General features: G+C 43.6%; 1 protein-coding gene and 1 pseudogene across 1 annotated transcript; both read right to left on the reverse strand.

The window, feature by feature from the left end:
- Positions 1-11: 11 nt before the first annotated feature.
- On the reverse strand, positions 12-4422 carry LOC127676246 (uncharacterized; annotated as a pseudogene).
- A 6783-nt stretch (positions 4423-11205) lies between these two features.
- Positions 11206-25298, reverse strand: LOC127676245 (uncharacterized). The gene is made up of 8 exons (XM_052172141.1): positions 25277-25298; positions 24407-24681; positions 20484-20546; positions 14606-14693; positions 13811-14116; positions 13459-13536; positions 11773-12072; positions 11206-11501 (listed from the first exon to the last, which is right to left on the reverse strand). The coding sequence occupies exons 1-8, from the start codon at positions 25296-25298 to the stop codon at positions 11206-11208; spliced, it is 1428 nt and encodes a 475-aa protein (XP_052028101.1).
- Positions 25299-51000: the final 25702 nt, after the last annotated feature.

Raw genomic sequence — 51000 nt, forward strand, 5'->3', positions numbered from 1 at the left:
TTACAGAGAGTCCTGTGCAGATCCTGCAGGCTGAGCATCAGGTCCAGACAGCTTTCGAAGGTCTTGCTCAGGCCCATCTGATGGAGACGCTAGAAAACTGCGCTGGTCTTCTTCTCCATCTTCTGGCCTGGGTGGCCGAGTTCAACTGCTTCCCACTGTTGCAGGAAGATCCTGATTTCAAGGTCTGTCCACGGGCTAGGGGAAGGACCTGCAGGGACAGAGGGACCGGATGAGTGTATCAGTCGTCAGGCATATGTATATATCAACTATTTCAGGGACTCTTCCCACACAGGGAGCTGCCAGAAATGGCCGCTTTCTGTTTGCAAGAGGTTAAGAACAATTTTTGAGAGCCAAGGATCCAGAGTGTACCTGGCTCTTAATACCAAGAGCTACACTCACTGGGAATTCAACTCTGTCTTCAGCTATAGAACAAGGAAATAACCTTTCAGATTTTAGGTTTTACTAATGGGCAGATTTCAGGAACTATTAAACAACATGGGAAGACCACACTGTCTGGATTGAAAATGATGAGAGATGTGAAGTGAAGCCAAGGTCAGTCATTAAGTTACTTTTAGAACATTGGAAGCCGGGCGGTGGTGGCGCACGCCTGTAATCCCAGCACTCTGGGAAGCAGAGGCAGGTGGATTTCTGAGTTCGAGGCCAGCCTTGTCTACAGAGTGAGCTCCAGGACAGCCAGGGCTATACAGAGAAACCCCATCTCGAAAAAAAACCAAATCCAAAAAAAGCAAAAAACTAAAAAAACCCCAAACTTTTAGAGCATTGGGTTCGTGTCCATACTGCTGGCCATCCTACAACTCACTAACATTAAGACCACAGTCTCGAGACTGGAGATATTGTTCCAGCGCTTAAGAGCACCTACTGCTCTTCCAAAGGTCATGAAATAAATTCCCAGCACCCACATGATGGCTCACAACCATCTGCAATGAGATCTGAGGCCCACCCTGGTGTGTCTGAGGATAGCCACAGTGTACTAAATATAACAAATAAATTTAAAAAAAAAAAAAAACGAACTTTCCAAGACATCATACTCCTCTGCTTGCCTCTGGCTCCCATCTCCTGATGGGTGGAATTAAAGGCTTGGGATGCCAGACTCACACAGTTGCTAACTATCTTCCCTTCTTGTGTCTTAAAACCAGAGACAAACAGAATTTTTTTTTTTGATTTGTTTCTTTGCAACTAAGATGGAATCAACTGGACAACAAAGAACTCCCCTGAGCAGGCAACCTCCAGTCTACTGCTGACAATAATGTCTCCTTAGGTCATGCCTAATTTCCAAAGGAAACAATAACCAGTATTCAATGACAGGAATGTGATATTACCATCCAAGGAGGAATGGCAAATGCATTGTATAATTAATTGCATCATAATTGTGCCTAACATGATAGAATATCCCTCACACACACACATGCAGTAAAACTTACAAGAGGTAGTAATGTAAAGGAATATTGGAATTTCAATCATGCCAACTGGAAATCAGTATATGACCCTCGGCCATCATGAGTGATGAGATCCGATTAAGCTTTCCAATAGGTGGATGGATTTGACAATCCCAAGGCCCATACCTGGAGAGTCAGCCCCACCAATGCAGAGGTAAGGAGTTTGGTCTGCAGGGAGGAAACCACGCCCATCACACCAAGGACCTGAAAGGAGGACAAGGGGAGAGAGCATAAGCATGGCACCCTCACCTTCCCTGAGGCACTCAAAGTAATTGCCTGGACTCTGAGTTAGAGTGAACGCAGAGCAAGTCCACATTCCATTGTCTAGGGGTGACTGAGGAACTTAGACACACAGAGCAGACTGCTATGTGAAGTAAGGGCCTATGGGAAAAGGACTTCCTCAATTCTGTGCTCTGCTCTATCCCCAGCTGATGCTATGCTCTGGGACATGAAAGCCTTTTCTACACAAGAGGCTCACCTGGGAAATGGCCTCTCTGGGACCTGTGGCCCAAGATCTTGTCCAGGTCCCATGCATAAGGAGAAAACAAGGGGTCAGGCCTTGCCCTCTCATGACAGAGAGTTTCATACAGGTCCTTCATCTGCAGCATCAGACCAAGACAGCTCTTCCAGCTCTTCCTCAGACGCCGCTTAGAGAGGCGCCTGCTAAGGGACTTGGCCTTCTGGAACATTTTCTCGCCTGGCTTCCCCATTTTATATTCCACCACTTCCCACTCTTGCAGGAAGATCCAGATTTCAGGCTCAATCCATGGGCTATCAGAAGGACCTGCAAGGGGCAGAGGGATGGCATGAAGATATCAAAGGTCACAAACACAACCACATCAACTTTTCTCAGGGACTCTTGCTGCACATTGCTTGGCCAAAAAGGGCTGCAGTCAGTTATCAAGTGGTTATGGACACTGTCTTACCAGCCCTGTTACAACACCTACCCTGCTCATGACAGTCAGAGGTACATTCACTGGGAAAGACAAAGTGTCTGCATATTTAGGAGCATTGTCTCAGAATACAACAGGATCCACAGCATTAGTGCTACCAGGGGATGTGGTGTCTGCATAGACTCAAAACAACATCAACAACAGGGAGACACTCAGAGCCGTTGGCTCTCCTGGGAGACAGGCAGACATCAGGAACCACTGAGTGCCAGGCTACGCTGACACGGATATCCACATCAGGGGTCTTGCATCTGCTCACAGTCACAGACCAAAGAAATATAAGAGCAGGGTTTATGGTTTAGCAGGGATTTGACTCTGAATACCTGAGGATCTTCGGCCTTCCTGCCTCGGCCCCCTCCTCCTATTGGCTTCTTGAGTGTTTCTCACACTTTTCACTCGGTTGTCCTCTCTCTGTGCAGAAATGAATACATTAAATATTAAAACAGGTCCATGCTACAGGAATCCCTGTCTCCTAGCTGTGAATGATCTCAGGAACGGCACTGCCTTTGCACGAGCTAAGCCATGGACTCTGACTTCCTCATCCACTGGAGCTGGTCCATTCTCATGAAATGGGACAGCACTCCTGTAAAGTTGAACCAAGGAATGTCTAGAGTGAACAGGACAGGTGCCCTTGATCAATGGAAGGTAAGAAACAGAAGCACATCTCGACTGAGAAGACCACAGTCAGTCTCTGCAGTTCAATGTCTTCCCATTTTCTGCGGGTGGAAAAAATACCTTTCAGAATCTCCTAATAAACTCCTGCTGTGCTCCAAACATAAAAAAGTATCACACAAAAGTGTGAAACTATACTCTCCCATCCGATATCACAAAACATGGGTGTCTTGAGGTGCGCACAAGGTCATCTACTCCTAAGACCTATGGCAATTCCCAGAAGTTCTTCATGATCCTTGGCCACCCAGATGGTTGTGGGCTACTCCTTGGATAATTAAGACACCGACTCAATGAACTCAAACAAAGAAACCCAAGGACAAAATAAATCTAGTTCTACTTCCTCTACAAATTATAGACATGGGTTCAAATTTAAGGAAGTTAACCATGTTTGGTCATATGTTAAGGCACAAATATCCCACAGACACCATGAATGAATTTCACCCAACTCACTGGCATTTTCTCTCTTGGGCTTCCTTTGCTGCAAACAATGAGGAAAGCAGCGTCAGCTGTGTCCTGGTGTTCACAAGACTCTGGATCATACAGAGAGCTCTGCTTACTTCTCTGGACTTCTTCAACTATGAGAGTTCTGTGCAAACGTGGTCTGTTATATTGGTCTTGGGTTGGAATGGCTCGGGATGGGTAGGGTGGGGCAGGAATTGCCTTTAATCCCGCCTTTAGTCCCACCTCACATGCTGAGGACAGAACCGGGATCTCCACAGTCTCCACTGAAAACCATCAAAGAAACAAAGTAACAAGAAGCCAATTAATTTCAGTTCCTTCTAGGAGACTGATTATCTACACAGTCCTGGGCATTCTTCACTCACTAAAATTCAGAGCAAACTCTAGCGCCCAGTACAATGCTCTGCCTGCCTGTGCTCCCCCTGTGCTGTGCTGGGATCAAATATGTGGCTCATCGATCAACAAATATATTGGTGAGAAACTGAGAGGAACAGAAATTTGTTTTTAAGTAGTTTCCTGTAATTGAGAACTTTTTTGTTCTCGGTTTGTCTCTTTTGTGATTGGATATGATCTTTATTTACATTTCAAATCCCGGTTTCCCACCCCCCCTCCTTCTGGGGAAAGTATAACCAAGAATGCTATGAATATAGTGGAATATCTGTCCTTATTACATGGTGGAGCATCTTCTGGGTAATATATATCCCCTGGAGTGATATGGCTGGGTCCTCACATAGTACTACGTCTACTATTCTCAGGAGCCGCCATACTGATTTCCAGACAGCTTGTACCAGCTTACAATCCCACCAGAAATGTAGGAGTGTTTCTCTTTCTCTACATCCTCACCAGCATCTCTACACCTCACCTGGGTTTTTGATTTTAGCCATTCTGACTGGTGTGAGATGGAATCTGTATTAGTTTGGGTTCTCTAGAGTCACAGAACGTATGGTTACTCTTTATATAGCTAGAGAATTTGTCGATGACTTACAGTCCATAGTCCAACTCCCCAACAATGGTCAGCAGTAGCTGTGGATGCAAGTCCAAGGATCTAGCAGTTGCTCAGTCTCACGAGGCAAGCAGGCAAGGAAGAATGAGTAAATCTTCCTTCTTCCAATGTCCTTATATATCTCCAGCAGAGGGTGTAGAGCAGATTACAGGCGTGTAGATCCCGAGCAGAGGGGGTGGCTCCGATTAAAGGCGTGTGCCTCCATGCCTTTAATCCCAGAAGATCTTGAACTCGGAGATCTCCTTGCCTTAATCTTCTGAAATTCATAGACACTATGCTTCAAGATCTCCTTGCCAAGATCCAGGTCAGAAACTTATATCTCTGAGCATCCAGATTAGGATCATAGGTGAGTCTTCCAATTCTAGATTGTAGTTCATTCCAGATAGAGTCAAGTTGACAACCAGGAATAGCCACTACACAATCTCAGGGTTGTTTTGATTGGCATTTCCCCTGATGATTAAGAATGGTGAGCATTTCTTTAGGTGCTTCTCAGCCATTTGATACTCCTCAGTTGAAAATCTTTGTTTAGCAATTTATCCAAGTTTTTAATAAGGTTATTTGATTCTCTGGAGTCCAACTTCTGGAGTTCTTTGTATATATTGGATATTAGCCCTCTATGGGATGTAGTGTTGATAAAAAAGCTTTTCCCAAACTGATTGTTGTCGTTCTGTCCTATTGACTGTGAGCTTTGCCTTACAGAAGCTTTGCAATTTTATGAGGACCTATTGTCGATTCTTGATCTCAGAACATAAGCCATTTGTGGTCTGTTCAAAAGAAAAGCACCTCAGTGACAACTACAGTCACAACCTCAGAGTAAGAAGTAGGAAAACAATTTTCCAAGCAAATAGCATAGAGTGACAGGGAAGTTTTAATGTCCCCAAACAGGTTTGGGATCTTTGCCTATGCATAAACCCAGCAGCTGAGCAGAGTCCAATATTAAGGAATTAACATATGAGCCCTGTATCAGAACAGTTTCCTATGAGTACCAAGGGTAGTTACTAAGCCTTAATCATGCTTTTGATAGTAGAACCTAGATATGTTGCATACATTATTCAGATTATTTTCAATTACAGTGCTTATAGAATGTGCTTATATATGTACTTTAGATTGTAGACAGACAAATTGAGAGAAAGAAAGAAAGAGGGAGAGAGAGAGACAGGGAGACAGAGAGACAAAGTGAGAAAGAGACAGAGAGATAGAGGAATGTCATGAATAAGGTCACTTTATAAAAAAAAAAGTTTTTATTGGGACTAATTTTCCTCCTTATAGGTGTGGTGGGTTTTATATGCTTGGCACAGAGAATGGCACCCTAGGGACATGTAGTCTTTTTTTTTTTTTTCAGTTTTTTTGAGACAGGGCTTCTCTGTGTAGCCCTGGCTGTCCTGGAACTCACTCTGTAGACCAGGCTGGCCTCGAACTCAGAAATCTGCCTGCCTCTGCCTTCCAAATGCTGGGATTAAAGGCGTGCCCCACCACCACCCGGCGAGAGATGTAGTCTTCTTAGAGTAGGTTTGGACTTGTTGGAAGGAATGTCCTTGTGGGAGTGGGAATTCAGACCCTCCTCTTACCTGTCTCTTAGCTTAGATGAAGTTATAGATTTCTCAGGTGCTACACCACCATGTCTGCCTAGATGCTGCCATGGTTCTTGCCTTGATGATATTGGGCTGAACCTCAGAACCCCATGTCATTCCCAATTAAATATTGTCTTTCCTAAGAGTTGTTGATCATGGTGTGTCTTTGCAGCAATGGGAACACAAAGTAAGGTGGAAGTTGGGACCAGGAGTGAGGTATTGCTGGGATAGGCCTGAACAGATTTTTAATTAAAGGAATGTGGATATGAGGACTTTGAGTTTGTCAGCTTTGGATTGGAAAAGCCATGGGATGCCTTATGTGGATCAGGATGGGTCACTCTAGTAGGGATGTGGTTGGTGTTGGTGATGGTTGTTTGAACTGTGGGAGCAAGGCTCAAGAGGTTTCAGAGGAGAGGAATGTTAGTATGGGCCTAGAGACTGTTTTTCTGATATTTGTTGAAGAGTGTAGCTGCTCTTTGCCATTGTCCGAAGAGTCTGTCTGAGGGTAAGGTGAAGAGACTGAGATTAATTGCACTGACAAAGGAAGTCTTTCAGAAGTCCAGCATAGACTTTGTTCTTTAGTTTTCTGTGATCCAGACCATGAGGACGAAGCAGTGCAAACTTAAAAACCAAAATACAAATACTATGGTTCAATCAATATGGTGTCACCAGAAGGTGAAATGCAGCTGAATGCTGTATTCAAGGAGATAATGAGATTAAGGGAATGGTGGTCTCTGGGCAAAATCCCACCCAGAGAAGCTTATTGATGTCTTTTCATGTGAATAAAGAACAATTCTATGTTTTAATCTGGAATGAACAACAATCCAGAAACGGAGGGCAGGGCACAATTGTGTTACAGATATAGAAACCCTAAGAAACAGGGTTTTGATCTTGTCTTGAGGAGCAGGGCCCTTGTAGAATATAGGCCTGAGCCGCAGGGTACACCCCTTTAATCCCAGAAGACAAATGCAAGCAGATCTTTAAGAACAAGACTAGCTTGGAATGGAACAAGCCCTAGGTGGAGACAAGCATAAGTTGGGTCTAAGGGGTACACAACTTTCATCCCAGGACTCAGGAGACAGAGGCCTTAAGATCTCTGAGTTCCAAGTCAGAAGAAAGATTAAGTTCTAAGAAAGCCAAGTTTAAGGCGGGCAGTGGTGGCACATGTCTTTCATCCCAGAAAATGGGAGGCAGAGGCAGGCAGATTTCAGAATTCAAGGCCAGCCTGGTTTACAAAGTGAATTCCAGGACAGCCAGGATTATACAGAGAAACCCTGTCTCCAAAAGCAAAGAAGAAGAAGAAGAAGAAGAAGAAGAAGAAGAAGAAGAAGAAGAAGAAGAAGAAGAAGAAGAAGAAAGAAAGAGAGAAAAAAAGAAAGAAAGAAAGAAAGAAAGAAAGAAAGAAAGAAAGAAAGAAAGAAAGAAAGAAAGAAAGGCAAGTTTTGGCAGTGAATGAAATCACTGAACACAGAAAGCTGTTAAAGATGAAATAGAGCATGGGGTGCCATGTTGCAGACCCAGCCTCCAGCACAACTCTGCCTAACTTTGGCCATGTGAGCAAATTAGGCATCAATGATTTTGCACCATTGTGTTAATAAGGGTTCCATCTTTCCTCTTGCCCACAACAAGCAGAGGTAGTGGAAGAGAAAAGTTATTAGGATATGGGTTAAGTGGAGTTGTTCATCAATAGGTTTTGGGGGCAAGCTATATCTTGGGCATGAGTTCATTCCTATAGCTAACACCAAATAAGATTCAGTTGCTGCAGACCAGTCGTCTACTCAAGCAGACACCAGTCAGAAACCAGAAGCTACATGCCAGTTTTGAAGAAATGGCAAGACATGCCAACTGGCATGAAGAAGCCCACAGACGTACAAAGCTGACACGGGAATGTAGGTAGCATTTCTAGGGCAAGGTTCTCTCAGTGGCAGCATCACCACAAGTAATGACTCAATAACTCTCTGGAAGGCGAAGCGATACTTGTTTCTAGTTAGTGAAGAACAGTAACACAGAACACATCAAACCACTCTTCAGCGCTCATTCCCCACTGTTAGTGGGATCTCATTATACTCTGACCTCACAGGTCCTTTCACTTATCTGCTATATCAAATCAGCCTTTCACCTCTGTCTGCTCCAGCAAAAGATCCGTTCACCTGTGTTCAGCTCAGAACGACATCCTTTCACCTCTGTGACCCAATGAAACATCCTTTAGCATAGTTTACTTGCCAAAGAATCTAGGAGTTTCCACTTCCATGTGGCTCTAGCATTAGAATCAGGAGCAGGAGGGGTTACTGGGTCAATTGATGATAGCTAGCTGGAGAATAGAAATTAGGGGTGATTAAGAACAGACCAGCATCCCTGAGGTGAACTCTTATGGGGAGTATTTTATGAGAACACACAGAAGCTGTGTGCAAGAGATTGCCAAGGTTGTACCTCGTGCTGTAGCTGGACATGGTAATGGGTGAAAATCATCCAGGTGGTATGGGTTTTTACAATCTAAAGAGGTCATGGAAAGCAGCTGAGCCTTGGCACTGGAAGAGTCCAGGCAAGGCTTTTTGTTTTTGTTGGTGTTGGTGGTGGTGGTTTGTTTGTATTTATTTCTGTTTTTCTTCTCCTTTCTTCATTTAAAATTCATGAATTTATTTCCATCCCAAAGGATTCCCTTCTCAAAATCCTTCCTCAGAGATTTCCTCCATCCACTGCCTTTTCCTTATTCTCTCAGAGGGTACACCCCACTGGGTATTACTCCTGCTCTAATATTTAACGTATGTATAGGATTAGGATCATCCTTTTCCATTGAGAATAAACAAGGCAGTCCTCTGATACATATGTGCCTGAGGCCTCAGAACATCCCATGGATGCTCTTTGGTTGGTAGGTCAGACTCTAGGAGTTCCCAGGTGTTCAGGTTGCACTCACAAGATGCCACTGTGGGGATACCATGGACATCAGGGCCAAGGGCCTTAAGGTCATTTGTGAAGATAAAGCTATAGTGGGAGTTGATAACCTGGGACTGAAGTGGTCATGCAAAGAATTAGAAGAGAGGCACCAATGAGGGAGTCTATGAGAGGCTATTGGTGAATCCTAGATGCAGTAGAAGACCCCAATCTATTGGAGATGCCAACACCATAGGATTCCCACCAAGAACAGCAACAATGGAGTGTCATCAACCAAAGCCTAGAGCACTACACAGGGCAGTGAGGGAGAAGTGACCCAAGCCCTTTGGAGGAGCCCAGATGATCGTGTGTGGATCCCAGACATTGGAACCAGAAGCTGCAAATTTAGGTTGCCTTGGAGACTCCAAGATATTAGAGAAGCCGGAGACATTGGAAACCTGCCCAGGAAAGGTATTAATAAACAGGAAACCATTCAAAAAATACTCATGTGGCACACAAGAAAGATGTAAGGAGTTGGAGGTATGAAGAGCTCATTTTCAACTGACATGGACACACAGAGTTTGGAATTTGCACAGCTGAATTTTGATCTTGCTTTGATCCAGTTATTTCCCCACTATGACATTTTAGAAAAGGAATAAATATCCTGTGATGATTAAGGTAGGTAATCTGCTCTTTGACTTTGATTTTTAGGGCACTACAATCAAGTCATTAGATGACTATCACAACAGATGTAAAACTGTACATTTCACATATTTGAGAGTGTTATAGACAGTGTAGACTTTTGAAGTTGAACTGAATGTTTTGGCAATGTGTTATTGATGCCTAAGGCCCCCTTTGGAATCATGTGTTTGAAGAAGGGAAAGGGAGTGGAATGTGGGGGTTTGAATACTCTGGGCTCAGGGACTAGATTCAGGAGACCCCTGTGTAAGCTTCATCAACTCCAAAAGGATCACAATCAGAAAATGGACACCTCTACCTCCAGTCAGTGGATGAACTTACCAGGAATGGTGATACTAAGAAGGCAATACAGAACTTTGTTCCTTTGTGTCCTATATATAAGACTATAGCAGAAAAAGTATTCAAGATGAAGTCCTGGTTTTGCCAACTCTAAAGACTGGGAAAAGAGCCGGGTGGTGGTGGAGCACGCCTCTAATCCCAGCACTTGGGAGGCAAAGTCAGGCATATTTCTGAGTTCAAGGCCAGCCTGGTCTACAGAGTGACTTCCAAGACAGCCAGGTCAACACAGAGAAACCCTGACTCGAAAAAAAAACAAAAAACAAAAACAAAAACAACCACCCACACCCCAAAAAAAGACTGGGAAAGGCTTACTTTTCTAACTCACAGATCTAGATTAGTGGTAGCACATCGTGGTTCAAGAGATTAAGTTAAAGGTCTCAGAAAGGTGCCTAGACATTGAAATCATTAGTGAACTCTAAATGTAGTCAAGGTGAAGGCAGTCAAAATGGCAACCTGAATTACAGGCAAATCACCTGAGGTTATGATTGATTTCCAAAATAAAGAATAGCTGGATCTTAATTGTACATAAAGTAATGTAAGTGTCCTAGTGTGTGTGTGTGTGGTTGGTGTGTATGTGTGTATGTATGTGTGTACCTGTGTATGTGTGTGTGTATGTATGTATATAAACACACACATATATACACAATGAAATTTAGAATGGTGGCAATGTCCCTCAACAGACATTCATTTCATATCTGAAATTTTGATATTTAGATGTTTCCAAATTCTGTTCGTTGATATCACATCCAGCACTAGTATACAACTCAATTTTGAACCTGTTTTCCCACTATTCTGAAGAATTGGAGTCTGTGAAACACAGACCACAAGTTCTCTAGACAGAGGGCCAGAGAATGAAAGAGCTGATAGCTGGTGTCTAGGAAGTAGAGATCCCCCTTGTGGAGTAGGAGCCCGAGGGTCAGGAGTCTGATGAACATGGAGGGTAGAGGGTAGACAGAAAGTGTTCTGCCAAAATGGAGCCGGCACCCTCAAGTGCCACATATCCTCCCCTCTACACTTAGGTCCTCAACTAAAGTAACAAGAATAAAGCTTGAGAAGAGAGTCATGTCACAGAACTTAATTTAATTTCACATTTTCCTTTCCATGGAGATAGAGAAATGGAGTACTTATATGATGCCGTACGATTCTGAGGGGTCTTTTAGAGGGAAAAAAGTCTCAACATGTCTTCACTGAGAACTTGAGGTGTCATCCCAAGTTGACCATGGCATCTGAAGGTTGGTGTCTCCAGGGAGAGAGGCGGGAAGTCCATGTGGAACTGTCAATGGATAGGTAGCATTCCAGGCTTCCTTGCTGGGAAACATTGAATGCTGACTGGACATCATCAGGGATGGGTTCCCATGGAGCTGTGCAGAAGGTGCAGACATGTCATCATCCCAAGACTGGTATACTGGAGATGGCATCACCATTGGATGTTGAGGTTCCATGGAAGACAGGGAGTTCCCAGACCATCCATACAGAGCACCTGAGAGTAGAAGAAACACAGAGAGCATAAACATGGTGTCTTCACTCGCCCTGAGTCACTATAAGCAATGGCCTGGCCTCTGGATCACAGTCAACAATGAACAAGTCCACCTTCCATTGCCTTGGGCTGACACAGGAAGTTAGACACACAGAGGACACTCCTGTGGGAAAGGGGACTTGCTACATGGTCTGCTCAGCTCTGTGCTCATGAAGGACAGGCCAGCTGTGCCACTATTTACAGTAACCAAAGAGTCAATGCAGAAGAGACTCACCTGGGACAGGGCCTCCCTGACATTTGTGGCCCAAGATCCTGTAGAGAGCTTCTGCATAAGGAGAAAACAAGGGGATGGTCCCTGGTCTCTCATTACAGAGAGTCCTGTGCAGATCCTGCAGGCTGAGCATCAGGTCCAGACAGCTTTCGAAGGTCTTGCTCAGGCCCAACTGATGGAGACGCTGGAAAACTGCGCTGGTCTTCTTCTCCATCTTCTGGCCTGGGTGGCCGAGTTCAACTGCTTCCCACTGCTGCAGGAAGATCCTGATTTCAAGGTCTGTCCACGGGCTAGGGGAAAGACCTGCAGGGACAGAGGGACGGGATGAGTGTATCAGATGTCAGGCATATGTATATATCAGCTATTTCAGGGACTCTTCCCACACAGTGAGCTTCCAGAAATGGCCTCTTTCTGTTTGCAAGAGGTTAGGAACAATGCTTGAGAGCCAAGGATCCAGAGTTTACGTGGCTCTTAATACCAAGAGCTACACTCACTGGGAATTCAACTCTGTCTTCAGCTATAGAACAAGGAAATAACCTTTCAGATTTTAGGTTTTAGTAATGGGCAGATTACAGGAACTATTAAACAACATGGGAAGACCACACTGTCTGGACTGAAAATGATGAGAGATGTGAAGTGAAGCCAAGGTCAGTCATTAAGTTACTTTTAGAGCATTGGAAGCCGGGCGGTGGTGGAGCACGCCTGTAATCCCAGCACTCTGGGAGGCAGAGGCAGGTGGATTTCTGAGTTGGAGGCCAGCCTGGTCTACAGAGAGAGCTCCAGGACAGCCAGGGGTATACAGAGAAACCCTGTCTCGAAAAAAACCAAATCCCCCCCCAAAAAAAAACAAAAAACAAAACAAAACAAAAAACAAACTTTTAGAGCATTGGGTTCTCGTCCATACTGCTGGTCATCCTACAACTCACTAACATTAAGACTACAGTCTCGAGACTGGAGATATGGTTCCAGTGCTTAAGAGCACCTACTGCTCTTCCAAAGGTCATAAAATCAAATCCCAGCACCCACATGATGGCTCACAACCATCTGCAATGAGACCTGAGGCCCACCCTGGTCTGTCTGAGGATAGCCACAGTGTACTAAATATAACAAATAAATTAAAAAAAAAAACAAAACGAACTTTCCAAGACATCATACTGCTCTGCTTGCCTCTGGCTCCCATCTCCCGAGGGGTGGAATTAAAGGCTTGGGATGCCAAACTCACACAGTTGCTAACTATCTTCCCTTCTTGTGTCTTAAAACCAGAGACAAACAGAATTTTTTTTTTTAATTTGTTTGTTTGCAACTAAGATGGAATCAACTGGACAACAAAGAACTCCCCTGAGCAGGCAACCTCCAGTCAACTGCTGACAATAATGTCTCCTTAGGTCATGCCTAATTTCCAAAGGAAACAATAACCTGTATTCAATGGCAGGAATGTGATACTACCATCCAAGGAAGAATGGCAAATGCATTATATAATTTATTGCGTCATAATTGTGCCTAACATGATAGAATATTCCTGACACAAACACGTGCAGTAAAACTTACAAGAGGTAGTAATGTAAAGGAATATCGGAATTTCAATCATGCCAACTGGAAATCAGTATATGACCCTCGGCCATCATGAGTGATGAGATCCGATTAAGCTTTCCAATAGGTGGATGAATTTGACAATCCCAAGGCCCATACCTGGAGAGTCAGCCCCACCAATGCAGAGGTAAGGAGTTTGGTCTGCAGGCAGGAAACCACGCCCATCACACCAAGGACCTGAAAGGAGGAGAAGGGGAGAGAGCATAAGCATGGCACCCTCACCTTCCCTGAGGCACTCAAAGTAATTGCCTGGCCTCTAAGTCAGAGTGAACGCAGAGCAAGTCCACATTCCATTGTCTAGGGGTGACTGAGGAACTTAGACACACAGAGCAGACTGCTATGTGAAGTAAAGGCCTATGGGAAAAGGACTTCCTCAATTCTGTGCTCTGCTCTATCCCCAGCTGATGCTACGCTCTGGGACATGAAAGCCTTTTCTACACAAGAGGCTCACCTGGGAAATGGCCTCTCTGGGACCTGTGGCCCAAGATCTTGTACAGGTCCCATGCATAAGGAGAAAACAAGGGGTCAGGCCTTGCCCTCTCGTGACAGAGAGTTTCATGCAGGTCCTTCATCTGCAGCATCAGATCAAGACAGCTCTTCCAGCTCTTCCTCAGACGCCGCTTAGAGAGGCGCCTGCTAAGGGACTTGGCCTTCTGGAACATTTTCTCGCCTGGCTTCCCCATTTTATATTCCACCACTTCCCACTCTTGCAGGAAGATCCAGATTTCAGGCTCAATCCATGGGCTATCAGAAGGACCTGCAAGGGGCAGAGGGATGGCATGAAGATATCAAAGGTCACACACACAACCACATCAACTTTTCTCGGGGACTCTTGCTGCACATTGCTTGGCCAAAAAGGGCTGCAGTCAGTTATCAAGTGGTTATGGACACTGTCTTACCAGCCCTGTTACAACACCTACCCTGCTCTTCACAGTCAGAAGTACATTCACTGGGAAAGACAAGGTGTCTGCAGATTTAGGAGCATTGTCTCAGAAGAAACAGGATCCACAGCATTAGTGCTACCAGGGGATGTGGTGCCTGCATAGACTCAAACCCACATCTACAACAGGGAGACACTCAGATCCGTTGGCTTTCCTGGGATACAGGCAGACATCAGGGACCACTGAGTGCCAGGCTACCCTTGACACGGATGTCCACATCAGGGCTCTTGCATCTGCTCACAGTCACAGACTAAAGAAATATAAGAGCAGGGTTTATGGTTTAGCAGGGATTTGACTCTGAATACCTGAGGATCTTCGGCCTTCCTGCCTCGGCCTCGGCCTCCTATTGGCTTCTTGAGTGTTTCTCACACTCTGCACTCGGTTGTCCTCTCTCTGTGCAGAAATGAATACATTAAATATTAAAACAGGTCCATGCTACAGGAATCCCTGTCTCCTAGCTGTGAATGATCTCAGGATTGGCACTGCCTTTGCAAGAGCTAAGCCATGGACTCTGACTTCCTCATCCACTGGAGCTGGTCCATTCTCATGAAATGGGACAGCACTCCTGTAAAGTTGAACCAAGGAATGTCTAGAGTGAACAGGACAGGTGCCCTTGATCAATGGAAGGTAAGAAACAGAAGCACATCTCGACTGAGAAGACCACAGTCAGTCTCTGCAGTTCAATGTCTTCCCATTTTCTGCGGGTGGAAAAAATCCCTTTCAGAATCTCCTAATAAACTCCTGCTGTGCTCCAAACATAAAAAAGTATCACACAAAAGTGTGAAACTATACTCTCCCATCCGATATCACAAAACATGGGTGTCTTGAGGTGCACACAAGGTCATCTACTCCTAAGACCTATGGCAATTCCCAGAAGTTCTTCATGATCCTTGGCCACCCAGATGGTTGTGGGCTACTCCTTGGATAATTAAGACACCGACTCAATGAACTCAAACAAAGAAACCCAAGGACAAAATAAATCTAGTTCTACTTCCTCTACAAATTATAGACATGGGTTCAAATTTAAGGAAGTTAACCATGTTTGGTCATATGTTAAGGCACAAATATCCCACAGACACCATGAATGAATTTCACCCAACTCACTGGCATTTTCTCTCTTGGGCTTCCTTTGCTGCAAACAATGAGGAAAGCAGCGTCAGCTGTGTCCTGGTGTTCACAAGACTCTGGATTATACAGAGAGCTCTGCTTACTTCTCTGGACTTCTTCAACTATGAGAGTTCTGTGCAAACGTGGTCTGTTATATTGGTCTTGGGTTGGAATGGCTCGGGATGGGTAGGGTGGGGCAGGAATTGCCTTTAATCCCGCCTTTAGTCCCACCTCACATGCTGAGGACAGAACCGGGATCTCCACAGTCTCCACTGAAAACCATCAAAGAAACAAAGTAACAAGAAGCCAATTAATTTCAGTTCCTTCTAGGAGACTGATTATCTACACAGTCCTGGGCATTCTTCACTCACTAAAATTCAGAGCAAACTCTAGTGCCCAGTACAATGCTCTGCCTGCCTGTGCTCCCCCTGTGCTGTGCTGGGATCAAATATGTGGCTCATCGATCAACAAACATATTGGTGAGAAACTGAGAGGAACAGAAATTTGTTTTTAAGTAGTTTCCTGTAATTGAGAACCCAGTCTCTTTTTTGATTGGATATGGTCTTTATTTACATTTCAAACCCTGGTTTCCCCCACCTTCTGGGGAAAGTATAACTAAGAATGCTATGAATATAGTGGAGTATCTGTCCTTATTACATGGTGGAGCATCTTCTGGGTATATATATGCCCTGGAGTGATATGGCTAGGTCCTCACATAGTCTACTATTCTCAGGAGCCGCCATACTGATTCCCAGACAGCTTGTACCAGCTTACAATCCCACCAGAAATGTAGGAGTGTTCCTCTTTATCTACATCCTCACCAGCATCTCTACACCTCACCTGGGTTTTTGATTTTAGCCATTCTGACTGGTGTGAGATGGAATCTGTATTAGTTTGGGTTCTCTAGAGTCACAGAACGTATGGATAGTCTTTATATAGTTAGAGAATTTGTCGATGACTTACAGTCCATAGTCCAACTCCCAATGGTCAGCAGCAGATGTGGATGCAAGTCCAAGGATCTAGCAGTTGCTCAGTCTCACGAGGCAAGCAGGCAAGGAAGAGTGAGTAAATCTTCCTTCTTCCAATGTTCTTATATATCTCCAGCAGAGGGTGTAGCGCAGATTACAGGCGTGTGGATCTCCAGCAGAGGGGATGGCCCCGATTAAAGGCGTGTGCCTCCATGCCTTTAATCCCAGAAGATCTTAAACTCAGAGATCTCCTTGCCTTAATCTTCTGAAATTCACAGCCAGTATGCTTCAAGATCTCCTTGCCAAGATCCAGGTCAGAAACTTACATCTCTGAGCCTCCAGATTAGGATCATAGGTGAGTCTTCCAATTCTAGATTGTAGTTCATTCCAGATAGAGTCAAGTTGACAACCAGGAATAGCCACTACACAATCTCAGGGTTGTTTTGATTGGCATTTCCCCTGATGATTAAGAATGGTGAGCATTTCTTTAGGTGCTTCTCAGCCATTTGATACTCCTCAGTTGAAAATCTTTGTTTAGCAATTTATCCAAGTTTTTAATAAGGTTTTTTGATTCTCTGGAGTCCAGCTTCTGGAGTTCTTTGTATATATTGGATATTAGCCCTCTATGGGATGTAGTGTTGATAAAAAAGCTTTTCCCAAACTGATTGTTGTCGTTCTGTCCTATTGACTGTGAGCTTTGCCTTACAGAAGCTTTGCAATTTTGAGGACCCATTGTCGATTCTTGATCTCAGAACATAAGCCATTTGCGGTCTGTTCTAAAGAAAAGCACCTCAGTGACAACTACAGTCACGACCTCAGAGTAAGAAGTTGGAAAACAATTTTCCAAGCAAATAGCATAGAGTGACAGGGAAGTTTTAATGTCCCCAAACAGGTTTGGGATCTTTGCCTATGCATAAACCCAGCAGCTGAGCAGAGTCCAATATTAAGGAATTAACATATGAGCCCTGTATCAGAACAGTTTCCTATGAGTACCAAGGGTAGTTACTAAGCCTTAATCATGCTTTTGATAGTAGAACCTAGATATGTTGCATACATTATTCAGATTATTTTCAATTTCTGTGCTTATAGAATGTGCTTATACATGTACTTTAGGTTGTAGACAGACAAATTGAGAGAAAGAAAGAAAGAGGGAGAGAGAGAGACAGGGAGACAGAGAGACAGAGAGACAGAGTGAGAAAGAGACAGAGAGATAGAGGGATGTCATGAATAAGGTCACTTTATAAAAAAAAAAAAAGCTTTTATTGGGACTAATTTTCCTCCTTATAGGTGTGGTTGGTTTTATATGCTTGGCACAGAGAATGGCAACCTAGGAACATGTAGTCTTTTTTTTTTTTTCAGTTTTTTTGAGACAGGGCTTCTCTGTGTAGCCCTGGCTGTCCTGGAACTCACTCTGTAGACCAGGCTGGCCTCGAACTCAGAAATCTGCCTGCCTCTGCCTTCCAAATTCTGGGATTAAAGGCGTGCCCCACCACCACCCAGCGAGAGATGTACTCTTCTTAGAGTAGGTTTGGACTTGTTGGAAGGAATGTCCTTGTGGGAGTGGGTATTCAGAACCTCCTCTTACCTGTCTCTTAGCTTAGATGAAGTTATAGATTTCTCAGGTGCTACACCACCATGTCTGCCTAGATGCTGCCATGGTTCTTGCCTTGATGATATTGGGCTGAACCTCAGAACCCCATGTCATTCCCAAGTAAATATTGTCTTTCCTAAGAGTTGTTGATCATGGTGTGTCTTTGCAGCAATGGGAACACAAAGTAAGGTGGAAGCTGGGAACAGGAGTGAGGTATTGCTGGGATAGGCCTGAACAGATTTTTAATTAAAGGAATGTGGATATGAGGACTTTGAGTTTGTCAGCTTTGGATTGGAAAAGCCATGGGATGCCTTATGTGGATCAGGATGGGTCACTCTAGTAGGGATGTAGTTGGTGTTGGTGATGGTTGTTTGAACTGTGGGAGCAAGGCTCAAGAGGTTTCAGAGGAGAGGAATGTTAGTATGGGCCTAGAGACTGTTTTTCTGATATTTGTTGAAGAGTGTAGCTGCTCTTTGTCATTGTCCGAAGAGTCTATCTGAGGGTAAGGTGAAGAGACTGAGATTAATTGCACTGACAAAGGAAGTCTTTCAGAAGTCCAGCATAGACTTTGTTCTTTAGTTTTCTGTGATCCAGACCATGAGGACAAAGCAGTGCAAAGTTAAAAACCAAAATACAAATACTATGGTTCAATCAATTTGGTGTCACCAGAAGGTTAAATGCAGCTGAATGCTGTATTCAAGGAGATAATGAGATTAAGGGAATGGTGGTCTCTGGGCAAAATCCCACCCAGAGAAGCTTATTGATGTCTTTTCATGTGAATAAAGAACAATTCTATGTTTTAATCTGGAATGAACAACAATCCAGAAACGGAGGGCAGGGCACAATTGTGTTACAGATATAGAAACTCTAAGAAACAGGGTTTTGATCTTGTCTTGAGGAGCAGGGCCCTTGTAGAATATAGGCCTGAGCCGCAGGGTACACCCCTTTAATCCCAGAAGACAAATGCAAGCAGATCTTTAAGAACAAGACTAGCTTGGAATGGAACAAGCCCTAGGTGGAGACAAGCATAAGTTGGGTCTAAGGGGTACACAACTTTCATCCCAGGACTCAGGAGACAGAGGCCTTAAGATCTCTGAGTTCCAAGTCAGAAGAAAGATTAAGTTCTAAGAAAGCCAAGTTTAAGGCGGGCAGTGGTGGCACATGTCTTTCATCCCAGCAAATGGGAGGCAGAGGTAGGCAGATTTCAGAATTCAAGGCCAGCCTGGTTTACAAAGTGAATTCCAGGACAGCCAGGATTATACACAGAAACCCTGTCTCCAAAAGCAAAGAAGAAGAAGAAGAAGAAGAGGAGGAGGAGGAGGAGGAGGAGGAGGAGGAGGAGAAGAAGAAGAAGAAGACGAAGAAGAAGAAGAAGACGAAGAAGAAGAAGAAGACGAAGAAGAAGAAGTAAAAGAAAGAAAGAAAGAAAGCAAGAAAGAAAGACAGCAAGAAAGCAAGAAAGCAAGAAAGAAAGAAAGCAAGCAAGAAAGCAAGCAAGAAAGAAAGCAAGAAAGAAAGAAAGGCAAGTTGTGGCAATGAATGAAATCATTGAACACAGAAAGCTGATAAAGATGAAATAGAGCATGGGGTGCCATGTTGCAGACCCAGCCTCCAGCACAACTCTGCCTAACTTTGGCCAAGTGAGCTAATTAGGCATCAATGATTTTGCACCATTCTGTTAATAAGGTTTCCATCTTTCCTCTTGCCCACAACAAGCAGAGGTAGTGGAAGAGAAAAGTTATTAGGATATGGGTAAAGTGGAGTTGTTCATCAATAGGTTTTGGGGGCAAGCTATATCTTGGACATGAGTTCATTCCTATAGCTAACACCAAATAAGATTCAGTTGCTGCAGACCAGTCCTCTACTCAAGCAGACACCAGTCAGAAACCAGAAGCTACATGCCAGTTTTGAAGAAATGGCAAGACATGCCAACTGGCATGAAGAAGCCCACAGACTTACAAAGCTGACACGGGAATGTAGGTAGCATTTCTAGGGCAAGGTTCTCTCAGTGGCAGCATCACCACAAGTAATGACTCAATAACTCTCTGGAAGGCGAAGCGATACTTGTTTCTAGTTAGTGAAGAACAGTAACACAGAACACATCAAACCACTCTTCAGCGCTCATTCCCCACTGTTAGTGGGATCTCATTATACTCTGACCTCACAGGTCCTTTCACTTATCTGCTATATCAAATCAGCCTTTCACCTGTGTCTGCTCCAGCAAAAGATCCTCTCACCTGTGTTCACCTCAGAACGACATCCTTTCACCTCTGTGACCCAATGAAACATCATTTAGCATAACTTACTTGCCAAAGAATCTAGGAGTTTCCACTTCCATGTGGCTCTAGCATTAGAATCAGGAGCAGGAGGGGTTACTGGGTCAATTGATGATAGCTAGCTGGAGAATAGAAATTAGGGGTGATTAAGAACAGACCAGCATCCCTGAGGTGAAATCTTATGGGGAGTATTTTATGAGAACACACAGAAGCTGTGTTCAAGAGATTGCCAAGGTTGTACCTCGTGCTGTAGCTGGACATGGTAATGGATGAAAATCATCCAGGTGGTGTGGGTCTTTAAGATCTAAAGAGGTCATGGAAAGCAGCTGAGTCTTGGCACTGGAAGAGGCCAGGCAAGAAGGCTTTTTGTTTTTGTTGGTGTTGGTGTTGGTGGTTTGTTTGTATTTATTTCTGTTTTTCTTCTTCTTTCTTCATTTAAAATTCATGAATTTATTTCCATCCCAAAGGATTCCCTTCTCAAAATCCTTCCTCAGAGGTTTCCTCCATCCACTGCCTTTTCCTTATTCTCTCAGAAGGTAGACCCCACTGGGTATTACTCCTACTCTAGTACTTAAAATATGTATAGGATTAGGATCATCCTTTCCCATGGAGAATAAACAAGGCAGTCCTCTGATACATATGTGCCTGAGGCCTCAGAACATCCCATGGATGCTCTTTGGTTGGTAGAGCAGACTCTAGGAATTCCGAGGTGTTCAGGTTGCACTCACAAGATGCGACTGTGGGGATACTATGGACATCAGGGCCAAGAGCCTTAAGGTCATTTGTGAAGATAAAGCTATAGTGGGAGTTGATAACTTGGGACTGAAGTGGTCATGCAAAGAATTAGAAGAGAGGCACCAATGAGGGAGTCTATGAGAGGCTATTGGTGAAGCCTAGATGCAGTAGAAGACCCCAATCTATTGGAGATGCCAACACCATAGGATTCCCACCAAGAACAGCAACAATGGAGTGTCATCAACCAAATCCTAGAGCACTACACAGGGCAGTGAGGGAGAAGTGACCCAAGCCCTTTGGAGGAGTCCAGATGATCGTGTGTGGATCCCAGACATTGGAACCAGAAGCTGCAAATTAAGGTTGCCTTGGAGACTCCAAGATATTAGAGAAGCCGGAGGCATAGGTAACCTGCCCAGGAAAGGTATTAACAAACAGTGGAACCATTCAAAAACTACTCATGTGGCACACAAGAAAGATGTAAGGAGTTGGAGATATGAAGAGCTCATTTTCAACTGACATGGACACACAGAGTTTGGAATTTGCACAGCTGAATTTTGATCTTGCTTTGGTCCAGTTATTTCCCCACTATGACATTTTAGAAAAGGAATAAATATCCTGTGATGATTGAGGTAGGTAATCTGCCCTTTGACTTTGATTTTTAGGGCACTACAGTCATTAGGTGACAATCACATCAGATGTGGAACTTTGTACATTTCACATATTTGAGAGTGCTATAGACCGTGTAGACTTTTGAAGTGGAACTGAATGTTTTGGCATTATGTTATTGATGCCTAAGGCCCCCTTTGGAATCATGTGTTCGAAGAAGGGGCAAGGAAGTGGAATGTGGGGGTTTGAATACTCTGGGCTCAGGGACTAGATTCAGGAGACCCCTGTGTAAGCTTCATCAACTCCAAAAGGATCACAATCAGAAAATGGACACCTCTACCTCCAGTCAGTGGATGAACTTACCAGGAATGGTGATACCAAGAAGGCAATAAAGAACTTCGTTCCTTTGTGTCCTTTATATAAGATTATAGCAGAAAAAGTATTCAAGATGAGGTCCTGGTTTTGCCAACTCTAAAGACTGGGAAAAGAGCCGGGTGGTGGTGGAGCATGCCTCTAATCCCAGCACTTGGGAGGCAGAGTCATGCAGATTTCTGAGTTCAAGGCCAGCCTGGTTTACAGTGTGAGTTACAAGACAGCCAGGTCAACACAGAGAAATCCTGTCTCAAAAAAAACCAAACACAAAAAAAAAAAAAAAAACAAAAAAACAAAAAAAAAACACCCCAAGAAAAAGTCTGGGAACGGGTTACTTTTCTAACTCACAGATCTAGATCAGTGGTAGCACATCCTGGTTCAAGAGATTAAGCTAAACATCTCAGAAATGTGCCTAGACATTGAAATGGTTAGTGAACTCTAAATGTAGTCAAGTTGAAGGCAGTCACAATGGCAACCTGACTTACAGGCAAATCACCTGAGGTTATGATTGATTTCCAAAATAAAGAATAGCTGGATCTTAATTGTACATAAAGTGATGTAAGTGTCCTAGTGTGTGTGTGGGTGTGTGTGTATATATGTGTATATGTGTGTGTATGTATGCATATATATGTGTGTGTATATGTATATAAACACAAACACATACACAATGAAATTTAGAATGGTGGCAATGTCCCTCGACAGACATTCATTTCATATCTGAAACTTTGATATTTAGATGTTTCCAAATTCTGATCATTGATATTGTATCCAGCACTAATATACAACTCAATTTTGAACCTGTTTTCCCAGTATTCTGAAGAATTGGAGTCTGTGAAACACAGACCACAAGTTCTCTAGACAGAGGGCCAGAGAATGAAAGAGCTGCTAGCTGGTGTCTAGGAAGTAGAGATCCCCCTTGTGGAGTAGGAGCCAGAGGGTCAGGAGTCTGATGAACATGGAGGGTAGAGGGTAGACAGAAAGTGTTCTGCCCAAATGGCAGCTCTTCCAGCTCTTCCTCAGACACCGCTTAGAGAGGCGCCTGCTAAGGGACTTGGCCTTCTGGAACATTTTCTCGCCTGGCTTCCCCATTTTATATTCCACCACTTCTCACTCTTGCAGGAAGATCCAGATTTCAGGCTCAATCCATGGGCTATCAGAAGGACCTGCAAGGGGCAGAGGGATGGCATGAAGATATCAAAGGTCACACACACAACCACATCAACTTTTCTCGGGGACTCTTGCTGCACATTGCTTGGCCAAAGAGGGCTGCAGTCAGTTATCAAGTGGTTATGAACACTGTCTTACCAGCCCTGTTACAACACCTACCCTGCTCATCACAGTCAGAAGTACATTCACTGGGAAAGACAAGGTGTCTGCAGATTTAGGAGCATTGTCTCAGAATACAACAGGATCCACAGCATTAGTGCTACCAGGGGATGTGGTGCCTGCATAGACTCAAACCCACATCTACAACAGGGAGACACTCAGAGCCGTTGGCTCTCCTGGGAGACAGGCAGACATCAGGAACCACTGAGTGCCAGGCTACCCTGACACGGATATCCACATCAGGGCTCTTGCATCTGCTCACAGTCACAGACCAAAGAAATATAAGAGCAGGGTTTATGGTTTAGCAGGGATTTGACTCTGAATACCTGAGGATCTTCGGCCTTCCTGCATCGGCCTCGGCCTCCTATTGGCTTCTTGAGTGTTTCTCACACTCTGCACTCGGTTGTCCTCTCTCTGTGCAGAAATGAATACATTAAATATTAAAACAGGTCCATGTTACAGGAATCCCTGTCTCCTAGCTGTGAATGATCTCAGGAACGGCACTGCCTTTGCACGAGCTAAGCCATGGACTCTGACTTCCTCATCCACTGGAGCTGGTCCATTCTCGTGAAATGGGACAGCACTCCTGTAAAGTTGAACCAAGGAATGTCTAGAGTGAACGGGACAGGTGCCCTTGATCAATGGAAGGTAAGAAACAGAAGCACATCTCGAATGAGAAGACCACAGTCAGTCTCTGCAGTTCAGTGTCTTCCCATTTTCTGCGGGTGGAAAAAATCCCTTTCAGAATCTCCTAATAAACTCCTGCTGTGCTCCAAACATAAAAAAGTATCACACAAAAGTGTGAAACTATACTCTCCCATCCGATATCACAAAACATGGGTGTCTTGAGGTGCGCACAAGGTCATCTACTCCTAAGACCTATGGCAATTCCCAGAAGTTCTTCATGATCCTTGGCCACCCAGATGGTTGTGGGCTACTCCTTGGATAATTAAGACACCGACTCAATGAACTCAAACAAAGAAACCCAAGGACAAAATAAATCTAGTTCTACTTCCTCTACAAATTATAGACATGGGTTCAAATTTAAGGAAGTTAACCATGTTTGGTCATATGTTAAGGCACAAATATCCCACAGACACCATGAATGAATTTCACCCAACTCACTGGCATTTTCTCTCTTGGGCTTCCTTTGCTGCAAACAATGAGGAAAGCAGCGTCAGCTGTGTCCTGGTGTTCACAAGACTCTGGATCATACAGAGAGCTCTGCTTACTTCTCTGGACTTCTTCAACTATGAGAGTTCTGGGCAAACGTGGTCTGTTATATTGGTCTTGGGTTGGAATGGCTCGGGATGGGTAGGGTGGGTCAGGAATTGCCTTTAATCCCGCCTGTAGTCCCACCTCACATGCTGAGGACAGAACCGGGATCTCCACAGTCTCCACTGAAAACCATCAAAGAAACAAAGTAACACAAAGCCAAATAATTTCAGTTCCTTCTAGGAGACTGATTATCTACACAGTCCTGGGCATTCTTCACTCACTAACATTCAGACCAAACTCTAGCGCCCAGTACAATGCTCTGCCTGCCTGTGCTCCCTCTGTGCTGTGCTGGGATCAAATGTATGGCTCATCGATCAACAAACATATTGGTGAGAAACTGAGAGGAACAGAAATTTGTTTTTAAGTAGTTTCCTGTAATTGAGAACTTTTTTGTTCTCAGATTGTCTCTTTTGTTATTGGATATGATCTTTTTTTACATTTCAAATCCCGGTCCCCCACCCCCCTCCTTCTGGGGAAAGTATAACTAAGAATGCTATGAATATAGTGGAATATCTGTCCTTATTACATGGTGGAGCATCTTCTGGGTAACATATATCCCCTGGAGTGATATGGCTGGGTTCTCACATAGTACTACGTCTAATATTCTCAGGAGCCGCCATACTGATTTCCAGACAGCTTGTACCAGCTTACAATCCCACCAGAAATGTAGGAGTGTTTCTCTTTCTCTACATCCTCACCAGCATCTCTACACCTCACCTGGGTTTTTGATTTTAGCCATTCTGACTGGTGTGAGATGGAATCTGTATTAGTTTGGGTTCTCTAGAGTCACAGAACATATGGTTACTCTTTATATAGCTAGAGAATTTGTCGATGACTTACAGTCCATAGTCCAATTCCCCAACAATGGTCAGCAGTAGCTGTGGATGCAAGTCCAAGGATCTAGCAGTTGCTCAGTCTCACGAGGCAAGCAGGCAAGGAAGAGTGAGTAAATCTTCCTTCTTCCAAGGTCCTTATATATCTCCAGCAGAGGGTGTAGAGCAGATTACAGGCGTGTAGATCCCGAGCAGAGGGGGTGGCTCCGATTAAAGGCGTGTGCCTCCATGCCTTTAATCCCAGAAGATCTTGAACTCGGAGATCTCCTTGCCTTAATCTTCTGAAATTCATAGACACTATGCTTCAAGATCTCCTTGCCAAGATCCAGGTCAGAAACTTATATCTCTGAGCATCCAGATTAGGATCATAGGTGAGTCTTCCAATTCTAGATTGTAGTTCATTCCAGATAGAGTCAAGTTGACAACCAGGAATAGCCACTACACAACTCAGGGTTGTTTTGATTGGCATTTCCCCTGATGATTAAGAATGGTGAGCATTTCTTTAGGTGCTTCTCAGCCATTTGATACTCCTCAGTTGAAAATCTTTGTTTAGCAATTTATCCAAGTTTTTAATAAGGTTATTTGATTCTCTGGAGTCCAACTTCTGCAGTTCTTTGTATATATTGGATATTAGCCCTCTATGGGATGTAGTGTTGATAAAAAAGCTTTTCCCAAACTGATTGTTGTCGTTCTGTCCTATTGACTGTGAGCTTTGCCTTACAGAAGCTTTGCAATTTTATGAGGACCTATTGTCGATTCTTGATCTCAGAACATAAGCCATTTGTGGTCTGTTCAAAAGAAAAGCACCTCAGTGACAACTACAGTCACGACCTCAGAGTAAGAAGTTGGAAAACAATTTTCCAAGCAAATAGCATAGAGTGACAGGGAAGTTTTAATGTCCCCAAACAGGTTTGGGATCTTTGCCTATGCATAAACCCAGCAGCTGAGCAGAGTCCAATATTAAGGAATTAACATATGAGCCCTGTATCAGAACAGTTTCCTATGAGTACCAAGGGTAGTTACTAAGCCTTAATCATGCTTTTGATGGTAGAACCTAGATATGTTGCATACATTATTCAGATTATTTTCAATTACAGTGCTTATAGAATGTGCTTATATATGTATTTTAGGTTGTAGACAGACAAATTGAGAGAAAGAAAAAAAGAGGGAGAGAGGAGACAGGGAGACAGAGAGACAGAGAGACAGAGTGAGAAAGAGACAGAGAGATAGAGGGATGTCATGAATAAGGTCACTTTATAAAAAAAAAAAAAGCTTTTATTGGGACTAATTTTCCTCCTTATAGGTGTGGTGGGTTTTATATGCTTGGCACAGAGAATGGCACCCTAGGGACATGTAGTCTTTTTTTTTTTTTTTTTCAGTTTTTTTGAGACAGGGTTTCTCTGTGTAGCCCTGGCTGTCCTGGAACTCACTCTGTAGACCAGGCTGGCCTCGAACTCGGAAATCTGCCTGCCTCTGCCTTCCAAATGCTGGGATTAAAGGCGTGCCCCACCACCACCCGGCGAGAGATGTAGTCTTCTTAGAGTAGGTTTGGACTTGTTGGAAGGAATGTCCTTGTGGGAGTGGGTATTCAGACCCTCCTCTTACCTGTCTCTTAGCTTAGATGAAGTTATAGATTTCTCAGGTGCTACACCACCATGTCTGCCTAGATGCTGCCATGGTTCTTGCCTTGATGATATTGGGCTGAACCTCAGAACCCCATGTCATTCCCAATTAAATATTGTCTTTCCTAAGAGTTGTTGATCATGGTGTGTCTTTGCAGCAATGGGAACACAAAGTAAGGTGGAAGTTGGGACCAGGAGTGAGGTATTGCTGGGATAGGCCTGAACAGATTTTTAATTAAAGGAATGTGGATATGAGGACTTTGAGTTTGTCAGCTTTGGATTGGAAAAGCCATGGGATGCCTTATGTGGATCAGGATGGGTCACTCTAGTAGGGATGTGGTTGGTGTTGGTGATGGTTGTTTGAACTGTGGGAGCAAGGCTCAAGAGGTTTCAGAGGAGAGGAATGTTAGTATGCTCCTAGAAACTGTTTTTCTGATATTTGTTGAAGAGTGTAGCTGCTCTTTGTCATTGTCCGAAGAGTCTGTCTGAGGGTAAGGTGAAGAGACTGAGATTAATTGCACTGACAAAGGAAGTCTTTCAGAAGTCCAGCATAGACTTTGTTCTTTAGTTTTCTGTGATCCAGACCATGAGGACGAAGCAGTGCAAACTTAAAAACCAAAATACAAATACTATGGTTCAATCAATATGGTGTCACCAGAAGGTGAAATGCAGCTGAATGCTGTATTCAAGGAGATAATGAGATTAAGGGAATGGTGGTCTCTGGGCAAAATCCCACCCAGAGAAGCTTATTGATGTCTTTTCATGTGAATAAAGAACAATTCTATGTTTTAATCTGGAATGAACAACAATCCAGAAACGGGGGGCAGGGCACAATTGTGTTACAGATATAGAAACCCTAAGAAACAGGGTTTTGATCTTGTCTTGAGGAGCAGGGCCCTTGTAGAATATAGGCCTGAGCCGCAGGGTACACCCCTTTAATCCCAGAAGACAAATGCAAGCAGATCTTTAAGAACAAGACTAGCTTGGAATGGAACAAGCCCTAGGTGGAGACAAGCATAAGTTGGGTCTAAGGGGTACACAACTTTCATCCCAGGACTCAGGAGACAGAGGCCTTAAGATCTCTGAGTTCCAAGTCAGAAGAAAGATTAAGTTCTAAGAAAGCCAAGTTTAAGGCGGGCAGTGGTGGCACATGTCTTTCATCCCAGCAAATGGGAGGCAGAGGCAGGCAGATTTCAGAATTCAAGGCCAGCCTGGTTTACAAAGTGAATTCCAGGACAGCCAGGATTATACAGAGAAACCCTGTCTCCAAAAGCAAAGAAGAAGAAGAAGAAGAAGAAGAAGAAGAAGAAGAAGAAGAAGAAGAAGAGGAGGAGGAGGAGGAGGAGGAGGAGGAGGAGGAGGAGGAGGAGGAGGAGGAGAAGAAGAAGAAGAAGAAGTAGTAAAAGAAAGAAAGAAAGAAAGAAAGAAAGAAAGAAAGAAAGAAAGAAAGAAAGAAAGACAGCAAGAAAGCAAGAAAGAAAGAAAGCAAGCAAGAAAGAAAGCAAGAAAGAAAGAAAGGCAAGTTGTGGCAATGAATGAAATCATTGAACACAGAAAGCTGATAAAGATGAAATAGAGCATGGGGTGCCATGTTGCAGACCCAGCCTCCAGCACAACTCTGCCTAACTTTGGCCAAGTGAGCTAATTAGGCATCAATGATTTTGCACCATTCTGTTAATAAGGTTTCCATCTTTCCTCTTGCCCACAACAAGCAGAGGTAGTGGAAGAGAAAAGTTATTAGGATATGCGTTAAGTGGAGTTGTTCATCAATAGGTTTTGGGGGCAAGCTATATCTTGGGCATGAGTTCATTCCTATAGCTAACACCAAATAAGATTCAGTTGCTGCAGACCAGTCCTCTACTCAAGCAGACACCAGTCAGAAACCAGAAGCTACATGCCAGTTTTGAAGAAATGGCAAGACATGCCAACTGGCATGAAGAAGCCCACAGACGTACAAAGCTGACACGGGAATGTAGGTAGCATTTCTAGGGCAAGGTTCTCTCAGTGGCAGCATCACCACAAGTAATGACTCAATAACTCTCTGGAAGGCGAAGCGATACTTGTTTCTAGTTAGTGAAGAACAGTAACACAGAACACATCAAACCACTCTTCAGCGCTCATTCCCCACTGTTAGTGGGATCTCATTATACTCTGACCTCACAGGTCCTTTCACTTATCTGCTATATCAAATCAGCCTTTCACCTGTGTCTGCTCCCGCAAAAGATCCGCTCACCTGTTTTCAGCTCAGAACGATATCCTTTCACCTCTGTGACCCAATGAAACATCATTTAGCATAACTTACTTGCCAAAGAATCTAGGAGTTTCCACTTCCATGTGGCTCTAGCATTAGAATCAGGAGCAGGAGGGGTTACTGGGTCAATTGATGATAGCTAGCTGGAGAATAGAAATTAGGGGTGATTAAGAACAGACCAGCATCCCTGAGGTGAAATCTTATGGGGAGTATTTTATGAGAACACACAGAAGCTGTGTTCAAGAGATTGCCAAGGTTGTACCTCGTGCTGTAGCTGGACATGGTAATGGATGAAAATTATCCAGGTGGTGTGGGTCTTTAAGATCTAAAGAGGTCATGGAAAGCAGCTGAGTCTTGGCACTGGAAGAGGCCAGGCAAGAAGGCTTTTTGTTTTTGTTGGTGTTGGTGTTGGTGGTTTGTTTGTATTTATTTCTGTTTTTCTTCTTCTTTCTTCATTTAAAATTCATGAATTTATTTCCATCCCAAAGGATTCCCTTCTCAAAATCCTTCCTCAGAGGTTTCCTCCATCCACTGCCTTTTCCTTATTCTCTCAGAGGGTAGACCCCACTGGGTATTACTCCTACTCTAGTACTTAAAGTATGTATAGGATTAGGATCATCCTTTCCCATGGAGAATAAACAAGGCAGTCCTCTGATACATATGTGCCTGAGGCCTCAGAACATCCCATGGATGCTCTTTGGTTGGTAGGGCAGACTCTAGGAATTCCGAGGTGTTCAGGTTGCACTCACAAGATGCGACTATGGGGATACTATGGACATCAGGGCCAAGAGCCTTAAGGTCATTTGTGAAGATAAAGCTATAGTGGGAGTTGATAACTTGGGACTGAAGTGGTCATGCAAAGAATTAGAAGAGAGGCACCAATGAGGGAGTCTATGAGAGGCTATTGGTGAAGCCTAGATGCAGTAGAAGACCCCAATCTATTGGAGATGCCAACACCATAGGATTCCCACCAAGAACAGCAACAATGGAGTGTCATCAACCAAATCCTAGAGCACTACACAGGGCAGTGAGGGAGAAGTGACCCAAGCCCTTTGGAGGAGCCCAGATGATCATGTGTGGATCCCAGACATTGGAACAAGAAGCTGCAAATTTAGGTTGCCTTGGAGACTCCAAGATATTAGAGAAGCTGGAGGCATAGGTAACCTGCCCAGGAAAGGTATTAACAAACAGTGGAACCATTCAAAAAATACTCATGTGGCACACAAGAAAGATGTAAGGAGTTGAAGATATGAAGAGCTCATTTTCAACTGACATGGACACACAGAGTTTGGAATTTGCACAGCTGAATTTTGATCTTGCTTTGATCCAGTTATTTCCCCACTATGACATTTTAGAAAAGGAATAAATATCCTGTGATGATTGAGGTAGGTAATATGCTCTTTGACTTTGATTTTTAGGGCACTACAGTCATTAGGTGACAATCACATCAGATGTGGAACTTTGTACATTTCACATATTTGAGAGTGCTATAGACCGTGTAGACTTTTGAAGTTGAACTGAATGTTTTGGCATTATGTTATTGATGCCTAAGGCCCCCTTTGGAATCATGTGTTTGAAGAAGGGGCAAGGAAGTGGAATGTGGGGGTTTGAATACTCTGGGCTCAGGGACTAGATTCAGGAGACCCCTGTGTAAGCTTCATCAACTCCAAAAGGATCACAATCAGAAAATAGACACCTCTACCTCCAGTCAGTGGATGAACTTACCAGGAATGGTGATACCAAGAAGGCAATAAAGAACTTCGTTCCTTTGTGTCCTTTATATAAGATTATAGCAGAAAAAGTATTCAAGATGAGGTCCTGGTTTTGCCAACTCTAAAGACTGGGAAAAGAGCCGGGCGGTGGTGGAGCATGCCTCTAATCCCAGCACTTGGGAGGCAGAGTCATGCAGATTTCTGAGATCAAGGCCAGCCTGGTTTACAGTGTGAGTTCCAAGACAGCCAGGTCAACACAGAGAAATCTTGTCTCAAAAAAAACCAAACACCAAAAAAAAAAAAAACAAAAAAAAAAAGAACCAAAAAAAAAAAAAAAAAGAACCAAAAAAAAAAAAGAACCAAAAAAAAAAAAAACACCCCAAGAAAAAGTCTGGGAATGGGTTACTTTTCTAACTCACAGATCTAGATCAGTGGTAGCACATCCTGGTTCAAGAGATTAAGCTAAACATCTCAGAAAGGTTCCTAGACATTGAAATGGTTAGTGAACTCTAAATGTAGTCAAGTTGAAGGCAGTCACAATGGCAACCTGACTTACAGGCAAATCACCTGAGGTTATGATTGATTTCCAAAATAAAGAATAGCTGGATCTTAATTGTACATAAAGTGATGTAAGTGTCCTAGTGTGTGTGTGGGTGTGGGTGTATATATGTGTATATGTGTGTGTATGTATGCATATATATGTGTGTGTATATGTATATAAACACAAACACATACACAATGAAATTTAGAATGGTGGCAATGTCCCTCGACAGACATTCATTTCATATCTGAAACTTTGATATTTAGATGTTTCCAAATTCTGATCATTGATATTGTATCCAGCACTAATATACAACTCAATTTTGAACCTGTTTTCCCAGTATTCTGAAGAATTGGAGTCTGTGAAACACAGACCACAAGTTCTCTAGACAGAGGGCCAGAGAATGAAAGAGCTGCTAGCTGGTGTCTAGGAAGTAGAGATCCCCCTTGTGGAGTAGGAGCCAGAGGGTCAGGAGTCTGATGAACATGGAGGGTAGAGGGTAGAGGGTAGACAGAAAGTGTTCTGCCCAAATGGCAGCTCTTCCAGCTCTTCCTCAGACACCGCTTAGAGAGGCGCCTGCTAAGGGACTTGGCCTTCTGGAACATTTTCTCGCCTGGCTTCCCCATTTTATATTCCACCACTTCTCACTCTTGCAGGAAGATCCAGATTTCAGGCTCAATCCATGGGCTATCAGAAGGACCTGCAAGGGGCAGAGGGATGGCATGAAGATATCAAAGGTCACACACACAACCACATCAACTTTTCTCGGGGACTCTTGCTGCACATTGCTTGGCCAAAGAGGGCTGCAGTCAGTTATCAAGTGGTTATGAACACTGTCTTACCAGCCCTGTTACAACACCTACCCTGCTCATCACAGTCAGAAGTACATTCACTGGGAAAGACAAGGTGTCTGCAGATTTAGGAGCATTGTCTCAGAATACAACAGGATCCACAGCATTAGTGCTACCAGGGGATGTGGTGCCTGCATAGACTCAAACCCACATCTACAACAGGGAGACACTCAGAGCCGTTGGCTCTCCTGGGAGACAGGCAGACATCAGGAACCACTGAGTGCCAGGCTACCCTGACACGGATATCCACATCAGGGCTCTTGCATCTGCTCACAGTCACAGACCAAAGAAATATAAGAGCAGGGTTTATGGTTTAGCAGGGATTTGACTCTGAATACCTGAGGATCTTCGGCCTTCCTGCCTCGGCCTCGGCCTCCTATTGGCTTCTTGAGTGTTTCTCACACTCTGCACTCGGTTGTCCTCTCTCTGTGCAGAAATGAATACATTAAATATTAAAACAGGTCCATGTTACAGGAATCCCTGTCTCCTAGCTGTGAATGATCTCAGGAACGGCACTGCCTTTGCACGAGCTAAGCCATGGACTCTGACTTCCTCATCCACTGGAGCTGGTCCATTCTCGTGAAATGGGACAGCACTCCTGTAAAGTTGAACCAAGGAATGTCTAGAGTGAACAGGACAGGTGCCCTTGATCAATGGAAGGTAAGAAACAGAAGCACATCTCGAATGAGAAGACCACAGTCAGTCTCTGCAGTTCAGTGTCTTCCCATTTTCTGCGGGTGGAAAAAATCCCTTTCAGAATCTCCTAATAAACTCCTGCTGTGCTCCAAACATAAAAAAGTATCACACAAAAGTGTGAAACTATACTCTCCCATCCGATATCACAAAACATGGGTGTCTTGAGGTGCGCACAAGGTCATCTACTCCTAAGACCTATGGCAATTCCCAGAAGTTCTTCATGATCCTTGGCCACCCAGATGGTTGTGGGCTACTCCTTGGATAATTAAGACACCGACTCAATGAACTCAAACAAAGAAACCCAAGGACAAAATAAATCTAGTTCTACTTCCTCTACAAATTATAGACATGGGTTCAAATTTAAGGAAGTTAACCATGTTTGGTCATATGTTAAGGCACAAATATCCCACAGACACCATGAATGAATTTCACCCAACTCACTGGCATTTTCTCTCTTGGGCTTCCTTTGCTGCAAACAATGAGGAAAGCAGCGTCAGCTGTGTCCTGGTGTTCACAAGACTCTGGATCATACAGAGAGCTCTGCTTACTTCTCTGGACTTCTTCAACTATGAGAGTTCTGTGCAAACGTGGTCTGTTATATTGGTCTTGGGTTGGAATGGCTCGGGATGGGTAGGGTGGGTCAGGAATTGCCTTTAATCCCGCCTGTAGTCCCACCTCACATGCTGAGGACAGAACCGGGATCTCCACAGTCTCCACTGAAAACCATCAAAGAAACAAAGTAACACAAAGCCAATTAATTTCAGTTCCTTCTAGGAGACTGATTATCTACACAGTCCTGGGCATTCTTCACTCACTAACATTCAGACCAAACTCTAGCGCCCAGTACAATGCTCTGCCTGCCTGTGCTCCCCCTGTGCTGTGCTGGGATCAAATGTATGGCTCATCGATCAACAAACATATTGGTGAGAAACTGAGAGGAACAGAAATTTGTTTTTAAGTAGTTTCCTGTAATTGAGAACTTTTTTGTTCTCAGATTGTCTCTTTTGTTATTGGATATGATCTTTTTTTACATTTCAAATCCCGGTCCCCCACCCCCCTCCTTCTGGGGAAAGTATAACTAAGAATGCTATGAATATAGTGGAATATCTGTCCTTATTACATGGTGGAGCATCTTCTGGGTAACATATATCCCCTGGAGTGATATGGCTGGGTTCTCACATAGTACTACGTCTACTATTCTCAGGAGCCGCCATACTGATTTCCAGACAGCTTGTACCAGCTTACAATCCCACCAGAAATGTAGGAGTGTTTCTCTTTCTCTACATCCTCACCAGCATCTCTACACCTCACCTGGGTTTTTGATTTTAGCCATTCTGACTGGTGTGAGATGGAATCTGTATTAGTTTGGGTTCTCTAGAGTCACAGAACGTATGGTTACTCTTTATATAGCTAGAGAATTTGTCGATGACTTACAGTCCATAGTCCAACTCCCCAACAATGGTCAGCAGTAGCTGTGGATGCAAGTCCAAGGATCTAGCAGTTGCTCAGTCTCACGAGGCAAGCAGGCAAGGAAGAGTGAGTAAATCTTCCTTCTTCCAATGTCCTTATATATCTCCAGCAGAGGGTGTAGCGCAGATTACAGGCGTGTGGATCTCCAGCAGAGGGGATGGCTCCGATTAAAGACGTGTGCCTCCATGCCTTTAATCCCAGAAGATCTTGAACTCGGAGATCTCCTTGCCTTAATCTTCTGAAATTCATAGACACTATGCTTCAAGATCTCCTTGCCAAGATCCAGGTCAGAAACTTATATCTCTGAGCATCCAGATTAGGATCATAGGTGAGTCTTCCAATTCTAGATTGTAGTTCATTCCAGATAGAGTCAAGTTGACAACCAGGAATAGCCACTACACAATCTCAGGGTTGTTTTGATTGGCATTTCCCCTGATGATTAAGAATGGTGAGCATTTCTTTAGGTGCTTCTCAGCCATTTGATACTCCTCAGTTGAAAATCTTTGTTTAGCAATTTATCCAAGTTTTTAATAAGGTTATTTGATTCTCTGGAGTCCAACTTCTGGAGTTCTTTGTATATATTGGATATTAGCCCTCTATGGGATGTAGTGTTGATAAAAAAGCTTTTCCCAAACTGATTGTTGTCGTTCTGTCCTATTGACTGTGAGCTTTGCCTTACAGAAGCTTTGCAATTTTATGAGGACCTATTGTCGATTCTTGATCTCAGAACATAAGCCATTTGTGGTCTGTTCAAAAGAAAAGCACCTCAGTGACAACTACAGTCACGACCTCAGAGTAAGAAGTTGGAAAACAATTTTCCAAGCAAATAGCATAGAGTGACAGGGAAGTTTTAATGTCCCCAAACAGGTTTGGGATCTTTGCCTATGCATAAACCCAGCAGCTGAGCAGAGTCCAATATTAAGGAATTAACATATGAGCCCTGTATCAGAACAGTTTCCTATGAGTACCAAGGGTAGTTACTAAGCCTTAATCATGCTTTTGATGGTAGAACCTAGATATGTTGCATACATTATTCAGATTATTTTCAATTACAGTGCTTATAAAATGTGCTTATATATGTATTTTAGGTTGTAGACAGACAAATTGAGAGAAAGAAAAAAAGAGGGAGAGAGGAGACAGGGAGACAGAGAGACAGAGAGACAGAGTGAGAAAGAGACAGAGAGATAGAGGGATGTCATGAATAAGGTCACTTTATAAAAAAAAAAAAAGCTTTTATTGGGACTAATTTTCCTCCTTATAGGTGTGGTGGGTTTTATATGCTTGGCACAGAGAATGGCACCCTAGGGACATGTAGTCTTTTTTTTTTTTTTTTCAGTTTTTTTTGAGACAGGGTTTCTCTGTGTAGCCCTGGCTGTCCTGGAACTCACTCTGTAGACCAGGCTGGCCTCGAACTCGGAAATCTGCCTGCCTCTGCCTTCCAAATGCTGGGATTAAAGGCGTGCCCCACCACCACCCGGCGAGAGATGTAGTCTTCTTAGAGTAGGTTTGGACTTGTTGGAAGGAATGTCCTTGTGGGAGTGGGTATTCAGACCCTCCTCTTACCTGTCTCTTAGCTTAGATGAAGTTATAGATTTCTCAGGTGCTACACCACCATGTCTGCCTAGATGCTGCCATGGTTCTTGCCTTGATGATATTGGGCTGAACCTCAGAACCCCATGTCATTCCCAATTAAATATTGTCTTTCCTAAGAGTTGTTGATCATGGTGTGTCTTTGCAGCAATGGTAACACAAAGTAAGGTGGAAGTTGGGACCAGGACTGAGGTATTGCTGGGATAGGCCTGAACAGATTTTTAATTAAAGGAATGTGGATATGAGGACTTTGAGTTTGTCAGCTTTGGATTGGAAAAGCCATGGGATGCCTTATGTGGATCAGGATGGGTCACTCTAGTAGGGATGTGGTTGGTGTTGGTGATGGTTGTTTGAACTGTGGGAGCAAGGCTCAAGAGGTTTCAGAGGAGAGGAATGTTAGTATGGGCCTAGAAACTGTTTTTCTGATATTTGTTGAAGAGTGTAGCTGCTCTTTGTCATTGTCCGAAGAGTCTGTCTGAGGGTAAGGTGAAGAGACTGAGATTAATTGCACTGACAAAGGAAGTCTTTCAGAAGTCCAGCATAGACTTTGTTCTTTAGTTTTCTGTGATCCAGACCATGAGGACGAAGCAGTGCAAACTTAAAAACCAAAATACAAATACTATGGTTCAATCAATATGGTGTCACCAGAAGGTGAAATGCAGCTGAATGCTGTATTCAAGGAGATAATGAGATTAAGGGAATGGTGGTCTCTGGGCAAAATCCCACCCAGAGAAGCTTATTGATGTCTTTTCATGTGAATAAAGAACAATTCTATGTTTTAATCTGGAATGAACAACAATCCAGAAACGGGGGGCAGGGCACAATTGTGTTACAGATATAGAAACCCTAAGAAACAGGGTTTTGATCTTGTCTTGAGGAGCAGAGCCCTTGTAGAATATAGGCCTGAGCCGCAGGGTACACCCCTTTAATCCCAGAAGACAAATGCAAGCAGATCTTTAAGAACAAGACTAGCTTGGAATGGAACAAGCCCTAGGTGGAGACAAGCATAAGTTGGGTCTAAGGGGTACACAACTTTCATCCCAGGACTCAGGAGACAGAGGCCTTAAGATCTCTGAGTTCCAAGTCAGAAGAAAGATTAAGTTCTAAGAAAGCCAAGTTTAAGGCGGGCAGTGGTGGCACATGTCTTTCATCCCAGCAAATGGGAGGCAGAGGCAGGCAGATTTCAGAATTCAAGGCCAGCCTGGTTTACAAAGTGAATTCCAGGACAGCCAGGATTATACAGAGAAACCCTGTCTCCAAAAGCAAAGAAGAAGAAGAAGAAGAAGAAGAAGAAGAAGAAGAAGAAGAAGAAGAAGAAGAAGAAGAAGAAGAAGAGGAGGAGGAGGAGGAGGAGGAGGAGGAGGAGGAGGAGGAGGAGAAGAAGAAGAAGTAGTAAAAGAAAGAAAGAAAGAAAGAAAGAAAGAAAGAAAGAAAGACAGCAAGAAAGCAAGAAAGAAAGAAAGCAAGCAAGAAAGAAAGCAAGAAAGAAAGAAAGGCAAGTTGTGGCAATGAATGAAATCATTGAACACAGAAAGCTGATAAAGATGAAATAGAGCATGGGGTGCCATGTTGCAGACCCAGCCTCCAGCACAACTCTGCCTAACTTTGGCCAAGTGAGCTAATTAGGCATCAATGATTTTGCACCATTCTGTTAATAAGGTTTCCATCTTTCCTCTTGCCCACAACAAGCAGAGGTAGTGGAAGAGAAAAGTTATTAGGATATGCGTTAAGTGGAGTTGTTCATCAATAGGTTTTGGGGGCAAGCTATATCTTGGGCATGAGTTCATTCCTATAGCTAACACCAAATAAGATTCAGTTGCTGCAGACCAGTCCTCTACTCAAGCAGACACCAGTCAGAAACCAGAAGCTACATGCCAGTTTTGAAGAAATGGCAAGACATGCCAACTGGCATGAAGAAGCCCACAGACGTACAAAGCTGACACGGGAATGTAGGTAGCATTTCTAGGGCAAGGTTCTCTCAGTGGCAGCATCACCACAAGTAATGACTCAATAACTCTCTGGAAGGCGAAGCGATACTTGTTTCTAGTTAGTGAAGAACAGTAACACAGAACACATCAAACCACTCTTCAGCGCTCATTCCCCACTGTTAGTGGGATCTCATTATACTCTGACCTCACAGGTCCTTTCACTTATCTGCTATATCAAATCAGCCTTTCACCTGTGTCTGCTCCCGCAAAAGATCCGCTCACCTGTTTTCAGCTCAGAACGATATCCTTTCACCTCTGTGACCCAATGAAACATCATTTAGCATAACTTACTTGCCAAAGAATCTAGGAGTTTCCACTTCCATGTGGCTCTAGCATTAGAATCAGGAGCAGGAGGGGTTACTGGGTCAATTGATGATAGCTAGCTGGAGAATAGAAATTAGGGGTGATTAAGAACAGACCAGCATCCCTGAGGTGAAATCTTATGGGGAGTATTTTATGAGAACACACAGAAGCTGTGTTCAAGAGATTGCCAAGGTTGTACCTCGTGCTGTAGCTGGACATGGTAATGGATGAAAATTATCCAGGTGGTGTGGGTCTTTAAGATCTAAAGAGGTCATGGAAAGCAGCTGAGTCTTGGCACTGGAAGAGGCCAGGCAAGAAGGCTTTTTGTTTTTGTTGGTGTTGGTGTTGGTAGTTTGTTTGTATTTATTTCTGTTTTTCTTCTTCTTTCTTCATTTAAAATTCATGAATTTATTTCCATCCCAAAGGATTCCCTTCTCAAAATCCTTCCTCAGAGGTTTCCTCCATCCACTGCCTTTTCCTTATTCTCTCAGAGGGTAGACCCCACTGGGTATTACTCCTACTCTAGTACTTAAAGTATGTATAGGATTAGGATCATCCTTTCCCATGGAGAATAAACAAGGCAGTCCTCTGATACATATGTGCCTGAGGCCTCAGAACATCCCATGGATGCTCTTTGGTTGGTAGGGCAGACTCTAGGAATTCCGAGGTGTTCAGGTTGCACTCACAAGATGCGACTATGGGGATACTATGGACATCAGGGCCAAGAGCCTTAAGGTCATTTGTGAAGATAAAGCTATAGTGGGAGTTGATAACTTGGGACTGAAGTGGTCATGCAAAGAATTAGAAGAGAGGCACCAATGAGGGAGTCTATGAGAGGCTATTGGTGAAGCCTAGATGCAGTAGAAGACCCCAATCTATTGGAGATGCCAACACCATAGGATTCCCACCAAGAACAGCAACAATGGAGTGTCATCAACCAAATCCTAGAGCACTACACAGGGCAGTGAGGGAGAAGTGACCCAAGCCCTTTGGAGGAGCCCAGATGATCATGTGTGGATCCCAGACATTGGAACAAGAAGCTGCAAATTTAGGTTGCCTTGGAGACTCCAAGATATTAGAGAAGCTGGAGGCATAGGTAACCTGCCCAGGAAAGGTATTAACAAACAGTGGAACCATTCAAAAAATACTCATGTGGCACACAAGAAAGATGTAAGGAGTTGAAGATATGAAGAGCTCATTTTCAACTGACATGGACACACAGAGTTTGGAATTTGCACAGCTGAATTTTGATCTTGCTTTGATCCAGTTATTTCCCCACTATGACATTTTAGAAAAGGAATAAATATCCTGTGATGATTGAGGTAGGTAATATGCTCTTTGACTTTGATTTTTAGGGCACTACAGTCATTAGGTGACAATCACATCAGATGTGGAACTTTGTACATTTCACATATTTGAGAGTGCTATAGACCGTGTAGACTTTTGAAGTTGAACTGAATGTTTTGGCATTATGTTATTGATGCCTAAGGCCCCCTTTGGAATCATGTGTTTGAAGAAGGGGCAAGGAAGTGGAATGTGGGGGTTTGAATACTCTGGGCTCAGGGACTAGATTCAGGAGACCCCTGTGTAAGCTTCATCAACTCCAAAAGGATCACAATCAGAAAATAGACACCTCTACCTCCAGTCAGTGGATGAACTTACCAGGAATGGTGATACCAAGAAGGCAATAAAGAACTTCGTTCCTTTGTGTCCTTTATATAAGATTATAGCAGAAAAAGTATTCAAGATGAGGTCCTGGTTTTGCCAACTCTAAAGACTGGGAAAAGAGCCGGGCGGTGGTGGAGCATGCCTCTAATCCCAGCACTTGGGAGGCAGAGTCATGCAGATTTCTGAGATCAAGGCCAGCCTGGTTTACAGTGTGAGTTCCAAGACAGCCAGGTCAACACAGAGAAATCTTGTCTCAAAAAAAACCAAACACCAAAAAAAAAAAAAAAACAAAAAAAAAAAGAACCAAAAAAAAAAAAAAGAACCAAAAAAAAAAAAGAACCAAAAAAAAAAAAAAACACCCCAAGAAAAAGTCTGGGAATGGGTTACTTTTCTAACTCACAGATCTAGATCAGTGGTAGCACATCCTGGTTCAAGAGATTAAGCTAAACATCTCAGAAAGGTTCCTAGACATTGAAATGGTTAGTGAACTCTAAATGTAGTCAAGTTGAAGGCAGTCACAATGGCAACCTGACTTACAGGCAAATCACCTGAGGTTATGATTGATTTCCAAAATAAAGAATAGCTGGATCTTAATTGTACATAAAGTGATGTAAGTGTCCTAGTGTGTGTGTGGGTGTGGGTGTATATATGTGTATATGTGTGTGTATGTATGCATATATATGTGTGTGTATATGTATATAAACACAAACACATACACAATGAAATTTAGAATGGTGGCAATGTCCCTCGACAGACATTCATTTCATATCTGAAACTTTGATATTTAGATGTTTCCAAATTCTGATCATTGATATTGTATCCAGCACTAATATACAACTCAATTTTGAACCTGTTTTCCCAGTATTCTGAAGAATTGGAGTCTGTGAAACACAGACCACAAGTTCTCTAGACAGAGGGCCAGAGAATGAAAGAGCTGCTAGCTGGTGTCTAGGAAGTAGAGATCCCCCTTGTGGAGTAGGAGCCAGAGGGTCAGGAGTCTGATGAACATGGAGGGTAGAGGGTAGACAGAAAGTGTTCTGCCCAAATGGCAGCTCTTCCAGCTCTTCCTCAGACACCGCTTAGAGAGGCGCCTGCTAAGGGACTTGGCCTTCTGGAACATTTTCTCGCCTGGCTTCCCCATTTTATATTCCACCACTTCTCACTCTTGCAGGAAGATCCAGATTTCAGGCTCAATCCATGGGCTATCAGAAGGACCTGCAAGGGGCAGAGGGATGGCATGAAGATATCAAAGGTCACACACACAACCACATCAACTTTTCTCGGGGACTCTTGCTGCACATTGCTTGGCCAAAGAGGGCTGCAGTCAGTTATCAAGTGGTTATGAACACTGTCTTACCAGCCCTGTTACAACACCTACCCTGCTCATCACAGTCAGAAGTACATTCACTGGGAAAGACAAGGTGTCTGCAGATTTAGGAGCATTGTCTCAGAATACAACAGGATCCACAGCATTAGTGCTACCAGGGGATGTGGTGCCTGCATAGACTCAAACCCACATCTACAACAGGGAGACACTCAGAGCCGTTGGCTCTCCTGGGAGACAGGCAGACATCAGGAACCACTGAGTGCCAGGCTACCCTGACACGGATATCCACATCAGGGCTCTTGCATCTGCTCACAGTCACAGACCAAAGAAATATAAGAGCAGGGTTTATGGTTTAGCAGGGATTTGACTCTGAATACCTGAGGATCTTCGGCCTTCCTGCCTCGGCCTCGGCCTCCTATTGGCTTCTTGAGTGTTTCTCACACTCTGCACTCGGTTGTCCTCTCTCTGTGCAGAAATGAATACATTAAATATTAAAACAGGTCCATGTTACAGGAATCCCTGTCTCCTAGCTGTGAATGATCTCAGGAACGGCACTGCCTTTGCACGAGCTAAGCCATGGACTCTGACTTCCTCATCCACTGGAGCTGGTCCATTCTCGTGAAATGGGACAGCACTCCTGTAAAGTTGAACCAAGGAATGTCTAGAGTGAACAGGACAGGTGCCCTTGATCAATGGAAGGTAAGAAACAGAAGCACATCTCGAATGAGAAGACCACAGTCAGTCTCTGCAGTTCAGTGTCTTCCCATTTTCTGCGGGTGGAAAAAATCCCTTTCAGAATCTCCTAATAAACTCCTGCTGTGCTCCAAACATAAAAAAGTATCACACAAAAGTGTGAAACTATACTCTCCCATCCGATATCACAAAACATGGGTGTCTTGAGGTGCGCACAAGGTCATCTACTCCTAAGACCTATGGCAATTCCCAGAAGTTCTTCATGATCCTTGGCCACCCAGATGGTTGTGGGCTACTCCTTGGATAATTAAGACACCGACTCAATGAACTCAAACAAAGAAACCCAAGGACAAAATAAATCTAGTTCTACTTCCTCTACAAATTATAGACATGGGTTCAAATTTAAGGAAGTTAACCATGTTTGGTCATATGTTAAGGCACAAATATCCCACAGACACCATGAATGAATTTCACCCAACTCACTGGCATTTTCTCTCTTGGGCTTCCTTTGCTGCAAACAATGAGGAAAGCAGCGTCAGCTGTGTCCTGGTGTTCACAAGACTCTGGATCATACAGAGAGCTCTGCTTACTTCTCTGGACTTCTTCAACTATGAGAGTTCTGTGCAAACGTGGTCTGTTATATTGGTCTTGGGTTGGAATGGCTCGGGATGGGTAGGGTGGGTCAGGAATTGCCTTTAATCCCGCCTGTAGTCCCACCTCACATGCTGAGGACAGAACCGGGATCTCCACAGTCTCCACTGAAAACCATCAAAGAAACAAAGTAACACAAAGCCAATTAATTTCAGTTCCTTCTAGGAGACTGATTATCTACACAGTCCTGGGCATTCTTCACTCACTAACATTCAGACCAAACTCTAGCGCCCAGTACAATGCTCTGCCTGCCTGTGCTCCCCCTGTGCTGTGCTGGGATCAAATGTATGGCTCATCGATCAACAAACATATTGGTGAGAAACTGAGAGGAACAGAAATTTGTTTTTAAGTAGTTTCCTGTAATTGAGAACTTTTTTGTTCTCAGATTGTCTCTTTTGTTATTGGATATGATCTTTTTTTACATTTCAAATCCCGGTCCCCCACCCCCCTCCTTCTGGGGAAAGTATAACTAAGAATGCTATGAATATAGTGGAATATCTGTCCTTATTACATGGTGGAGCATCTTCTGGGTAACATATATCCCCTGGAGTGATATGGCTGGGTTCTCACATAGTACTACGTCTACTATTCTCAGGAGCCGCCATACTGATTTCCAGACAGCTTGTACCAGCTTACAATCCCACCAGAAATGTAGGAGTGTTTCTCTTTCTCTACATCCTCACCAGCATCTCTACACCTCACCTGGGTTTTTGATTTTAGCCATTCTGACTGGTGTGAGATGGAATCTGTATTAGTTTGGGTTCTCTAGAGTCACAGAACGTATGGTTACTCTTTATATAGCTAGAGAATTTGTCGATGACTTACAGTCCATAGTCCAACTCCCCAACAATGGTCAGCAGTAGCTGTGGATGCAAGTCCAAGGATCTAGCAGTTGCTCAGTCTCACGAGGCAAGCAGGCAAGGAAGAGTGAGTAAATCTTCCTTCTTCCAATGTCCTTATATATCTCCAGCAGAGGGTGTAGCGCAGATTACAGGCGTGTGGATCTCCAGCAGAGGGGATGGCTCCGATTAAAGACGTGTGCCTCCATGCCTTTAATCCCAGAAGATCTTGAACTCGGAGATCTCCTTGCCTTAATCTTCTGAAATTCATAGCCACTATGCTTCAAGATCTCCTTGCCAAGATCCAGGTCAGAAACTTATATCTCTGAGCATCCAGATTAGGATCATAGGTGAGTCTTCCAATTCTAGATTGTAGTTCATTCCAGATAGAGTCAAGTTGACAACCAGGAATAGCCACTACACAATCTCAGGGTTGTTTTGATTGGCATTTCCCCTGATGATTAAGAATGGTGAGCATTTCTTTAGGTGCTTCTCAGCCATTTGATACTCCTCAGTTGAAAATCTTTGTTTAGCAATTTATCCAAGTTTTTAATAAGGTTATTTGATTCTCTGGAGTCCAACTTCTGGAGTTCTTTGTATATATTGGATATTAGCCCTCTATGGGATGTAGTGTTGATAAAAAAGCTTTTCCCAAACTGATTGTTGTCGTTCTGTCCTATTGACTGTGAGCTTTGCCTTACAGAAGCTTTGCAATTTTATGAGGACCTATTGTCGATTCTTGATCTCAGAACATAAGCCATTTGTGGTCTGTTCAAAAGAAAAGCACCTCAGTGACAACTACAGTCACGACCTCAGAGTAAGAAGTTGGAAAACAATTTTCCAAGCAAATAGCATAGAGTGACAGGGAAGTTTTAATGTCCCCAAACAGGTTTGGGATCTTTGCCTATGCATAAACCCAGCAGCTGAGCAGAGTCCAATATTAAGGAATTAACATATGAGCCCTGTATCAGAACAGTTTCCTATGAGTACCAAGGGTAGTTACTAAGCCTTAATCATGCTTTTGATGGTAGAACCTAGATATGTTGCATACATTATTCAGATTATTTTCAATTACAGTGCTTATAGAATGTGCTTATATATGTATTTTAGGTTGTAGACAGACAAATTGAGAGAAAGAAAAAAAGAGGGAGAGAGGAGACAGGGAGACAGAGAGACAGAGAGACAGAGTGAGAAAGAGACAGAGAGATAGAGGGATGTCATGAATAAGGTCACTTTATAAAAAAAAAAAAAAAAGCTTTTATTGGGACTAATTTTCCTCCTTATAGGTGTGGTGGGTTTTATATGCTTGGCACAGAGAATGGCACCCTAGGGACATGTAGTCTTTTTTTTTTTTTCAGTTTTTTTGAGACAGGGTTTCTCTGTGTAGCCCTGGCTGTCCTGGAACTCACTCTGTAGACCAGGCTGGCCTCGAACTCGGAAATCTGCCTGCCTCTGCCTTCCAAATGCTGGGATTAAAGGCGTGCCCCACCACCACCCGGCGAGAGATGTAGTCTTCTTAGAGTAGGTTTGGACTTGTTGGAAGGAATGTCCTTGTGGGAGTGGGTATTCAGACCCTCCTCTTACCTGTCTCTTAGCTTAGATGAAGTTATAGATTTCTCAGGTGCTACACCACCATGTCTGCCTAGATGCTGCCATGGTTCTTGCCTTGATGATATTGGGCTGAACCTCAGAACCCCATGTCATTCCCAATTAAATATTGTCTTTCCTAAGAGTTGTTGATCATGGTGTGTCTTTGCAGCAATGGGAACACAAAGTAAGGTGGAAGTTGGGACCAGGAGTGAGGTATTGCTGGGATAGGCCTGAACAGATTTTTAATTAAAGGAATGTGGATATGAGGACTTTGAGTTTGTCAGCTTTGGATTGGAAAAGCCATGGGATGCCTTATGTGGATCAGGATGGGTCACTCTAGTAGGGATGTGGTTGGTGTTGGTGATGGTTGTTTGAACTGTGGGAGCAAGGCTCAAGAGGTTTCAGAGGAGAGGAATGTTAGTATGGGCCTAGAAACTGTTTTTCTGATATTTGTTGAAGAGTGTAGCTGCTCTTTGTCATTGTCCGAAGAGTCTGTCTGAGGGTAAGGTGAAGAGACTGAGATTAATTGCACTGACAAAGGAAGTCTTTCAGAAGTCCAGCATAGACTTTGTTCTTTAGTTTTCTGTGATCCAGACCATGAGGACGAAGCAGTGCAAACTTAAAAACCAAAATACAAATACTATGGTTCAATCAATATGGTGTCACCAGAAGGTGAAATGCAGCTGAATGCTGTATTCAAGGAGATAATGAGATTAAGGGAATGGTGGTCTCTGGGCAAAATCCCACCCAGAGAAGCTTATTGATGTCTTTTCATGTGAATAAAGAACAATTCTATGTTTTAATCTGGAATGAACAACAATCCAGAAACGGGGGGCAGGGCACAATTGTGTTACAGATATAGAAACCCTAAGAAACAGGGTTTTGATCTTGTCTTGAGGAGCAGGGCCCTTGTAGAATATAGGCCTGAGCCGCAGGGTACACCCCTTTAATCCCAGAAGACAAATGCAAGCAGATCTTTAAGAACAAGACTAGCTTGGAATGGAACAAGCCCTAGGTGGAGACAAGCATAAGTTGGGTCTAAGGGGTACACAACTTTCATCCCAGGACTCAGGAGACAGAGGCCTTAAGATCTCTGAGTTCCAAGTCAGAAGAAAGATTAAGTTCTAAGAAAGCCAAGTTTAAGGCGGGCAGTGGTGGCACATGTCTTTCATCCCAGCAAATGGGAGGCAGAGGCAGGCAGATTTCAGAATTCAAGGCCAGCCTGGTTTACAAAGTGAATTCCAGGACAGCCAGGATTATACAGAGAAACCCTGTCTCCAAAAGCAAAGAAGAAGAAGAAGAAGAAGAAGAAGAAGAAGAAGAAGAAGAAGAAGAAGAAGAAGAGGAGGAGGAGGAGGAGGAGGAGGAGGAGGAGGAGGAGGAGGAGGAGGAGAAGAAGAAGAAGAAGAAGTAGTAAAAGAAAGAAAGAAAGAAAGAAAGAAAGAAAGAAAGAAAGAAAGAAAGAAAGAAAGAAAGACAGCAAGAAAGCAAGAAAGAAAGAAAGCAAGCAAGAAAGAAAGCAAGAAAGAAAGAAAGGCAAGTTGTGGCAATGAATGAAATCATTGAACACAGAAAGCTGATAAAGATGAAATAGAGCATGGGGTGCCATGTTGCAGACCCAGCCTCCAGCACAACTCTGCCTAACTTTGGCCAAGTGAGCTAATTAGGCATCAATGATTTTGCACCATTCTGTTAATAAGGTTTCCATCTTTCCTCTTGCCCACAACAAGCAGAGGTAGTGGAAGAGAAAAGTTATTAGGATATGCGTTAAGTGGAGTTGTTCATCAATAGGTTTTGGGGGCAAGCTATATCTTGGGCATGAGTTCATTCCTATAGCTAACACCAAATAAGATTCAGTTGCTGCAGACCAGTCCTCTACTCAAGCAGACACCAGTCAGAAACCAGAAGCTACATGCCAGTTTTGAAGAAATGGCAAGACATGCCAACTGGCATGAAGAAGCCCACAGACGTACAAAGCTGACACGGGAATGTAGGTAGCATTTCTAGGGCAAGGTTCTCTCAGTGGCAGCATCACCACAAGTAATGACTCAATAACTCTCTGGAAGGCGAAGCGATACTTGTTTCTAGTTAGTGAAGAACAGTAACACAGAACACATCAAACCACTCTTCAGCGCTCATTCCCCACTGTTAGTGGGATCTCATTATACTCTGACCTCACAGGTCCTTTCACTTATCTGCTATATCAAATCAGCCTTTCACCTGTGTCTGCTCCCGCAAAAGATCCGCTCACCTGTTTTCAGCTCAGAACGATATCCTTTCACCTCTGTGACCCAATGAAACATCATTTAGCATAACTTACTTGCCAAAGAATCTAGGAGTTTCCACTTCCATGTGGCTCTAGCATTAGAATCAGGAGCAGGAGGGGTTACTGGGTCAATTGATGATAGCTAGCTGGAGAATAGAAATTAGGGGTGATTAAGAACAGACCAGCATCCCTGAGGTGAAATCTTATGGGGAGTATTTTATGAGAACACACAGAAGCTGTGTTCAAGAGATTGCCAAGGTTGTACCTCGTGCTGTAGCTGGACATGGTAATGGATGAAAATATCCAGGTGGTGTGGGTCTTTAAGATCTAAAGAGGTCATGGAAAGCAGCTGAGTCTTGGCACTGGAAGAGGCCAGGCAAGAAGGCTTTTTGTTTTTGTTGGTGTTGGTGTTGGTGGTTTGTTTGTATTTATTTCTGTTTTTCTTCTTCTTTCTTCATTTAAAATTCATGAATTTATTTCCATCCCAAAGGATTCCCTTCTCAAAATCCTTCCTCAGAGGTTTCCTCCATCCACTGCCTTTTCCTTATTCTCTCAGAGGGTAGACCCCACTGGGTATTACTCCTACTCTAGTACTTAAAGTATGTATAGGATTAGGATCATCCTTTCCCATGGAGAATAAACAAGGCAGTCCTCTGATACATATGTGCCTGAGGCCTCAGAACATCCCATGGATGCTCTTTGGTTGGTAGGGCAGACTCTAGGAATTCCGAGGTGTTCAGGTTGCACTCACAAGATGCGACTATGGGGATACTATGGACATCAGGGCCAAGAGCCTTAAGGTCATTTGTGAAGATAAAGCTATAGTGGGAGTTGATAACTTGGGACTGAAGTGGTCATGCAAAGAATTAGAAGAGAGGCACCAATGAGGGAGTCTATGAGAGGCTATTGGTGAAGCCTAGATGCAGTAGAAGACCCCAATCTATTGGAGATGCCAACACCATAGGATTCCCACCAAGAACAGCAACAATGGAGTGTCATCAACCAAATCCTAGAGCACTACACAGGGCAGTGAGGGAGAAGTGACCCAAGCCCTTTGGAGGAGCCCAGATGATCATGTGTGGATCCCAGACATTGGAACAAGAAGCTGCAAATTTAGGTTGCCTTGGAGACTCCAAGATATTAGAGAAGCTGGAGGCATAGGTAACCTGCCCAGGAAAGGTATTAACAAACAGTGGAACCATTCAAAAAATACTCATGTGGCACACAAGAAAGATGTAAGGAGTTGAAGATATGAAGAGCTCATTTTCAACTGACATGGACACACAGAGTTTGGAATTTGCACAGCTGAATTTTGATCTTGCTTTGATCCAGTTATTTCCCCACTATGACATTTTAGAAAAGGAATAAATATCCTGTGATGATTGAGGTAGGTAATATGCTCTTTGACTTTGATTTTTAGGGCACTACAGTCATTAGGTGACAATCACATCAGATGTGGAACTTTGTACATTTCACATATTTGAGAGTGCTATAGACCGTGTAGACTTTTGAAGTTGAACTGAATGTTTTGGCATTATGTTATTGATGCCTAAGGCCCCCTTTGGAATCATGTGTTTGAAGAAGGGGCAAGGAAGTGGAATGTGGGGGTTTGAATACTCTGGGCTCAGGGACTAGATTCAGGAGACCCCTGTGTAAGCTTCATCAACTCCAAAAGGATCACAATCAGAAAATAGACACCTCTACCTCCAGTCAGTGGATGAACTTACCAGGAATGGTGATACCAAGAAGGCAATAAAGAACTTCGTTCCTTTGTGTCCTTTATATAAGATTATAGCAGAAAAAGTATTCAAGATGAGGTCCTGGTTTTGCCAACTCTAAAGACTGGGAAAAGAGCCGGGCGGTGGTGGAGCATGCCTCTAATCCCAGCACTTGGGAGGCAGAGTCATGCAGATTTCTGAGATCAAGGCCAGCCTGGTTTACAGTGTGAGTTCCAAGACAGCCAGGTCAACACAGAGAAATCTTGTCTCAAAAAAAACCAAACACCAAAAAAAAAAAAAAAAACAAAAAAAAAAAGAACCAAAAAAAAAAAAAAAAGAACCAAAAAAAAAAAAGAACCAAAAAAAAAAAAAAACACCCCAAGAAAAAGTCTGGGAATGGGTTACTTTTCTAACTCACAGATCTAGATCAGTGGTAGCACATCCTGGTTCAAGAGATTAAGCTAAACATCTCAGAAAGGTTCCTAGACATTGAAATGGTTAGTGAACTCTAAATGTAGTCAAGTTGAAGGCAGTCACAATGGCAACCTGACTTACAGGCAAATCACCTGAGGTTATGATTGATTTCCAAAATAAAGAATAGCTGGATCTTAATTGTACATAAAGTGATGTAAGTGTCCTAGTGTGTGTGTGGGTGTGGGTGTATATATGTGTATATGTGTGTGTATGTATGCATATATATGTGTGTGTATATGTATATAAACACAAACACATACACAATGAAATTTAGAATGGTGGCAATGTCCCTCGACAGACATTCATTTCATATCTGAAACTTTGATATTTAGATGTTTCCAAATTCTGATCATTGATATTGTATCCAGCACTAATATACAACTCAATTTTGAACCTGTTTTCCCAGTATTCTGAAGAATTGGAGTCTGTGAAACACAGACCACAAGTTCTCTAGACAGAGGGCCAGAGAATGAAAGAGCTGCTAGCTGGTGTCTAGGAAGTAGAGATCCCCCTTGTGGAGTAGGAGCCAGAGGGTCAGGAGTCTGATGAACATGGAGGGTAGAGGGTAGACAGAAAGTGTTCTGCCCAAATGGCAGCTCTTCCAGCTCTTCCTCAGACACCGCTTAGAGAGGCGCCTGCTAAGGGACTTGGCCTTCTGGAACATTTTCTCGCCTGGCTTCCCCATTTTATATTCCACCACTTCTCACTCTTGCAGGAAGATCCAGATTTCAGGCTCAATCCATGGGCTATCAGAAGGACCTGCAAGGGGCAGAGGGATGGCATGAAGATATCAAAGGTCACACACACAACCACATCAACTTTTCTCGGGGACTCTTGCTGCACATTGCTTGGCCAAAGAGGGCTGCAGTCAGTTATCAAGTGGTTATGAACACTGTCTTACCAGCCCTGTTACAACACCTACCCTGCTCATCACAGTCAGAAGTACATTCACTGGGAAAGACAAGGTGTCTGCAGATTTAGGAGCATTGTCTCAGAATACAACAGGATCCACAGCATTAGTGCTACCAGGGGATGTGGTGCCTGCATAGACTCAAACCCACATCTACAACAGGGAGACACTCAGAGCCGTTGGCTCTCCTGGGAGACAGGCAGACATCAGGAACCACTGAGTGCCAGGCTACCCTGACACGGATATCCACATCAGGGCTCTTGCATCTGCTCACAGTCACAGACCAAAGAAATATAAGAGCAGGGTTTATGGTTTAGCAGGGATTTGACTCTGAATACCTGAGGATCTTCGGCCTTCCTGCCTCGGCCTCGGCCTCCTATTGGCTTCTTGAGTGTTTCTCACACTCTGCACTCGGTTGTCCTCTCTCTGTGCAGAAATGAATACATTA

This window comes from Apodemus sylvaticus, unplaced genomic scaffold (assembly GCF_947179515.1).
Source record: "Apodemus sylvaticus unplaced genomic scaffold, mApoSyl1.1 scaffold_471, whole genome shotgun sequence".
Lineage (NCBI taxonomy): Eukaryota > Metazoa > Chordata > Mammalia > Rodentia > Muridae > Apodemus > Apodemus sylvaticus.

Coding starts and splice junctions, on each gene's coding strand:
- LOC127676245 (XM_052172141.1), bottom strand. CDS start 25,298: ATGGCTAAAATCAAAAACCCAG. Junction 24,682..25,276: donor GGCTAAAATCAAAAACCCAG/GTGAGGTGTAGA, acceptor GATGGTTTTCAG/TGGAGACTGTGGAGATCCCG. Junction 12,073..13,458: donor TGGTGGGGCTGACTCTCCAG/GTATGGGCCTTG, acceptor CTGTCCCTGCAG/GTCTTTCCCCTAGCCCGTGG.